This window comes from Schistocerca americana, chromosome X (genome assembly GCF_021461395.2).
Source record: "Schistocerca americana isolate TAMUIC-IGC-003095 chromosome X, iqSchAmer2.1, whole genome shotgun sequence".
NCBI lineage: Eukaryota > Metazoa > Arthropoda > Insecta > Orthoptera > Acrididae > Schistocerca > Schistocerca americana.
Genome location: NC_060130.1, coordinates 618033972 through 618106060, shown reverse-complemented (window position 1 = coordinate 618106060; position 72089 = coordinate 618033972).

Below are 72089 nucleotides of genomic sequence, written 5' to 3'. Positions count from 1 at the left end.
AGTTTATGCCATGATTTCATTAAAATATAATAATTCAGTTGGATCACAATCATACACTGTAATGTCAAAGTGTCTTATCTCCAAAATTATGGTAATATTTACCGCCATTTTGCCGAACATGCCACGACCTCGTCAAATTACAGTAATTCTGCCGCACCCCGCTCACACACGGTAATGACCAAGTGCCTTACCTCATAAATTATGGTAATATTTATTGCAAAATTGTTAAGGCTTTCGTGCCACTTGTGGGACAAACTGCCTATTGGCTTCTGTCTCGCGTTCTTCGGCCGACGTTCATCTAATGATTTTTCTGACGTTTCGCCAGCACGAGAACCCGAGACAGAAGCCAATAGGCAGTTTGTCAATATTTATTGCCTTTTTAGATGGGATGGCTCTTTCGTTGATGATCCTTTCACTACAGTGCACAGATCTTGAATGACAGACATTTTGAATAGTAATAAAAAAGGGAGGTTGTAGGGGAGTGAGTTTCCCGCAATTTTAATATCTTTCTATTGGCCTAGATCAATGGGAGGGAGAGAGGGGGTAGAAAGAGCGTGACCTTCATTTTCCTGTCATTTTTATGCCACGCAATTTCCCGAGCGGAGAGGGCGGTGGAAAGGGGGGGGGGGCATGTCACAGGTACCTAGTTAAATCCTGACCTTTAATGTACCACACGCAATGGTGGGCAGAGTAGCAGGTTACATGTTGTTCTAGTAGTAACAAATGTAAGACATAGGTAACGGAGTGTGATCAAATTAAACAGGTGATGATGAGGTAATTAGAATAGGAAGCGAGAAACTAAAAGCAGCAGATGAGTTTTGTTACTTGAGCAGTAAAATAACTGATGATGCCCGAAGCAGAGAGAATATACGATGTAGATTGGCAACAACAAGGAAAGTATTTTTGGAAAAGAGAGTTTGTTAACATCGAACATCAATTTAAGGATTACGGGGTCTTTTCTGAGGGTGTTTGTCCAGCGTGTAACCTTGTGCAGAGGCGAAACGTGAACGATAAATAGTTCAGGCAAGAAGAGGACAGAAGCTTCTTAAATGTGGTGTTGTAGAAGAAATGGATAATGAAGTACTGAGGAAGGCTGAGTCGCGTTTGAAATTCACTGAGGATGTAGGTACTGCGATAAGGAATAGCAGAGTAGGTATTCAGTTGAAGAGGAGTGAAGCTACAAGGAAGCTAACTCCGAAGCAACTTTGGGTAACAGAAGAAGTACTTCAATTGATCGACGAAAGAAGAAATACAAAAATGTTGAGGGAAACACAGGAATATAATATTATAAATCATAAAGAAATGAAATAAATATGGGGTGCAGGGAAGCCACAGCGAAATGGCTACAGGAAAAATGTGAAGAAATCGCAAAAGAAATGATCATTGGAAGGACAGAACCAGCATATACAGGGTACAACTAAGATCCTTTATAAATTCTGAGAACAGGTTTCTGAGAGTAATGTAGGAAAAAAAATCTGTAGTAACATGAGCTCTAAAATCCATTTTTAAGAGCTATGAGCACTTTATCATCTTCCATACTATGAAACACATCTCTTTAACTGCAAGGTTTTTGGTTTTCGTATTCTCGGAGGACGTAGTATGGACCAAAACAAGAAAAAAATGTCCATTAAACATGGGCTTTAAAATGTATATCTTACGAACTATGAGATTTTTTTCATCTTCAATACTGTGAAATATATCCCTTCTATAGCACAAGTGCTCATATCTCTTAAGGAATGCATTTTAATGCTCACGTTTACAAGAGATTTCTTTCTTCTTTTGGTCCATACTACCTCCTCCAAAAATATGGAAAGCAAAGAGCTACCAGTAGAAGAGATGTTCAAATGGTTCAAATGGCTCTGAGCACCATGGGACTTAACATCTATGGTCAACAGTCCCCTAGAACTTAGAACTACTTAAACCTAACTAACCTAAAGACATCACACAACACCCAGTCATCACGAGAATAGATGTCTTTGAGAGTATTGAGTATGAATAAGTGCACACAGCCCACGTTTAATAAGCATTCTGCCGGCCGCTGTGACCGAGCGGTTCTAGGCGCTTCAGTCCGGAACAGCGCTGCTGCTACAGTCGAGCCGGCCGGTGTGGCCGAGCGGTTCTAGGCGCTACAGTCTGGAACCGCGCGACCGCTACGGTCGCAGGTTCGAATCCTGCATCGGGCATGGATGTGTGTGATGTTCTTAGGTTAGTTAGGTTTAAGTAGTTCTAAGTTCTAGGGGACTGATGACCTCAGATGTTAAGTCCCATAGTGCTCAGAACCATTTTTTTGCTACAGTCGCAGGTTCGAATCCTGCCGCGGGCATGGATGTGTGTGATGTCCTTGGGTTAGTTAGATTTAAGTCTAGGGGACTGATGACCTCAGATGTTAAGTCCCATAGTGCTTAGAGCCATTTGAACCATTTCTGAATAAGCATTTTTTTCTCGTTTTGGTGTAAGAACATGTCCTCAGAGTCTGTAAAGCAAATTCAGTTACAGCCTGCACAAAAGGAAAAACAACGTTCGCTGAAGTTAATGATGCTTTTTTAAACAATCCCTGTCATCGATTATTCCCTTTCTTCAGTATCGTTGTGATGAGAATGCTGTGGACAGTCCTGTCTTCCAAGACAACGATAGGCCTCTTCTTAGTAGTTTCCACTGGGCTGACGATCAGTCAGGCACACTATTGCACCTCCACTTACTAATGAGCATTCCTGCAGTTTGGTACCTCTCCGGGATCTAAACATCCACCCTTGCGTGTAGAAACATGAGAGGGTCCACGCTGATACACCAGAAAATGGGCCCACCTCATTCACGGTGTGATCTTAGATATCTTTTTTCTGGATATGTTCCTGAAAACGGTAACAGCAGAAAATTTTGAGCTGCAGAAATACCTCGTGAGCTTTGTATCTTGACTGTGAATACCCTCCAAGACACTGAAAAGCATTTGTCTGATATTTCTGGAAATATGTTATCTCTCGTCTGTCATCTTGTATGCTGTTTCCGTCAACAACAGCGACAGCGATGCAGACTACAGGATTGTCAGATCGCAGCACTTCAGGCAATGGACATCGCCTCCGGTAGGCGCAGGTGGCGATAACCAGTGGTCTCCGAGACGGCATACCCGTCAGTACATATAAAACTTTCGAGACTGAATTAATAAGAGATATAGAAACGTTAAGATAGTGGTTTTAATGCTCCATTTGTAAAAAGGACAAAACATCTTGAATGTCGATTACGACGTCAAAGCTTTGACCCTTCATGCGAACATCTGCACTTTTGTGGTAGGTTCGTAACGATAACAAGCTCGTCATCCGTCATGATTTTTTCCAGAAAAAAGTTGTACACGTTTTGCATTTCAATCAAGTCGCAGCAGGAACCCAAGTTTCGTTGTTTTTGTTCGGGAGTCAAAGAGTGTGTGGTAAACATTGGACACACTTTTCTCTTATTCAAGACATTCTGGAGAATGATTAAATACTTGATTTAGAGATGTTGCTCCACTGCGATTTGTGACATAATAAATGGCTCTGAGCACTATGGGACTCAACTGCTGAGGTCATTAGTCCCCTAGAACTTAGAACTAGTTAAACCTAACTAACCTAAGGACATCACAAACATCCATGCCCGAGGCAGGATTCGAACCTGCGACCGTAGCGGTGTGACATAATAACATTGACAGACTTCGGCCACCCGTCCACTACTCAAAACTGCCTACTCACAACTGACTAGTCCCATGCACTTCTGTTGTTTACAGTTGTTATTTCAAACTGTCACTGTAGTTACTGCAATGACATCGCTTGTACTCCAGAAATGAAAGCAGTCTCGGGACTTTTTGACGGACAATGTTAAGTGGACCCACAAAGTTCAAAAATGGTTCAAATGGCTCTGAGCACTATGGGACTTAACATCTTAGGTCATCAGTCCCCTAGAACTTAGAACTACTTAAACCTAACTAACCTAAGGACATCACAAACATCCATGCCCGAGGCAGAATTCGAACCTGCGACCGTAGCAGTCCCGCGGTTCCGGACTGTAGCGCCTAGAACCGCACGGCCACCGCGGCCGGCACCCACACAGTGTTTCGCGAGCACACTGCATAATATGTCAAACGAGTAATTGAGTGTGTGTACCCAGATACCAGCACTTACATCAGGCTTTTATATTTTTTGGTCTGGATCATTGACATATAGGTCAATGCTGCCCATGGAAAATTAAATACAAGGTGTCCGCATGAGACCTCCCTGATTTCCAAATGCAATCAGAGGAAACACTATGAGACATAGACATTTGTAGTTTGTGGTATCGTGTAAAGCAACGCAAAAACTTTTGTATAGATTATCTAAACAATAGAATTTGTTATCTTTCAGGTGATAAATAATTACACCTCAAGAGAGAGCCCAATGCGTAGTGTGGTCTGCAGAAATGAAATCACCCATTGCTGTCAAAGAAATTTACGGTGTGAATTTCAAAGTAACCTACCGGACGTTAAGACTATTAAGGATTGTATGGAAGGTTCCTAGCCCCGGGGGGTGTAAACAGATAGACAGCTTCTGACATAAAACGCATATGTGAAGAAATGGTAGAGGAGACAAGAGAAACCTTCAAAGTGTCAGTTCATTGAGCTTCACGAGAGCTAAAGATCGAAACATCATTCTCTCGACAATTCTCAAGGTGCTGCATACACGATTTCCCTAACTCGCTTACGAAGCTCAAACTGTGAAAGCATTAAGTGAAACGACTTGTAGCTTTGCAGCGAATGCGCTGTTGACATGTTGTACTTGATCGAGTAAACCTCAAACTATCTACGCGGGCACGCTGAAAAGTAATGCCTCCGAATTTTTTATATGAAAACTCAAAACGGTTCTTAAATAAAACAACTGTTATTAACATATATATGTAGCCACAATGGCGATACGCAAATTTCTCCCAAAGAGAGACCAGTTTATAGATACCGTCACCATAGAATTTTTGACCTTGTTGACGGAGCAGCAACCTCACCTCCGTTTGCGCGTCGCAGCGCTCGTGTATGGTGTGGTATTGTCATTCTGAAGGAGAGTTTCCCATGTGTGGACGAACTCTTAGAATTCTAACCTCGATTAAAACACGCTGCTTCTCACTCACCGCTATGTTATTCGCTCAAAATTCGGAGCAGAGACTGCAAATATGCAGACGTGAACAATAAAAATGTGGAATGTTAATAACGTTGTATATGTCTGGCAACGTGGTTTCGTGGAATCTCTTCACCAAATCCAGGGTATTCGTAAGGAAAGGCCCCCTTCTTCAGTACAAGCTTTCCTGCCTAAATCCACGTGACTAGAGATAATCCTATTCGTTTTCTACTGCTTGAAATAAGCAAAGGGATGTTGTTTACGGATATAGAGTCGCTTCGGTGAGAGAAGTCATTCCAGTCTGAGACTTGCTAGCATCGACATCAATAGCGCCCCCAGAATCAGTTGATTCATTAGTGCTGTTTCTGTATTCGACAGTGTCTGTAAAATTCAATGCAAGCATGTCCAAAGGAACAGACACTGCTGACGATTTATAGCCATATTAAATCGTGAAATGTATTTGTAAATCGTAAATACTGTACCACCATAGCTTTGCAATTTACTGGAAACAAATGAAAGTTCCTCACTGACCAGGACTCGAACTCAGATTTCCCGCTTTACGAGAGTGGTCCCCTTAATTGCTTTGGATGTCTGAGCACGCTTAATGGACAGAACCAAACTTCTATATGTTCCAGTGGCTGCTTCGCGTAGTGCTCACCAGAGTTACATGATTCCCGCGCAAGTGCAGACTTATTTACTTTTCAAGTCAGGTTGCCTTGGCATTGGCATGAAACACAGTAGTGCAGAGTCTGTATTTGACTTGACGAGAAAACTAAATACGTCTCTCTCTGTGCGACAATCAAATAATATGGGACATAAGGAAGTTTGGGTCAGTCTGTGAAGAGTGTACGGATGGCCGAAGTGTTTAAGGTGATCGCTCACGCGAATAATGGGAAGCAGACACTAGGACATACGGAAGTCTGCATCTGTCTGTGAAGCCTGCTCAGATAGCCGAAGTTCTTACGATGACCGCTCGTGCATGCATGTCTGAAGGAACACTGCATCGAACTTTACAGTCACTTTTAAATACCGGCACTGCACTGGTGTATTTCATACTAAAGCAAAGGCAATTTAACGTGAAAACTAAATAAGTCTCTCCCTGAGCGGGAATTATATAACTGTACGAGCTCTATGGGAAACAGGTTAGGTTAGGTTAGTGTTGTTTAACGTCCCGTCGACAACGAGGTCATTAGAGACGGAGCGCTAGCTCGGGTTAGGGAAGGATGGGGAAGGAAATCGGCCGTGCCCTTTGAAAGGAACCAGCCCAGCATTTGCCTGAAACGATTTAGGGAAATCACGGAAAACCTAAATCAGGATGGCTGGAGACGGGATTGAACCGCCGTCCTCCCGAATGCGAGTCCAGTGTGCTAACCACTGCGCCACCTCGCTCGGTGGAAACAGACATTGGGACGTATGGAAGTTTGGGCCAGTCTGTGAAGCGCGTACAGATGGCCGAAGTTGTTAAAGTGATCGCTCACGTAAAGCGGGAGATCTGGATTCGAGTCCCAGTTTGGCACAAATACTCTTATTTGCATTTATTTCCAACTATCTGTCTAGTTGTGGTGGTACCGTACCAACGATATACGAATGTATTCATGATGAGAATCAGCAGAGATGAAACTTCATATTGGAAACAGTTATGATACAGGTTCATCAGGGCTAATAAGCGAACCCGATTTGGCTCTAGTGATCCTACACGTATGCTATATTTGTTTTTCCCTTGTTGCGTGTGCTCGTTACAGCTGCAGTCTGATGACAATTTTTTTCTCCCTCTTATTCTTCCATTTCTTCTTCTTCTTCCTCTTCTTCTTCTTCTTCTTCTTCTGTTGCAGTTGATATGGACATGGTGCAGACTCGGGGTTGCGCCTACGGCCACTACGCCACACCGTGACACAATGATGATGCGTTTATCTCCCCAGCCTACTTTGTCAACAATGTATTCACCACCCCTGCAAACACGAGCACAGCCCTGCCCATCATCATCACTGTGGTATGGGCTGATAACACAACTCATCTGCCAACGTAGCCGTGCGCCGGACTATGTCGATGAATGGCAGTATATTATATAACAATACATCAGTGCAAATAACGATGCGACGACAGCTTCTTGGACTAATTTTAAATGTAAGTGTAACTACTAAAGACATCTGCATATATATTCTTTTTTACACATGATAATTATCAACTTTTTCTTTCTTTGCAGATGAGAAGGAAATGGTAAGCAGACTTGGTCCACCATGTTATCTGACGATGATGCGTTTATCGCCCCAAACACCACCGTCATCATCAACGTGGTACGAGCTAATGACACTGCCTCGTCTGCCAATGCAGCTGCGTCCTGGACCATTTTGAGATCATCATGAATCTTCATGGGACAGTCTTCGCCTCTGTATCACCCTGGGCCTAGCATCAGCTGTAGCCCTGCCCACTCTCTTTCGGATCATCAAGTATGTTCTACAACCACACTGGACTACTCGGTAGCTGCTGGCAATTTTGGAGACAGGATCTCACAAGCCCATATTCACAACATGAGAGCCTGCCACTTTCCAATAATGCGTATAAGGCCGTTTCGGAAAAGGTCCTCCCCGAAATCGTCAGCGACCAGCTGTATCTCGCCATTAAGCGCAACAGAGTTCTGTACTGTGATATCACACATCCTCCGAAAGTGGGCAGTGATGCTGGTTAGGGGAAGAGCATCGTCTTAGGGGAAGAGCATCGTCCAAGTTTTGGAGAGTGCTGGTGTGATATCAGGGAGTGATTCAATCACAGTGTGGTTCGGAACGTACCTGTATGTGTGGAACTGCCCACCCAGGATAAAAAATTCTTAAAGCATAAGAATGCTCATCACCAGGAGCAATGCCCCCTCATCATATACGCTGACTACAAGTACCTTCTATCTCCTGTAGCACATTGTGAAGGTGATCCCAAAGCAGTGGGAGGTGTTTGTAGTGAACTCCGATCTCAGACAGTGAGACACATATGCAACTGTGGGATGGCTGTGGGGGCGCGAAGTCGTCTCCTGCACTGTGGATTGACAAGCCATTTCAGAAACACGAACAGCTCCAGCACAGGCAACAGTCTCTATGAGTTGCCAAATACATCGTCAGTCCACCCTGCTGCATCACCATTATTTGCTGAAAAGTATTCCCCCTATGCTCGTCCATTATCACCTCCTTCCATTCCTTATGTAAGAGGCTATAGACAGTCCTCAGATGTATGTTTACATGTAGTACACTTACTAAACTCATCTCTATCCAACATCAACATCTCGTCAGTTGAGCACATTTCCCATCAAAAATAAAGATAGTACCTTCCAATCCAACCTTTCTCTTGAAAGTTCACAAGTGGAGCAGAGAGATTTATTTCGACTTGTAGGTAAAGGGATCATCCCATGTAGAGTTACTATTTATTCTGAGCATGTCTGCTACTAGTTTCAGGGTATTGTGATTTTTTTCCAGCAGGATAACAACAGTTGCATGAAATCGTCTATGTTTGAGCTGCATTGCGATTTTAGGCACTCCTTGTGAATATACAGTATATGCATGTAGATGTGTAATTAGGCCTCGTTTTTATGATTAATTACATAATGAGGATCGATCTTTACTTCAGTTTACTACCCAGAATAAATAAAGTATACTAACCTAACCTTCCTCTCCTGCAACTGGACAGTTTCCCCAGGTAGACGGGGGGGGGGGGGGGGGTCACATTTAGGTTTTCTGCCAGGAAGGACAGGGGTTCGAGTCCCAGAAAGGGCACCCACCATTTTGAATTTCCTGCCAGTTCCAGGTTGGGGCAGGCAGGGTGGGTCGTCAGTAAAGCCTTAGGACAAAAAAATGCAAGCCATTTTTTAAATTCCACCATTTTTTTAATTTCATGCCAAGATTCGAAATTCCTACCAAAATTCGAAATTCTCGCAGGTGGTGAGAGGGAGGGGGAGGACAGGAGAGGGGAGGGGAGGGCAGGGAAGGGGCAGGGAAGGTGGCGGGGATCCACATGCTGTCTGGGGAAAATTCGTGACATCATCCAGGAATGGGGGTAATTAATTGATCAGTTAATTAATTTGATATTAAAACTGGAGTGGTACTTGCTTTGCCCCAATACTTACGTACTTTTCGGACGACCTATCGCTGTATCTTTGTTGGCTACATGAAAAATATCTTTGTGACTGATTGTTATGGCATATAATTGCTGTTTTCAACCAGAATCGTACACTATAGGTCGTGTGATTGATGTTTGATATGTATGAGTTTCTGCACAAGTGAACTACAAGACAAGTATGAGTAAAAAGTTTTCCCAATTTAGCCATTAAGTATATAAAAATATCCCTCATCAGTTACACAATTGCGCATGTTTAGAATAATGCTGTAGCTAACACAAGGAAACCACAATGTATAAGAGCCAAAATACGCAAAAATGCACTTGAGAATTGGAATGATTTTCCGAAATGAGCCATGCAAAAAATAAATAAAATAAAAAGTTGTTTTACACAGTAAACACACTATGACACACTGATCCAGAATTAAACTACAAATCGTTCACATCCCGTAGTTCTGACCAAGGTATTCTGGAAGTTTGCCTTTGTTGGAAAGCAAATATTGGAACTAAAAACCCATCCAAATATTGCCAAGTGGAACTTCCTTTGCCCCACTACCAGCTCGTCTGTAATATGGCAAGAAATGTCCTTGACTGTCGAGCAGCCCGCCTCACTTTCAGAGGTGTTGAATGAAAAGCATTAAAGTGAAAGAAAACAGGCATTTGCCCGATGTTACTTCACTAGCCTCCGGCCGCATCATCAATGACGACTCCTGCTTATCCCACGGATTACTGTGTCGGCTGGATTCTCGCTTGCTGTTTACTGATGACTGATCTTGGACTTGGTTGTTTGCATTGGGCTTGTACTTCGTGTAAACTGCTCTTTCGTCTTCTGTCTAACAAACGTGACGTACACCGCGTCACAACATTTTTACATGTATCTCTGTTATGAAAATAGAGATCACATGCAGTATTCCCAAGTGTAGATAACGTTACTAATTATTCTGTTCCAGGAAATACAGTGTCATATTTTCAGTTTATGTTTCCAAGGCACAGAACAGCAACACAAATTCTGGTAGGCAGTGCGCCATTTGAAATATCAAGCATGTACAAATTTATTTCGAATGAAACTCGGATTACACATTTTAATATCAGCTTACACTTTCCGTGTACTTGCTCAATTAATTCGCAACTTTTATCATCAATAGTGATATGTCTGTGTGAAACCATTTCACCTTCGTTTAAGAGCAGACTGTGTTGTTTATGACACCTGATTTTATAAATTACATGCACTTAAATACGGCTATTATGTACTTAAATATAGTGTTTCATTTATTGATTTGTGCCACATCTCATGGTGTCGTTTTGCACGACAACAGAATTTATGGATAAGATATAACTGAAATTAAAACAGAATTAGTTTTCTGAGTAGCCTCTCAACGTCCAGACCACACTAGAGTTTTGAGATGATACAGTACAACTGCCACCAGTTTTAGCATTAGTTTTTAAAAAGCGTTCATTTCGTTCTTCTTCAAGAATCTGAAACATTCAAAGTAATAGACACATGTGGATGCCGCTTCGGAAAGTATTGCTTTTGGTTTGTAGTGTCCTTTCTTGGACGCCGTGATGGAGTTCGCAAGAAATGTAGGACAAATATATGTGGCCAGCACACTCAGAGAACAGCAGTTGGACTTCCAATTTAGGTAAATATCATTGGTGTACAATGTAATGTATGTAAGGTTCGAGAATTTGCTTCAACTGGTCTTGGTCACTTGATTTTATGTCGCAGTGGCTACCGATACTTCCCATTTATGAACTTCGTAGCCAACAGTCCAGACAATTCGGAATATATTTCTTTTTCAAGTAAAGAGTGTATAAATAACGAGTATACATGTGATCCCGACACCACAGAATCAGCTGCTATAATTTTTTATTTAATTTCCCTAATTAAAATATAAAATTAAAAAGTTTAATTTCTTAAAACTATCTCCCTTCAGACGAAATTATTGTAATAAATATATAAAAGAAGACTTGATATGAAAAATTATTATTATTTTTCAACTCACGGAAATCGGATTCCATTATTTTTGTATTTAAGTTGTACTTTTAATTTTTTTTTGTATCAAGAGTCTTGACAGGGCAGATTGTACCACGGTCGTATCACTACGAAAAATTGTAGCTGAGCAAGCAGAGTACAAGGGTGCGCTAGACTGCAGTTATACATTTTCTTATGTTATTTGGCCAAGAAACTGAGCATTAATCGAAGTATTATTTGTAACCGGATGTTAAAAGTAATTCAAAGACACCAGTTACATATATTATCGACCAATTCTAAAGAATTCTGGCACTTAGTTGGATGAATACAATCAAAAGTCGTCTAGAACATCGATCCAACAAGATGAGAAAAATTTGTGTCTCACTGCCTGCTCTTGATTAATTAGAAATGCAGTCCAACAAAAGCCTTATTTTGGCGTACATTGCAATTATAGTTAAAATATATGAACGCTCTGTCGTGAGAAGAACGAGAGCAGGAGCGCTGCAGTGTGCAGTTCAAAGCAGAGTAGACCGGAATGTTTTAAGCAAGCGTTTCTCTACCTTTCACTATTCGCGACACAACTTTCGATCACAATTGTCATCGTCCCCTCCTCATACGATTGCAATGCATATACAATAATGCATTTTGACCATTTTGACATTAAATGTACAAAGTTAATATGCCTTAAATATTACCAAGAGTAAGTAAATTTAATTTTCGGTTTTGTGATGGTACATCAGCAGTAGAAAAACTGCTTTTCTGCAAACCAGTAGAACAGAAACCAAAAGCAATCGCATTATTTGCTATCTTAAACGATTTTATAAACGCGGCAAACCTAGAATGGAAAAACTGCTTCGAATTATGCACCCAGGGTGCTCGTTCAGTGTCTGGAAGATTCCATAGTATATAAGCACTTGTGAAACAAAAATGTCAACACTGTGTCTGTACTCATTGCGTGATCCACACACAAGCGCTGGCTTCCACACAAATGAGTCCTAGTCTGAATACTGCGCTAACAATCGTTGTAACCGTAGTAAATTATATAACAATGACCTTCTAAAATCAAGAATGTTTGCAGTACTTTGCAAATACATGAGTGCAGCACATTCAGCTTCACTATTTTGTTACGAGACGAGTCGGTTATCAAGTGGGAAACTTTTCTAACATATTTACAAATTAAAAAACGAAATCGCCATTTTTCTAGATGAGGAAATGCGACCGGAAGCCGATAAGTTTCGAGATGGTTTCTTTGTGGTGAAATTGAGCTAACTGGTCGACATATTCGACGTTGAATCTCCAACTCCAAGTAGCATGTACACGAATGTTGGAAACGAGAGATAAAGGGAACGATTTTTCAATATGACAGACATCCAAAGTTGCAAAATAGCTCTTATGACAAGTTTCGGGTTTTCCTTCGTAACCCATTCTCAGATCCTCCATCCAATCAGAATAAATATTAATCCAAATAGCAAAAAATCAAACAATCGTTATCTAAAAGAGTACAGTGCAAGCGATAATGAAATCGGATACAAACAGAAACTGCCCAGCATAGTGGAAATCCCTTAATACTTCTTGCAGAAAACTGGATTTATGGAGCGGAGATTTAAAGCAAACTAATCTATGTTGAAATGAAATGGCTCTGAGCACTATGGGACCTAACGTCTGAGGTCACCAGTCCCCTAGAACTTAGAACTACTTAAACCTAACCAACCTAAGGACATCACACACACCCATGCCCGAGGCAGGATTCGAACCTGCGACCGTAGCGGTCGCGCGGTTCCGGACTGAAGCGCCTAGAACCGCTAGGCCACATCGGCCGGCTAATCTATGTTGTTTCTGTTGTGGTCTCCAGTCCTGAGACTGGTTTGATGCAGCTCTCCATGCTACTCTATCCTGTGCAAGCTTCTTCATCTCCCAGTACCTACTGCAGCCTACATCCCTCTGAATCTGCTTAGTGTATTCATCTCTTGGTCTCCCTCTACGATTTTTACCCTCCACGCTGCCCTCCAATACTAAATTGGTGATCCCTCGATGCCTCAGAACACGTCCTACCAACCGATCCCTCCTTCTTTTAGTCAAGGTGTGCCACAAACTTCTCTTCTCCCCAATTCTATTCAGTAACTCCTCATTAGTTATGTGATCTACCCATCAGATCTTCAGCATTCTTCTGTAGCACCACATTTCGAAAGCTTCTATTCTCTTCTTGTCTAAACTATTTATTGTCCACGTTTCACTTCCATACATGGCCACACTCCATACAAATACTTTCAGAAACAACTTCCTGACATTTAAATCTATACTCGATGTTAACAAATTTTCGTCGTTTTGCTTTTGTTAATGTTCATCTTGTACCCTCCTTTCAAGACACTGTCCATTGCGTTCAACTGCTCTTCCAAGTCCTTTGCTGTCTCTGACAGAATTACAATGTCATCAGCGAACCTCAAAGTTTTTATTTCTTCTCCATGGATTTTAGTACCTACTCTGAACTTTTCTTTTGTTTCCTTTATTGCTTGCTCAATTTCCAAGGCTGAAGAAAACCGCGTGAAACTTCTTTTTTAACAACTGAAAATCATCTAACGATGCTAGAAAAGAACTTTAAGAAGGCTATTCTTGGCGGCGAAGACTTTGGTAGTATGTTATGAGTGGGCTAGGGATCCACTTCAAAATACTCTCTAAGATCTCTCAACTACCGGAGAAGAAATCTTCATAGGCTTCACGGCACGTAGCGAAATCAAAAGACAATTTAGTAATTAACCACTCTTTGAATTCCGGACAGGAGTGGATGATGAGTTTTCTGCATTGAATACAAGAGACTTCCGTATACTATTAACCTACCATTCTCAACATCCCATCGTTTCGAAACCGAATTTTCTGCGTTGACTGCTTCGACGACAAAATATAAGTCTCAACTAAATAAAGAAAAAGATCGCAGAATGCCTATTTGTAATACGAAAACCTCCTTAGAAAAACTTTGCTGTGCAAGACAGGCCCAAGACAGTCACTAATAATTAATATGGTTGTTTTCAATTTAGTTCTGAAATATTAATTATTAAATGCATTTTTCAGAACTGATACAGCTCATTTATAAGTGCGTATCAATGTAAATGTGAATTTTTTTTTTATTATGTCAAAATGTATTCTGCGTTGTTTTCCTTTCAGTAAATTAATCAATTTTTCAGTTCACATTTTTGCTCTTTTCAATAAGCTCCCCTCCGTGCGGGTTAGCCGCGCGGTCTCGGGCGTCTTGTCACGGTCCTCGCGGCTCCCCGCGTCGGAGGTTCGAGTCCTCCCTCAGGCATGAGTGTGTGTGTTGTCCTTAGCTGAAGTTAGTTTAAGTTAGATTAAGTAGTGCGTAAGCTTAGGGACCGATGACCTCCGCAGTTTGGTCCCATAAGACCTTACCACAAATTTCCAATAAGCTCGCCCGCACCTCTCCATCTGGTGTCATCACGTCACCCGAGGGTTGCGCGCCCCGTCGGTTGAGAATAGCTCCTCGAAGCAGTAATGTGCACTGTTACCTCTCCGTAATGATGTATTCATTTCGCCGCTTGCCAAGGCATGACGTCATACGCCCATCCAAGGATCGCTCCTTTTCCATCTCAAAAGTTCCTATTCCCAAACTGTGTACGCTGTTCTTCACTTGCACGCAGTCAACGCCATACATGGAACGAAATGAGAGGTCTGTCGCAGTTATCTAATGTAAATGTTACTAAAGAATGTCAATGTGCTGAGCGGCTGTATTTATTCATAATGTCTCAAAGCTTACTGTATGGACTCTAACACAAAAGAATGACGCACCACGAAGGAATTATCCGAAAGGGCCGGGAAATGAGTAGATGTGGCGTCCGTGTACAGACAAACAAATGAATACAATTTCAGAAAAACTGGTTGATTTATTCAAGCGAAAGAGCTTCACAAATTGAGCAAACCAATAATACGTTGGTCCAGCTCTGGCCCTCATACAAGCAGTTACTCGCCTTGGCATTGAGTAACAGAGTTGTTGGATGTTCTCCTGAGAGATATCGTGCCAAATTCTATCCAATTGGCGCTTTACATCGTCCAAATACCGAACTGGTTGAAGGACCTTGTCGTTACTGCTCCAAGCGTTCTGAAGTGGGGAGAGATATGGCGACCTTTCTGGACAAATTAGGGTTTGGAAAGCCCAAGGACAAGCAATAGAAATTCTCGCTGTGTGCAGGCAGGCATTATTTAGCTGAAATATAAGCCCAGGATGGCCTGCCATGGAGAGCAACAAAACCGCGTGTAGAATACCCTGTACATATGACTGTGCTCTAAGGGTGTCGCGAACGGCAACCAAAGAGGTCCCGCTACGAAACGAAATGGCATCCCTGGCTGTCGGGCCGTATGGCAAGTTACAGTCAGGTTGGTATCCTACTGCCGACCGAGGCGTTTCCATACATGTCTGCACTGGTCATCGCGCTCAGTTCGAAGCGGGACTCGTCGCTGAAGACAATTCTAAACCAGTAAATGAGATTACAGGCTGAAGACGTGTCTTTAGACGCCCCGGACAGCGGTGGGCTACCAACCTGACTGTTGCCCGCCGTATGGCCCGGCAACTAGCAGTGATGGCGTGGGATGCTACCTCGTTTCGTAGCAGGACCACTTTGGTTGTCATCAGCTGCACCCTTAGAGCACAGTGCTACGTCGACAATAGTCTACGCCCCGTTTTGTTGCCCTTCATGGCAAGGTATCTTGAGCTAACAGTTCAGCAAGATAATGCCAGCCCACACACGACGAGAGTCTTTACTGCTTGTCTTTGTGCCTGTCAGACCCTCTATCTCTTGAATAAATCATCCAAGTTTTTTGAAATTGTGATCATTTGTTTGTCTGTATATGTACGTCACGTCTACCGATTTCCGTCCCATTCGGATAATTCCTTCGTGGTGTGCGTCGTTCTTTTCTTTTCTTTTTTTTATTATTTTTCTTCGAGTGTATATGGACACCGGACAAAAAATTTGTCACTCCGAAGAGACATCACACTAATCGGCCATCACCGTATCTATTCTAGATAATCACTTCCATTCGGTGAGGAAGGGAGTTTACAAGTTGTTTAGGTACAACATAGCCAACTAAATCCACTCACTGACGTTGCGATCCCATAGAGTAACCGAACTGCGCAGATGGTGACTGCAACATTTCAGCTGCTGCTACAAATAGGTGGTTCAGTGGGCCAGTGGGGGTGCGATAACGTGCCTGACTGATCGTCAGTCCAGGAACGTATATGATAGTCCTGTACACACAGCTGTTCCTATCTTGGAAAACTGAAGTGTCCGCAGCACACTCATCACGAAGATATAGGCAAAAGGGCAACACTTGGCCACCTAGAATGTTGGGAGAAAAACCCTGGTTCATGTCTACAGTAATCCGAACGGGTGGGCCCAAGTTATGGTACGAAGAACACCTGAAACCGATGAGAAATTATATCAGGCGTGCACTACACCGTCCATACACTGCACCTCACTGGGGCATCGGTGCACTCATTTGAAAAGGGGAAAAATCGCGACTCATCGGCCCACACAATTCACTCACCGAAGACGCGCAGCGATGTTCCCAACTATATCTGTCCTTCGGATGCCGTTCCCTTCGGAATGTTCGCTGGAAACTGTTTGAGGTAGACCTGCATTCACTGACAGCAGCAACTCCTGCCCTGTATGAAACCGATAGTCATTGACAAGGTGCGTTACTCGTCTCCGTTCCCTGTCGGTTAAGTTTATTTTATTAGTACCCTTCTTACGTCGTATTACATTTAATTTCACTGCCTACCATTACGTCAGCGGTGGAGAATCACGTTTCCGCCTGCTACCTTCTGTACATCGTCCACAGCGCTCCAAAGCGCCCACTGCGCTCTTTTAAGAGGATGTTTTGTCCTGTGAGCTTATGTCGGAGAATCCAAAAATTTTGAGATTGCGGAAATTGAACATAATGCGACTGTAGATACAACAAATTGCCGTCTTCTGTTACCACATCTATGTACCTACACAGAAATATGCAACAAATTCGATCTGTCCGTTTGAAATGCTAAATTGACACAAAAACTCTTTAATTTATTCCGTTATTTATCCAGAGACGTAAATTTGTGGAGTGAAACATGTGTCTAAGCCACAACAGCATAACAGTATTTACAAACAAGCAGGAGAAAACGCTCAGCTCAAATATACAAAACACCTCTGGTACATAAATGAAACTTGTCACAGCTAGGTACTTGCAAAATACTACAATGATGATTTAGATCTGTGGCTGATTTTGGTTGGCAGCCGCAGGACACATAAAGTGTAAAATAAAAGTAAATAATAAATAAATCCCGCGAGTATGCCGCAACTATGATGAAACATGTTTGGGCGATAAAACAATAATTTTTGTATTTGTAAAAAGATAGACCCATCCTTAATTGACTATTGTTTTTCTGAAAGCACGTGAACTGAGCTCCAAACTCCAATATTGTAATCCAAGTAGATGTTACTTCTGTTCAAGGAGCTCGAAACGATTCATAGCCAAAAGTAAAAAAAAGTGGTTCAAATGGCTCTGAGCACTGTGGGACTTACCTTCTGAGGTTATCAGTACCCTTGAACTCAGAACTACTTAAACCTAACTAGCCTAAGGACAGCACACACATCCATGCCCGAGGCAGGATTCGAACCTGCGACCGTAGCGGTCGCGCGATTCTAGACTGAAGCGCCTAGAACCGCTTTTTTTTCATTTTGTTCGTTGTTGATCGTTGTGTTTGGTCGTTGCGGACGTCACATGTCATTCGTTCAAGTTCGTTATTGATCCTTTCACTCAGTTTTTTTTCTTTTTTTTTTTTTTTTTTTTTTGTTGCAGAGGCCAACCAGCTCTCTGACCAATCACACTGAGCTACCGTGCCGCCATAATTTTAGTTCTTCTATAAGTGGGCAATGTTGGATGCAGCCCACGAAGACATAAGCAAAAATGGGCTACTGAAAACTTTAATCCGCTTCATTAAATTAGTGCAGCCTCGTCACTGAGCGAATAAAAGATACGACAGCTAAAATCCTACCTCCGGGGTGCGACGCCCGACTGGTCTTAGTTTTTTTTTTTTCTGGCAGGTAATATAGCATTCGCCTCTGGTAACTGTTTTATGGAAAAATCAAGCTCCATCTTGTTACGGAAAAAAGCTGTATCTCTTGACGCTTTTCTTGTACAACATATTGCTAGTATTCTCACTGCGTCAGAATAGAATAAAAATTTTTGCTGTTAGCAATAAGCTCTGTCTTCTTCCCTAGGAATAGCCGATTATCATTATACTAGCGGAGTTCGTGTCGATGTCTGTGATGGTACTGGCTCCCGCTGGAACGTAAATATGTCGGAGAATTTGTCTTTATTCTTTGAACGACGAGGGATCACTTCCACGCACTTCTAATCCTATAGTCGCTGTCCCGGTTACAGTTATTGTTGTCATATCTACTGTACACAAACTGCAGTTTCCCAGTACCCTATCAATGACTCGTAGCCTGCCATTTCCTTTGCCTATAACTGAAGCTATGAGGCCGTTACACTTCTAGGGTCTTCACATATTTACTCCCAAATATTTGTATGGCATCGCTGACTGAAGCTGCGACTCATTAAGCATATAGTCAAACGATACTATACATTAATGTTTGGTAAAGCGCACAACTACGCATTTCTCTTAAGAGCTAGTATTGGAACCAGGCTTTCAGAAAACTAACAGATATTACTGTAGCTCGAGTGGACTGAATATCCTCATAAGTAATTGCATCATCTGCGAAAAGGCTGAAATTGGACAATCAGTATCCACTAAGTCATAAATGTAGAACACGAACAGAAACGGTCTAACCACACTCCTCTGGCGCACTGTCTTCAGTAGGACCATACCAAACAAATCAATATGATGTTTAAAACAACACTGACTTTATTATTTTTTTTTTAAACTTGTGGCCATTGCACATCATCCATCGAGCCAGCTACTAGTGCGTGAAAACTGGAATCGGTGTATTATACAAATTGAATTCAGATGTAACTCTCTCATCTGCTCACACACGCACACGCGCACACACACACACACACACACACACACACACACACACACAAAGTTTGTAGGTTAGAATCTTGACTCTAGGATACTTTGAAAATTAAATAATTATTTGTCATGTGGCCCAAGAGTTAAATATGTCATTTTTATGTTTTCTGTCGTTCATTAGTTTATTCTATATAATTATTATTAATATCTCCTTGGACATGTGGACCGTCAAGGAATCTAAATAAAAGACTGTTTGTTTTTATGCCATACGGGTCTAGCTTCTTTAGTTTGAGAAGCATATCAATGACCTGTATGTAATACATGTTTGTTGTCTGCATATAATAACTGTGTTTCCACATATACTACTACACTGTAGTTTTTCGTTATTCTCTCACTGTTAGGTAAGACACAACTTTTTGGAGCGGAAGTTCCGAAAGGATAAATTGCTCTTTTGTAAGTAGAACCAAACAGCAATCGTCTTCCTGCGAAATCGAAGGCACTTCAAACTGTCACAATTCCGTTAATCGTTCTTTTAAAAGTCTAAGAAATTTTTGCAAGTGAAGAGGGAAAGTCGGCGGCTTACGTTCCTTTTTATACGAAACGAAAAACACGCAATATTTTACGGTGTCCGTACTGAAACTGGAAGCAATGGCTAACTTCAGAATAGTTAGTGAAATTGTGTGAATTATACTGAGGTCTGAATGGCTTTTAGACATTGTAGGGGATATATTTTCCTAAACTCGAAGTATAATAAATTCGGTAGGTACAATAGAAACATTCCGTGATTTTTCGAAACCTTCCTCAAATTTTTGCGGATTTACTGAAACAATCATGTGCAGAAGTGAGAATAACCAGCTTAACAGGGCGCGTAAAACGTAGGCACGCGGTTAAGAACTTCATCATTGTGAAATGTTTATCTTGGCGTAAGGGTACCCACCAGTGTTACAAATAAATCAATAGTCCGATGTCATACCAGAACGGCAGCAGATTAATCCATATATGCTCACAGGGTCGATAACGACCCTACTGCTACTTGAAAATGTCGACATATTATTCACACGGGTCAGATCAGAAGAAGATGTGCGCTTTGTACAAATACACCGGTGAAAATGTGCTGCACATGGGAGTTAAGTTACATTGAGAGGCACCCACATGCCTTCCACATACTGTGGCATCAAGCAGTCAGGCCTGCAAGATGATTGGTCTGCCAAGCGAGTGGATTCATTTTTTATTTATCAAGTAACATGAACTCTAGTACTCACAATTAAGTTAAAAGTTATCCTCCTGCTTGGATATTACGCAACGGAAACGCACATTTGACTATTAGCAATTTACACAACACTGACTGTTCACTACGCACTGGAAATACCACATTTTCTTTCTTATTTAACGGCTTTTATCAACACGTGGCCATCGCACTGAATATGAATGGCGCACACATTATAAATTCTGGATATCATGACAACATACAATTCGAAGGAAAAGGCCACCAATCTTTTTCTTTTCACTATCTTATTTATTCCGATAAATTCTATAACGTAAACACACAAATTCTATAACCTACAACAATAGCACATGAGAAATTCCGCCCAGTGGGCATGGCTTTACATTGGTGATTCTCTATCTTATGGTCTCGTAATTATTTAATGCTACAGTGCACTTTCTGGATAGGATGGTGGATCTTTTTCTATATCTCACATTTCGACTCTCACAATCATCATCACGGAACTTTCCTCCAGACCGAGCGGTACAAAAGGAACATGCATAACCCACTACCTCTGAAACTACCTTGCTACTCTCCCCTGCAAACCACACATACTTAAATTACATGACATACACCACACTGCAACATGGAATACGACATAAGGAATAGTCACAACATTATCACTTTCAGCTTTGCCACTTCAATTAGTATTCATCCCAGTTCCACACGACACTACCCCACTTCGTAACTTTTCTTTCCTACTACGAACTCTGGACGTTATATGCACGTCTCCCTGTGCAATGCAAGCCAAGTGGCGTTGCTGGATAGACGGCTGACTCACCTTGCTTCTCTCTCAGAGTATTATAGTTTGAATCAAGCGTCACACGGAAACACAACACGCAAAGTAATATTAAGAACATATTCATCACACACGCGAGTCCTCAACTGATACCATGGACGAGTACTTCTCTTTATCCTTTGTCTCATACACAGATTGAGACTCACACGGTACTCACCACGTGGAAGTACTCGTCTCTAATTTCAAGTCCTGCACACGCCATTTCTTAAATATTTCCAACTTATAGTACACACGCTAGTAATTCAGATCAACTTAAGCACTCGGAAGTATTTCAACTTATTGCTACACGTGGTCTCATTGTGACCGTTGGTCACTTCCGAAGATTACTACGATCCCATTAATATTACCTGCCTGACATTTAATTCTCCCCACAAAAGTTCCTGAAATAGAGAAATTGTAATTCTAAGGTACTCTTAAGTATTTCACATGCATACCATGTCTCCACTCTTTTGTCCTTACGGAGCACGCCTAAGACAGGTCTTACCAACACTAGATCCAGTGGCAGAGTGCTGAAACATGGCCGTTCTTCAGGTCATCTCGCACCTCTGTCGGGGTGAGAGAGGACCACGCTACTGTATTGGTCAGCCACATTTCAGGCGCTCAAAGCTCTGGTAAGTTTCATCTCTTTGGTTCCACCAAAGGTGGCCAAAGGATCGTCTCAAAGATGATCATATATTCACATTCACTATCTGCGGTTAGCAGACGACCATACATTCATTCATTTCACAGATATCACCAAACTGAATGTAGGGATTTATTTTGTGGGAGTGCACATGTGATCAATTAAATAAATAAATTGTCATTCTTTCCCACAATGGTATCCGGCTTCGCTGTATTAATTGAAATTGAGCTATTATTAGAAAAAATATGTTGTACTGACAAGAATAATGAAGTATGTTGTACCTATTTTCAATGTAGGGCGGTACTGTAACCTTTCAACATGACAAATGCTTTGCAGAATCTCACAGATGTTACGTTTTATCCACCTTACCTATAAAATATCGTTACTTAACAGAAACTTGTAATAATAAAGACTGGTTATAAAATTCCTAATAATAAACATCTGTCATCGAAAAATGTGATATATTTTGGTTATTACTGTTCCACAGCAGTGTGCGACGTTATGTGCCTATGGGGTCATCGTCGATCCAATTTCATTTCTGAACTCGCAACTACAAATTACTGTTACAACTTTTGTCTGTGGTCAGTGATAAATGACATATGTGAAAATCATTAAAAAAAAAAGCTCTGGGCAGATATGGGTCAAAGAAGTAGGATGCCTAATCCAATATTAATCCAAATAATAAGATAGAGCTTTATAAGACTCAATATGTTTCTATGAAAGACGTATAAATAAGTTGCCTCAGTGTCTCGGTATACACGTACGGTAATAGCGTTAACGACGTAACAAAATTAAGTGCCCTCTACGTACTGTCGTTTTCCGAAGACCTCATTTCGACATCTTCAATCATATATAGGGTGAAATCAACCTCACGAACAGATTTCGGAGGAATTTTGGGGAAATTTTCTGTGTATTTCGGTGTAAGGGGACAGTAGCTCGTTACAGAGCAATTGCATTTCGTTATATCTCTTATCCTCATTTATCTTTGTACCTATGTTGCACTTCAAATACATTGATGGGAAAACAATCGCAACACCAAAAAATTATTAATGTAGAATAACGAAAATTCGGGACTATATTTGGCTAGGGAACATATTTAAGCAATTAACATTGCAAGATTACAGGTTAATGTAAGCGCTAGATAATCTAATTCAAATGTGAAATGCGAAATTCTAAACTCAGATTGGAATGTATACCGCAGAGAAGGGCTGGACAGTGAAGGGCGAGGCGTGTTTGTAGCGATAAGAAGTGCAATAGTATCGAAGGAAATTGACAGAGATCCGAAAAGTGAAATAATTTGTGTGAAGGTCACGGTTAAAGCAGGCTCAGACATGGTCATTGGATGTCTCTATAGGCCCCCTGGCTCAGCAGCAGTTGTGGCTGAGCACCTGAAGGATAATTTGGAAAATATTTCGAGTAGATTTCCCCACCATGTTATAGTTCTGGGTGGAGATTTTAATTTGCCGGATATAGACTGGGAGACTCAAACGTTCATAACGGGTGGCAGGGACAAAGAATCCAGTGAAATTTTTTTAAGTGCTTTATCTGAAAAATACCTTGAGCAGTTAAACGGAGAACTGACTCGTGGCGTTAACATATTAGACCTTCTGGTGACAAACAGACCCGAACTATTTGAAACAGTTAACGCAGAACAGGGAATCAGTGATCATAAAGCGGTTATTGCATCGATGATTTCAGCCGTAAATAGAAATATTAAAAAAGGTAGGAAGATTTTTCTATTTAGCAAAAGTGACAAAAAGCAGATTTCATATTACCTGATGGCTCAACACAAAAGTTTTGTTTCAAGTACAGATAGCGTTGAGGATCAGTGGACAAAGTTCAAAATCATCGTACAATATGCGTTAGATGAGTATGTGCCAAGCAAGATCGTAAGAGATGGAAAAGAGCCACCGTGGTACAACAACCGAGTTAGAAAACTGCTGCGGAAGCAAAGGGAATTTCACAGCAAACATAAACATAGCCAAAGCCTTGCAGACAAACAAAAATTACGCGAAGCGAAATGTAGTGTGAGGAGGGCTATGCGAGAGGCGTTCAATGAATTCGAAAGTAAGGTTCTATGTACTGACTTGGCAGAAAATCCTAAGAAATTTTGGTCTTATGTCAAAGCGGTAGGTAGATTAAAACAAAATATCCAGACACTCTGTGACCAAAATGGTACTGAAACAGAGGATGACAGACTAAAGGCCGAAATACTAAATGTCTTTTTCCAAAGCTGTTTCACAGAGGAAGACTGCGCTGTAGTTCCTTCTCTAGATTGTCGCACAGACGACAAAATGGTAGATATCGAAATAGACGACAGAGGGATAGAGACACAATTAAAATCGCTCAAAAGATGAAAGGCCGCTGGACGTGATGGGATACCAGTTCGATTTTACACAGAGTACGCGAAGGAACTTGCTCCCCTTCTTGCAGCGGTGTACCGTAGGTCTCTAGAAGAGCGTAGCGTTCCAAACGTTGGAAAAGGGCACAGGTCATCCCCGTTTTCAAGAAGGGGCGTCGAACAGATGTGCAGAACTATAGACCTATATCTCTAACGTCTATCAGTTGTAGAATTTTGGAACACGTATTATGTTCGAGTATAATGACTTTTCTGGAGACTAGAAATCTACTCTGTAGGAATCAGCAAGGGTTTCGAAAAAGACGATCGTGTGAAACCCAGCTCGCGCTATTCGTCCACGAGACTCAGAGGGCCATAAACACGGGTTCCCAGGAAGATGCCGTGTTTCTTGACTTCCGCAAGGCGTTCGATACAGTTCCCCACAGTCGTTTAATGAACAAAGTAAGAGCATATGGACTATCAGACCAATTGTGTGATTGGATCGAAGAGTTCCTAGATAACAGAACGCAGCATGTCATTCTCAATGGGGAGAAGTCGTCCGAAGTAAGAGTGATTTCAGGTGTGCCGCAGGGGAGTGTCGTAGGACCCTTGCGATTCACAATATACATAAATGACCTTGTGGATGGCATCGGAAGTTCACTGAGGCTTTTTGCGGATGATGCTGTGATATATCGAGAGGTTGTAACAATGGAAAATTGTACTGAAATGCAGGAGGATCTGCAGCGAATTGACGCGTGGTGCAGGGAATGGCAATTGAATCTCAATGTAGACAAGTGTAATGTGCTGCGAATACATAGAAATAAAGATCATTTAGCTACAATATGGCAGGTCAGCAACTGGAAGCAATTCCATAAATTATCTGGGTGTACGCATTAGTAGTGATTTAAAACGGAATGATCATATAAAGTTGACCGTCGGTAAAGCAGATGCCAGACTGAGATTCATTGGAAGAATCCTAAGGAAATGCAATCCGAAAACAAAGGAAGTAGGTTACTGTACGCTTGTTCGCCCACTGCTAGAATTCTGCTCAGCAGTGTGGGATCCGTACCAGATAGGGTTCATAGAAGGGATAGAGAAGATCCAACGGAGAGCAGCGCGCTTCGTTACTGGGTCATTTAGTAATCGCGAAAGCGTTACGGAGATGATAGGTAAACTCCAGTGGAAGACTCTGCAGGAGAGACGCTCAGTAGCTCGGTACGGGCTTTTGTTGTAGGTTCGAGAACATACCTTCACTGAGGAGTCAAGGAGTATATTACTCCCTCCTACATATATCTCGCGAAGAGACCATGAGGATAAAATCAGAGAGATTAGAGCCCACACAGAGGCCTTCCGACAATCCTTCTTTCCACGAACAATACGAGACTGGAATAGAAGGGAGAACCGATAGAGGTACTCAAGGTACCCTCCATACACACTGTCAGGTGGCTTGCGCAGTATGGATGTAGATGTAGTTGGTACATTAATAATCGGTGTAATAGACGAACTGTTGAATGTCAGCAGGCAAACGCGTATGTCCTATGGTGTACGGGTGCCGGATGACCGTTTGTGGGATAGAGTTTCATGGCTTATGCACTTTGTCAGTCAATACACGGACGGTTAAGCTGTTTGTGTATGGCGCTGGAGTTGTCGTCTGATGATATCCCAATATGTGCTCAATTGGAGACAAAATGGTTCAAATGGCTCTGAGCACTATGGGACTTAACATCTATGGTCATCAGTCCCCTAGAACTTAGAGCTACTTAAACCTAACTAACCTAAAATTGGAGACAGATCTAGTGATCGAGCAGGCCTAGGCAACATGTCAACACTATTTTGTTGGGTTACAACAGCGGTATGTGGCCGAGCGTTATCATGATGGAAAACACCGCCTGAAATGCTATTCACGAATGACAGCACAACAGGTCGAATCACCAGACCGGGCGTACAAATTTGCAGCCAAGGTGCGTGGGATAACAACGACAGTGTTCCTGCTGTCATACGAAATCGTACCCCAGACCATAACACCGAGTATAGGTCCAATGTGTCTAGCACGAAGACAGGTTGGTTGCAGGCCCTAGGCTGGCCTCCTTCTAAACAACACATCGCCATCACTGGCACCGAGGCAGAACCAACTTCCATCAGAAATCACAACAGTCTTCCTCCCTGCCCTCCAGTGAGCCCTCGCTTGACACCCCTGAAGTCGCAAATGGCAGTGGTTTGGGGTCAGTCAAATGCACCCTACAGGGCGTCTGGCTCGGAGCTGTCCTTTAAGTAACCGATTTGTAACAGTTCGTACTCTCACTGTGGTGCCAACTGCCGCTCATATTGCTCCTGCAGATGCAATACGATGCGCCAGAGCCATATGCCCAAAACGATGGTCTTCCTCCCGACAGTGCCACGTGACCGTCCGGAGCGCAGTCGCCTTGCGATTGTACATTCTCGTGACCACCGCTGCCAGCAGTCATATACAGTGGCTGAATTTCTGCCAAGCCTTTCTGTAGTATTGCAGAAGGAACACCCAGCTTCTAGGCGCTTCAGTCCGGAACCGCGCGACTGCTACGGTCGCAGGTTCGAATCCTGCCTCAGGCAGGGATGTGTGTGATGTCCTTACGTTAGTTAGGTTTAATTAGTTCTAACAAGGGAACCTCCCCATCGCACCCCCCTCAGATTTAGTTATAAGTTGGCACAGTGGATAGGCCTTGATAAACTGAACACAGATCAATTGAGAAAACAGGAAGAAGTTGTGTTGAACTGTGAAAAAATAAGCAAAATATACAAACTGAGTAGTCCATGGGTCACATAAGCAACATCACGGACGAAGTGTGCTTAGAAGTGCCGTGGTCCCGTGGTAGCGTGAGCAGCTGCTGAACGAGAGATTCTTGGTTCAAGTTTTCCCTCGACTGAAAATTTTACTTTCTTTATTTTTGCATAGTTATTATCTGTCCGTTCGTTCATTGTCATCTCTGTTCACTGTAATAAGTTTAGTGTCTGTGTTTTGCGACCGCACTGCAAAACCGTGCGATTAGTAGACGAAAGGACGTGCCTCTCCAATGGGAACAGAAAACATTTGATCGTAAGGTCATAAGTCAACCGATTCCTCCACAGGAAAACACATCTGATATATTCTATACGACACTGGTGACGGCATGTGCGTCACATGACAGGAATTTGTTGTCGACCCACCTAACTTGCACACTTGGCGAATGGGTAAAAAGATTCTTCTACCTTGCCCGATTTAGGTTTTCTTGTGGATGTGATAATCACTCCCAAAAAGTGATAAAAACATAAGGGTTTGTCACATAAACTGAAAATAAAAAATTAAAATTTGCACTTGATGGAAGATTTGATTCTAGGACCTTTCGGCCCGCAGCTGCTCACGTTACCACGAGACCACGGCGCTCCTGCGTTCCTACCGTCCTTATTGTTGCTTATCTTCCCTTGAACTACTCAGTTTGTACATTTTGCTTATTTTTTCACAGTTCTACACAACTTCTTCCTGTTTTCTCAATTGATCTGTGTTCAGTTTTTCAAGGCCTATCCACTGTGCCAACTTACAACTAAATCTGAGGGGGGTGCGATGGGGAGCTTCCCTTGTAAGTTCTAGGGGACTGATGACCTCAGAAGTTAAGTGCCGTAGTGCTCAGAGCCATTTGAACCATTTTTGAACCCAGCTTCTCATGGTACTGTTACACGATCTCGTTTAAACTCACTGAGGTGGTGATAATGGCGTCTTTGTCGCCTTAAAGGCATCCTTGACTAATATCAACTCACCACGTCCAATCTCAAAGGCAACTAACGTTCACAACCGTTACAGCGTGTATTTAAAGCAAAACTGATTTGCATCCTTATAGTGGCGCTACTCGCGCCACTCTTACGCGACTGGCGCGCAATTTAAATAGACATCATCTTTCAGATGTAGAAACACGCCTACCAACTTTCGTTTACATCGCACAACTCCTTCTTGGTGTTGCGATTTTTTTTTCCGTCAGTGTATTTGCAGAATGGTGCACATGTCGACAGTATGCGCTGCTTCTCTTGTTTGGAAATAATTTTGTCTCATTCACTCACGCTGCTTACTGTGAACGAGAGTAATGCCCACTCTACTCTTCGTCCTCAGGCTTACATAACAGCACTGATCGATTCTGCCTGGCAGTCTTAGTTTTACGTCAACAGTGACAGACAGCAGTATGTATAGGGTTACTGATCCAGAGTTCCCGATAAGCACCTCGTGTATGGGTTCACTAAATGCAGTGAAAAAGCAGCTCTACGACTCTATGGTGAGCTGTCGCCTCAGCGACGATAACCACATCAAAGTACATACTTTTGAACCTGAGCTGCATTACTCTGTGTTTTGTGTTGCATGTTTTTTTGACTGGATGGTGCCAGCTTTTTCACTACTGTGCATGTATTTTCACAATAACAGAGGTAACTAGGATAACAAAATTAATAAATCATAATTACATTATTACGCTGTAACGAAACATCGGAGGTTATGTGTCCGTTGTACCAAAATATTTAGAACATATCCCTGAAAACCACAGAAATTTCTTCTTTGGAGTTCGTTTTCAGTCAGTATGGACTCTTTAAAAAAATGTCACATATTCCTACGGGAGGTAGTATCGGTCAAAACTAGAAGAAAAGTTCGTATAAGTATATGTACAGAAAGCAATACCTGTTGAGATATGGGGCGCCTTACTTGTGAAGAGTAATGTGATGTATTAAGAAGTGCTGGTGGGATTTGGGAGAGATGGCATAGTGAAGAGAAATACCAGAATATGAATAGGTGGGTAGATGCAAATCTTTGAGAAATCATGTTAAGTGAGGCATTAGGGTCGCTTCATATCAGTATATGGGAAGAACTGTCTGTGACCATACACTTTACCCAACAGATGAACAAGGTTGTGTATCACTGGTTTCTGAGCGATAAATTACCAGCACTATTGGAGAACGTTAGCTAATCAGAAAGAGGTGGACTACGGTTTATGCACGAAGGGGAACCACCTCATTTTTTATGAGTCCTGCGACAGCCCCTCACAGCAACTTTCAATGAGCGATGGATTGGTCAAGGAGATACGATAGTACTGGACCTGAATCCGTTGGATATTAGCTGTGAGAACATTTAAAGCATTGGTGTATGCCCAACGCAGCCATAACGTGCAGACGTTACAAGAGCGAGTGACTAATGCGTACCACGCAGTCAGAATGTGCAGATGGTTCAAAATGGCTCTGAGCACTATGGGACTCAACTGCTGAGGTCATTAGTCCCCTAGAACTTAGAACTAGTTAAACCTAACTAACCTAAGGACATCACAAACATCCATGCCCGAGGCAGGATTCGAACCTGCGACCGTAGCGGCCTCGCGGTTCCAGGCTGCAGCGCCTTTAACCGCACGGCCACTTCGGCCGGCAATGTGCAGATGTTACAAGAGCGAGTGACCAATGTATGTCACGCAATCAGAGTCGAGCCATGTGTTTGAAAGAGTGCATGATTCATGGCGAAGAAGGGCTATATGGTATCTACTTCTATGTAGCAGACAGATGGGAATTAGAAAACAGATTGGCTCACATTTCAACAGGTACTGGTTTCCAGACATATCTTTATCGGAACTATTCTTCTAGTTTTGACCAATGCTACCTCATTTAGGAGTATGTGACACATTTTATAAACACCCTGTGTGCGTTAAGTTCTTAAGGGCGTGTTACAAAGTACGGTACAAGTGACAAAATTATCCTGTTTAGAAGACCCTGCGTTTGGTCGAGTTTGTCACTTAAGCTTTGACTCAGCGTGCATAATTCAGTTGTCCTTACCTTACAACGAAGCATATTGCTTACACAACCCTGGAACGATTATATTCACAACGTGGTCTGCAGTAAAGGTAAGTTGGTCGGCCGGCTCCTGCTGTAATGTAATCAACAATTTTTGGACTGAGCAGCGCCTCTCTGCTCATCATAAGAAACCGTTTGAATAAGGAGTTCACAAACAACAGCCTCAGTTGGTGTATGACTTTGTCAGGGTGGAACGATGAGCCAATAACGACGCAGACACTGAAACAACATCTATGTTGGGTGTTCGCTGGAGTTGAATTTTCCTTCCATTTACTTATCTCAGCCACTAATTTTAGTAAATGCAACTACACCAAGCTGTCCGCCTTGTAGGACTATAATATTGTTATAAATCTATAGAATCGATCGGCATTTATTTATATCCAGCAGCATCAGCAGTCGCTTCTTCTTTCTGCACATGTACTCTTTTTTCGACAGCAAACATAGATTACTTGAATTTTTATTTTATTTGTACATTATATTTCAACAGAGCCAACTGCGACTCTTCCTCCTCAATCGAAATAAACATGGTCTCGCAAGGGAGTTTCTTGGGGTGGTCAGTATGAATGAGCCGTTTCGAGCATCGTAGGAACTTGTTCATCTGGTGATTCCAAAGGACCCGACGGCACAGTATGTGAAGAAATTCCGTTTACTTTATGTGCAGCGTGTAATAAATAAACCTTATGTTGTAAGGATTTCTTTAGAGATTATCATTATTGTAATGATTTTGTGTCATTATAATGACTTACTATTTTCAGTTAACAACACGTACATCTGTAAAACGGCACGGTCAACTGTTAAAATTCCGAGAGCGTACATCCGTAGAAGAGCCAACCAATAATTGCTTCCTCCTACATATATCTCGCGAAAAAACCATGAAGATTAAATTAGAAGATTCGAGCCCACACGGACGCTTACCGCTGTCCGAGAATCACACGCGACTGGAACAGGAAAAGGGGAAAGTGAAAATGGTACGCACAAGTACCCTCCGCGAAACACCGTAAGGCGGCTTGCGGACTACAGACGAAAAATGTAGACGAATTTGGAAGTACCTTTTACTTACGGATTTTAATTACAAAATTGCGCATGTTTATGTTATAGTAAAGTTATCAAAACAAGGCAGCAGTGGACACACTGCAAAAAGCACTCCTAAACATGACAGTAGGCCTACACGAAAAACGTTCTTAACTATGGGAATTATTCCCCGAAATGGGCGGTGCGGAAAGTAAGTAAAGAACAGTCGTAATTTACAGCAGCAGTGTTATTTTAAAACAACTAAAAGACCTACCTTAATACTTCGCAGACCACTGTACAGTGGAGAGTGCATCGTAGTAATATTGTCGACTTACTTTCCTACTCTACTTATGTACTGACTGAGAGGAAAAAATTACTATCTATATGCCTCTGTACGTACATTAATCCCTCGTATCTTATTCTCATGATCCCTACGCCATATGTACGATAACGGTAGCGCAATGGTCGCACAGTCCTCTTCAAATACAGGTTCTCTAAATTTCCCAACTGGAGCGATAACTATGTCGTCTTCCTTCCAAGAACTGCCAGTTAAGTTCCTCGAGTATTTCTTTTGCACTTTCGTACGAGCTAAACCGATCTATTACCATCCTAACAGCGGGTGCCTGAATTCGTTCGAGTTTGCTGTTATCCCTAGAAATGGTCTCACTAGCGTCTTGTTTTCGATTTCCTTAACAGATGCACTACACTTTCCCCGAATCCTTCGAACACGTCTATGTCTTCCACCAGCCTTCCCACGTATCGCTTTTTAGTACAGGCTGGACAACTGACCCGGAAAACATTTATACAACTGCTGCGGATATGTCCCTTTTTAATTAACTGTGCATTATAGAAAAAAAACGCTGGAAACCGAGATTTCGATGTACCACTCTTCTGCTTCATATGCACATCTCCAGCACGCTGTACCCAGTACTGTACTGTATCGTTACGTTTGACTGAGTGAGAGGAGCAGATGTCTTTAGCGCCCAGTTGAATGGTCTCACGATAAAACAAAGAGTGTTCATTAATGGTTCAAATGGCTCTGAGCACTATGGGACTTAACATCTATGGTCATCAGTCCCCTAGAACTTAGAACTACTTAAACCTAACTAACCTAAGAACATCACACAACACCCAGTCATCACGAGGCAGAGAAAATCCCTGACCCCGCCGGGAATCGAACCCGGGAACCCGGGCGCGGGAAGCGAAAACGCGACCGCACGACCACGAGCTGCGGACCGGGTGTTCATTGTCTAGTGTTATTCGAAGTACAGTTAGTGGAAAATAGATGCGGAACTGATTGCACAAGTGCTTAGGACTGAAAGTGTTTTGGCTCTGAAGTAAACAAAAAAAGTGACCTCCCGAGAATAGTTGAATAGCGCGTCAGTTCATTGTAAATATTTTCCGAGCCAGTTTTATTTAGTGCATCCTGTATTACCTCGAAATACTTCTACGATATGATGTGCTCAAGACGTTCATCGCTAATCTTTTAATCAGATACTATAGGGTTCTTTCTATTTCTTACAGGTATTAAACCAGTGGTTTTACAATCGTATGCTTTCAGAATGGATAAAACAAAAGTTTTTTATTTGACTTTTGGGTGCTTTTACCAGAAAGTCATCACTTCGGCATTGAAAAACTCAGTCCTATGCAGCGTGTCCCAGGATGAATGATCAATATTTAGTAACATGACGAGAACGATCACTCGAAGCAGAAGGAATGGTCAGTATTGAATAATATGATGGGAACGCTCACTCGAAGCAAAAAAGTCCAGTAACCAGAAGCTCTAAAATGCATACCTTAAGAGCTGTGAGCACTCTCATCTTCGATACTGTGAAATAAATCTTTTCTACTGGAAACTCTTCGCTTTCGATAGTTTGAGAGATGGTAGAATGAACCAAAACAAAAAAAAAAAAACTGTCCACTGAACATGAACTTTAAAATGCATACCTTAAGAAGTACGAGCACACGTTCATCTTCGCTACTGTGAAACACATTTCTTCTGCTGAACAAGTGCTCATAGCTCTTAAGGTATGAATTTTAGAACCCATGTTTACTTGACAATTTTTTCTTGTTTTGGTGCGTACCACCTCCTCCCAAAGTATGGAAAGCTAAGAGGGTGCATTAGAAGAGATTTTTTCGCAGTACCGTAGATGAAGAAGCACTGATAGCTCTTAAGGTATGAATGCTAGAGCTCATGTTTACTAGACTTTTTTGCTTCGAATGATCGTCGCTGTCATATCCCTGAATACTGTCCATTCCTCCCGGGACATTCTATATATTAGATATACTCATCACAGACACTGTATTTAGTTAACAGTTTATTTTATTATTTAAAAATACGCGTTGCGATAGTGAAGTGTTCAGGTGCAATATGCTCACAGAGACTGAAAATTGGACATCGTTGTGTACACCGGACAACGAGGTACGATTCCAGGGCGACACTTAATTATTAATTAGAAGACACAAAAAATCGTTAACAGAAACAAACAGCAATATATCGTTATCAAACTTAGCGTTTGAAAAAGTTGTTTCTTATTTAACAATAAAAGAATAATGAATACAACTGTAATACAATAATATACTTTTACACTTATAATACACTGAAACGCCAAAGAATCTGATATAGGCATGCGTATTCAAGTACAGAGATATGGAAACAGGTAGAATACGGCGCTGCGCTCGGCAACTCCTATATAAGACAACAAATGTCTGGTGCGTTTGTTAGACCGGTTACTGCTGCTACAATGGCAGGTTATCAAGACATAAGTGAGTTTGAACGTGGCGTTGTAGTCGGCGCACGAGTGATGGGACACAGTATCTCCGGGGTAACAATGAAGAGGGGATTTTCCTGTACGACCATTTCACGAGTGTACCACGAATACCATGAATCCGGTAAAACAACAAATCTCCGACATCGCTGCGACCGGAAAAAGATCCTGCAAGAACGAGGTCAGCGACGACTGAAAACAATAGTTCAACGGGACAGAAGTGCAACCCTTCCGCAAACTGTAGATTTCAGTGCTGACCCATCAACAAGTGTCAACATGCGAACCATTCGACGAAACATTACCGATATTCGCTTTCGGAGCCGAAGGCCCACTCGTGCACACTTGATGACTGTACGACACAAACTTTTACGCCTCGTCGGTGCCCAACACCGACATTGGACCGTTGATGACTGGAAACATGTTGCCTGGTCGACGAGTCACGTTTCAAATTGTATCAAGCGGATAGACGTGTAAGGTTATGGAGACAACCTCATGAATCCAGAGACCTTGCAAGTCAGCAGGGGACTGTTCAAGATGGTGGGGGCTCTGTAGTGGTGTGGGGCGTGTGCACATGGAGTGATATGGGACCCCTGATACATCTAGATACGACTCTGACAGGTGACACGTGCTTAAGCATCTTGTCTGATCATCTGCATCCATTCATGTTCATTGTGCATTCCGACGGACGTGAACAATTCCAGCAGGACAATGCGACCCCCCTCATTTCCAGAATTGCTACAGAGTGGCTCCAGGAATACTCTTCTTAGTTTAAACACTTCCGCTGGCCACAAAACTCTCCAGACATTAACGTTATTGAACATATCTGGGATGCTTTGCAACATGCTGTTCAGAAGAGATCTCTACCCTCTCGTACTCTTAAGGAGCCGGCCGTTGTGACCGAGCGGTTCTAGGCGCTTCAGTCTGGAACCGCGAGACCGTTACGGTCGCAGGTTCGAATCCTGCCTCGGGCGTCTATGTGTGTCATGTCGTTAGGTTAGTTAGGTTTAAGTAGTTCTAAGTTCTAGGGGACTGATGACCTCAAATTTTAAGTACCATAGTTTTTTTGGCTTTTCAGTGTATGTACGCCACAAACATGCATACAGGATACTGAAGTTGCTTCAAACATTAAAAGCGAAACACTTATGGCATAAAAACAAACAGCCTTTGTTTTCTTACACAGACGAAGATAGTATCGGAAGTTCCATGCGGTTTTTCGCGGATGATGCTGTAGTATACAGAGAAGTTCCAGCATCAGAAAATTGCAGCGAAATGCAGGAAGATCTGCAGCGGATAGGCACTTGGTGCAGGGAGTGGCAACTGACCCTTGACATAGACAAATGTAATGTATTGCGAATACATAGATAGAAGGATCCTTTATTGTATGATTATATGATAGCGGAACACTGGCAGCAGTTACTTCGGTAAAATATCTGGGAGTATGCGTACGGAACGATTTGAAGTGGAATGGTCATATAAAATTAATTGTTGGTAAGGTGGGTGCCAGGTTGACATTCATTGGGAGAGTCCTTAGAAAATGTAGTCCATCAACAAAGGAGGTGGCTTACAAAACACTCGTTCGACCTATACTTGAGTATTGTTCATCAGTGTGGGATCCGTACCAGGTCGGGTTGGCGGAGGAGATAGAGAAGATCCAAAGAAGAGCGGCGCGTTTCGTCACAGGGTTATTTGGTAAGCGTGGTAGCGCTACGGAGATGTTTAGCAAACGCAAGTGGCAGACTCTGCAAGAGAGGCGCTCTGCATCGCGGTGTAGCTTGCTGTCCAGGTTCCGAGAGGTTGCGTTTCTGGATGAGGTATCGAATATATTGCTTCCCCCCTACTTATACCTCCCGAGGAGATCACGAATGTAAAATTAGAGAAATTCGAGCGCGCACGGAGGCTTTCCGGCAGTCGTTCTTCCCGCGAACCAACTGGAACAGGAAAGGGAGGTAATGACAGTGGCACGTAAAGTGCGCTCCGCCACACACCGTTGTGTGGCTTACGGAGTATAAATGTAGATGTATTTCCAAGGAGATATTATTAATAATTGTATGGGCGCAACTTACTGCCCACAGAGAACATAAAAATGACGACAGTACGCTTGCTTATTTTCCATTATTATTCGTAATTTCACATGAGATTTCAAGATGACGTAATAATGAATGACACACAAGGCGTGCCGAGTAACGACTCAATTAAATTCGTACTCATTCCGGAGACAGGATCCAAACCCGCGACTTGCGCTTAGCGAGGCTACGTGAACATCAGTCGACTGTTTATTCAAACGCTTCTTCGTAGTATAAGCAGTCATGGTGTGGCCCACGCGGTAAAATCCAATTCCTTTCCGTGCAGACAAAATATAAGAAACAGGTGAACCGGTAGTGGGATTGTCATTTGTTCTGTGTTGCGCGTGCACGGGGCTCTGTGAATGTAAAGTTCGCGGCAAGGATAGTACGGGAGCGGGTACGAGGCGACTTGGCGGCAGCTGTGAGAACAAAGGACAGAGTGGGGCCACTTGGCAACGCCGCCGAGAATGCGGGCCGCGGCCGGGACAGCTGGCGCTACAGCTGTTGCCGCGGGCCCCCAGCACAGCACCCTCGCATACAAAGCGGGCCCCTCAATTGCATACGAAGCAAAAATTGGTCTCCTCGCGTCTATACGTCCATACTCATTTCCGCTGAGGAATACGCTGCTCAAACCCGTTACTGTTGAAAATTAAATAAACAAATGGGAATCTCACTGCCACTCTTTAGCTTCCAGTCGTCTTTTTATGATTGTACTGTAATCGGGAAACATAAATCTTGGGATTTTTCTTTTTACACGCTAATGTTACAAAATAGTATGTCTCGTGTATCTACTTCACAGCTATTGTGTCTCCACTGCGCAGAAATTCTCTCACACGCAAACCATCACTCACACTGTTTGTTTACGTGAAATTCAAACAATTAAAACATGATACAAAGATATTACGATAGTATTGTCTCTCAGAGAATTGGGATACAGTCAAATTTTTCCAGTTTTCGCCAGTCACATTATTTACATCAAACTGGCACTTATAATTTCTACCAGTAACACCGCTGACTACTTACATAATCAGTTACGATTCACATTCAATTTTTACACTACATTGTTCCGAATATTGAGTGATGTGTATAAAGGACGAACGCATTTACGAATTTACTGTAATTATAATATCCAGGAGAATCTATTGAAGAAAGTAATCGATTCACAAGTGAGTTTAGCCGGCCGTAGTGGCCGTGCGGTTCTAGGCGCTACAGTCTGGAGCCGCGCTACCGCTACGGTCGCAGGTTCGAATCCTGCCTCGGGCATGGATGTGTGTTATGTCCTTAGGTTCGTTAGGTTTAAGTAGTTCTAAGTTCTAGGGGAATGATGACCTCATAAGTTAAGTCCCATAGTGCTCAGAGCCATTTGAACCACTAGTGAGTTAGTCATTGAGAATTTTTCCCTATCCTTTTGTGGTGTATAAAAGTTTCCGGCTCCTCCATCAAATCCATTGTATGTGGTTTCCGCAAGTGATAGAGTACGTTAAAATCTTCTATATTTGTGAACCGGTGTCCTATGCTTTTTTACGTGCAGCCTATGGCTGTTGCTGATTTTGTGTACTGGTTATGTCACAGACATAATATACAATACCAGTGCAAGTATGTGAACCAGAAAATAACACTGAAGGTATGAAACGAGTCTTGCTATGCGTGAAACAACGTAACTGGTCAATTCTTTTATTATTTCCATCATTAATGAATCAGTTGCAGACTTTCGAAAAAACATCGGTTATGATGACTGGAAGTAAATCTTTTGTTTTCGTCTTCGATGCGTTTCGAAGAATAAGCATTCCATACCCAACGCGAAAAATTCGCGAAACGGTAATCCCAGCGAAATGATTAACAGCGGAAAAAATCTCTACGTGGGGCAACACGGATTGAAGCCGAAGTTTCCATAGGCAGCAGCGGCTTTGGTCACACTAGGCTTCACGCCACATAACTGTCAAAACATTCCAGAATGTATTTCGACGGGACAGAAGCTCAACGTCAAGAACCGTCATGAAGAAAGCTATGACGTGGAGTGGTCTACACCTATACTGTCTAAAATTACAATGGAAAAATGAGACAATTTTTTCTGTTTGTCCCTGCTGCTTACAGACAGATAACTGAGACTAGAAAATGAATAAACCTCACAATATTGCATTTTTATTACTTCGCCTGTGCAGCTACGTGGATAGAATATGGGAAGCACTCTACTGCTCAGAATTTGAGGAACAAAAACACAAAGTAAAGCTGTGAGGACGGGCCGTGATTCGTGCATGGGTAGCTCAGATGGTAGAGCACTTGCCCGCGAAAGGGAAAGGTCCCGATTTCGAGTCTCGGTCCGGCACACAGTTTTAATCTGCCAGGAAGTTTCATATCAGCGCACACTCCGCTGCAGAGTGAAAATCTCATTCTAAAAACATTACGGATTTTGTCATATTCAAGTTTGAGATACCATAACGGTTTCTTGATTCATTAAAAGTGGAAGAGCGTTCATGAAATGTGGAAGATAGCACGGAAGAAGCTAAAGAGATTGTCTACAGCCCTGGCTCTGAGCACTATGGGACTTAACATCTATGATCATCAGTCCCCTAGAACTTAGAACTACTTAAACCTAACTAACCTAAGGACATCACACAACACCCAATCATCACGTGGCAGAGAAAATCCCCGACCCCGCCGGGAATCGAGCCCGGGAACCCGAGCATGCGAAGCGAGAACGCTACCGCACGACCACGAGCTGCGGACTCTACAGCCCTGCAAGTAACACAACGAAATTAATTCTGATACCATATCCATGCTACTCGAAGCGGAAGACAGAGACATTACCCATGTCAAACACTGTCACTGATGACTGCAAAGTGCTTGGCTGTAAAAGTATTATAATTAGAGCGCAATGCATGTAGTGTGAGATTTATTTCTATTTTATGAGTGGTACGAACTTCTCCAAAGCTTACCGTAATGGTGCGAATCACGAAGTAGCTTGGTTTTCCTTAAGTTAGAAGAAAGACTGTTTTAATGCTACCTCCGAAACCGAATGCGTGGCGTTGCTGCCTTCAGTACGGAAGGACACGGGTTCGATTGTCGTGTCTCCTCAGATTTTCTTCTGAGGTTGGGAGGTCTGGAAAAGGATCCACTCAACCTCGTGAGAGTAAACGAGGAACTGTTTGAATAAAGAAGCTGCGGCTCCATCAGAATTCATCAACTGGCAATAAGGCCTGTTTTACATGAGCGACTTTATAGTCAAAATCGACTACACAAAGCGTGTGCACCTTTCGTGCCTGCGTGTAAATTAGCAACTAGTCACGTCATGAGTGTGTCAGTGGCGTCAGTGATCTATAGATTGTACCGAATGTGGAGTTCTACATTTCTAAATTTCCCAGTATACTGCGCTTGCGCAGAAACGGGGGTGAGCTGCAGCGTCTGCTGATATCCGAGCTCACTGCGCCTGTAGAAATTAACTTTGAGCTTTTCCTGTCTTCTTAGTCCTCATTCTGTTCTTTTCTTTGTTTTGGTGACGCACTGAAAATGTTGCACGACGTCTTGTATTTTTCCCGCTAGTGTTCTCCCACAAGACAGACGAAATACAGTATCCGAAAGCAAAAAGGCATTTACATGTAGATATAGATGTACGTTGCACAGAGAAAAAGCCTACACAACGCGTAAATAAAAACATAAATGTTAATTAAATTAATTAATTCAACAGGAAAAATGTCAGAATTATTTGACGAAAAATGTAATTTACGATGTCACTTAGCTAGAAAACAAGACACAAAGAATAAAGGAAAACGGCTATGTTTACTGTGTTCTAGATATTGTTTGATGCGTATGCAAATATATATTTACTCGAACAAATAAATGTATATGATCTGAAATGTTTGGATAAAACTTTTCGTAACCTTTCAGTTCTCAACAGTATAAAGAATTTACCACACTACATCTGACAAGAATGTTCACTATGAAATCTGCTTAGTTCGTCAATAAACTCTTATTATCGTTGCTTGTTCCTACATTTTGTGCTATAACTCGATTTTTTCGTAAGAAGTCTAGTCCTTCACAACCCCAGTTTCGCCAGTTAGACGTCAAACGGCACAGCACACAGCTCTCACAACACACGCAATTTGGCGCTGATGTGCAAACGAAAATAAACAGACGACATTCAGTACAGGAATAAAACGCCAGGGGCACTGTAGTAGACTCACTTATCTTGAGTAGTCAACTGAGACAAAAACGTCGAACATGTAAAAGGGGCTTAACGGCTGGAAGGATTGGCAACACGTTCTCGTATTGTCTTGTAGGCGGCGGTCGGCCAGTCGCAACACGTCTAAAGGCCCAACCCCAAGCCGGCGTGTTACCTCACCGTCGTCGGCCAGCGGACTCGCCACCCGTCGTGATAACTGTGTGAACTTCTCATTGACTGAATTGGAAAGATGTTCCGCGACGTCCGCGCAGAACCACGGGCGAAAAAAGGACGACAAAACAGATCGAAAAGAAAGGCGAAAAAAGTCCGGGAGTTGGGTTGGGTTGTTTTGGGGAAGGAGACCAGACAGCGAGGTCATCGGTCTCATCGGATTAGTGAAGGACGGGGAAGGAAGTCGGCAGTGCCCTTTGAAAGGAACCATCCCGGTATTTGCCTGGAGCGATTTAGGGAAATCACGGAAAACCGAAATCAGGATGGCCGGACGCGGGATTGAACCGTTGTCCTCCGGAATGCGAGTCCAGTGTCTAACCGAATCCGGGAGTGGTATTTACGTTTTACTGTTTTAAAATTTATCCATAAGTGAAAGAAACAGTTTGTTTGTGTTCTCTTACCATTCATGCCAGATAAATAAATGAACAACGAATATATTCTGGTAAGCCGGCCGCTGTGACCGAGCGGTTCTGGCGCTTCAGTCCTCAACCACGCGACCTCTACGGTCGCAGGTTCGAATCCTTCCATGTGTGTGATGTCCTTAGGTTATTTACGTTTAAGTAGTTCTAAGTTCTAGGGGACTGATGACCTCAGATGTTGGTTCAAATGGCTCTGAGCACTATGGGACTCAACTGCTGAGGTCATTAGTCCCCTAGAACTTAGAACTAGTTAAACCTAACTAACCTAAGGACATCACAAACATCCATGCCCGAGGCAGGATTCGAACCTGCGACCGTAGCGGTCTTGCGGTTCCAGACTGCAGCGCCTTTAACCGCACGGCCACTTCGGCCGGCCTGACCTCAGATGTTAAGTCCCATAGTGCTCAGAGCCATTTGAACCATTATTATGGCAAATTTATTTTAGAACTTGTTTAACTACGACACCAATGTGTTGTATACGAAACAGCAATTTCTGAGTAATTTATTTCCGTAGTCTTGAAAAAAAAAAAAAACTGTAGCCATAGATAAGTCAATCAAATGTTTAGTTATCATGGAAATGTTTTTGGAATAAACATGATTTTCCAAGAGTTTTTCTGAAGAGGATACGAACTATCAACAGCCGAACAGCCTCCAGTCCCTCATTTGCTTACGAAACAATAAGTGGCCTTCACGCGCATAGACGTTACATTCTACCAGAGCAAACTTCGTTAGTTGATCATTTACGTTGTGGAATACTCTGCCGAAACACCTTACTGTTGAGAATCTGTATAAGCAAATGCACAGCTGACTGTTTTCATTTGCTATGCGTTTAGATGGGTAAGCGCTCCGCAACGACGGCAGAACATATCGTGGAGTAATTCTCGCTGCAAAGACAATCACAGAGGACTAAAGCGCTTGCATATGATACATGGCGACTAATGGGGTAATAAAGATTGAAGTCGACTTTTGCATTTGTGGTAGCAGTTCAAATTTTGCGCGAACGATGCGTGCAGAAGGGTAAGCGCTAGGTACCCAACATGGAACAGATCGTGAAGCAATATTCGCGGCTTCATAACTGGCAAAATAGCTAGCATATGTTACGTGGCGTCTAATGAGCCACCACATATTGAAGTCGAGATTTGCACTTCTAGCTTCAAATTTACACGGACTAAATCGCTCGTATGTGACACATGGCATTTGATGGGGCAACACGGACTAAAGCTGAGTTTTGTAGATGTAGTAGCGGTTCAAATTCACACTAGACGTCACGTCATGGAACTTTCAAGCCATTTCACAATTTATTTCGATGATACATAACGGATCGGAACGTCAACGTCAAGAGGAAAGTTTTGCCGTGGCATCGTCTGCTTACATTATTTTGAAGTCAACCTGTTTTCACCGCTCTCACTAAAGTTATAGTAGTGGATTTTGTGCCTTGTTGATCTTTATTTTACCGTAAAGACAAACCGCCACTGTTCTTCCATTATTCAACTGTTTTGGGTTCCGTACCTCACACCTTGTAGTAGCGGTAGTCAACCTTTCTCACATACCGTTCATATCTCTGTCTCTGTTAGTAATAAAATTGTCTAACCATCCTCCAGTTCCACATTAATAGTAATTCATAAAGAAGGGAAGAAACTTTCCTTTATAAAACTTACGAACTAGAGCTATAGCAAGTTCAAGTATTAAAACGTATTGCTTACCAAACACTTAATGCGAAAATTTTATGAAAACCTGATGCAAATGTTTTTAAGACCCCCCTACCGCCTACCACCCACCAAGAAAGCTGGGACGCCCATGAGCGGTAGGCTAGACCACTTTGACTACCACTGCCTTACAGAACACTTCATTGTTTGTCTGTATGTCCATCCGACTGTTAAGAACCGTTTTTCTCAAGAACGGGTAGACGTATCAAGTTGAAATTTGTGTCACATACTAAGGTCTATTGCCGCTTGGCGATGTAAAACATTTAAGCTTCTAAATTAATGCAATCAAAAGATACGGCCATTTATATCACCTATTCTGATACTCACAAACTCACTCATCAAAACCTACAGCGTACTTACCGCTGGTCTAGAATCATGAAACATGGCAAGAAACAACACTCCGCAGTACAATAAAGGAAAGAAACCCCAAAATTATTAGTTTGTAATTACGTCATACGAAAAAATGTTTGTTTTTCATTCTCGAAAGTCTTGGACTTGATGGGACCGATATCTTGCCGGTATAGATACGGATAATAGGCAACCATGCGGCTCTGCCCCTGGATCGTGCACGGATAACCAAATGGTAAGGCGACCGCTCGCGATAAGCGGGAAATACGGCTTCGAGTCCCGGTCCGGTACAGATTTTCACTATCGTCATTTCTTTCTACAGCCGATGATTGTCCTTATTCGCAATTGCGAACTCATTTAATGCATTTCATAACGGCTACAGTCGCCGCAGTGTCTGTTCCTTTTGACATGAATGCATGCACTTCGCGTCGTAATCAGAATAACACAGGCACTGCAGTATCGCACAGGTTTAAGTTGAGCGTCTGTTTGACGATGGAGCTGATCGTAGATCTGAACTTATGCCGCACTACCGTCAGGGCACAGAATATTGAATATGCTTTCGTTAACACAGCGAAATTAATAATTATAAAAAAGCGAATAATAAGCGACTTGTAACGGTATGTGTTTACATTATTCCTTATGGTCACCGTGTTCTCTTGCGTTCTCTTTATTTTATTTCTCGCTTTGTTTCCGTCACACGCTGTGAAGGTTGCGTGGTAAGTTTATTTTTGACCTACGAGTGTTTTCCCCGGGAAGATACCTCACTATCTGAAAATCGATATGACTTTGCTTTATCGACAATTTTCGATAGGTTTATTATCATCTTGTCGAATGTATTTTAATCATGCTGGTGAACTATCGTTCCGCTCGTACTTCGATGAGATCTCTTCAATTCTGTCCTCTTGTAAATGCTATTTTTAAGCCGACGACCTGCAGCTTTAAGTACCAGACGTGAAGATGTCAATTCCGCCCTTGTCCAGACAGATCTCCCATGTCCTGGCAGACCTCAAAGTTTTTATTTTTTTCTCCCTGAATTTTAATGCCGTCTCCAAATTGCTCTTTGATTTTCTTTACCGCTTGTACAGTGTACTAATTGAACAAAACAAGGGATGTGCTACACACGAGTCACTCTCTTCACAACCGCTACTTCCCTTTCATGTCCTTTTACCCCTTTACCCCTACAAGTGCAGTCTGGTTTCCGCACAAGTTGTAGCATATTTTACCCCGCTGCCAACATAATTTGAAAGAGTGTATTCCACTCAGTATTGCCGAAAGCTTTCTATGTATCCTTTCTTCAGTCTACCTTATAAGATAAGTCGTAGGGTCATTGTTTATTTATTTATTAAGCTGTTCTTATCAGGGCCATCAGACCCTCTCATATATTGGACCAGTGTTTCACACTATACAGCACCTTTTTTACACGTAGTTTCCTAAGATATAGCAATTTTAATACGATAAATGGTATTAATATCATTTGACCCTCTCTAGTAGCAATGTGAGTAAATAATACTGACTATGAATTAATAAAGTTATACTGGTAGTACTTGAACTACTGCAGCTGCTACCACTGATAGTGAAAATAATAATAACAATGATGATGGTAGTAGCTGATATAAAAAGAATTTATAGGTGTACAAGACAGATGTTTTCTGATATAGCAAGATCTGGGGAATTGCACCAGCTAAGAATACTGGGAAAATAGTGAGACCTTGTTGGAAAGAAGAATGTTCAAAGGTAGCAAGTGCGTACAAGGACAATGGTAATCTTTATTGTTGTTTCAGTAGATTTTTCAGTAACTATATTCTGAAGCTAGAGATGTAATTCAGTTCTCTAATATGATGTGGGAAGTTATTCCAGAGTCGGATTCCTGCTAGTGAGAAGGACTCCGAGAAAGTGATTGAACGATGACGTGGGACAAAAAGGATTTTGCTCTGTTGGGCTTGGGTGTTTCTGTTTTGTCGTTCAGATAAGAGCGTTAAGGTTATTATTGCGTATCGTGATCCTACACTTATCTGGAACCTAAACGCGAGGCTTCTAACAGTCTTTCCAATCTTCAGTAAATAATTTATGTCAATATTTTGAAACTATGACTTATTAAAGTGGTGCTTTGGTAATATTCACACCTGTCAGAAACTGCCTTCTTTGGAATTACAATAAACACTCGATTATCCTCGATAACTGAGGACTTGAAAACCGCGGATAATCGGATTCCGCGGGTAATCCGAAATTAAATCACACAGTAACGTATTAGGAATGCTCGAAAAAAATAATTACAGTAAGATAATTAACATCATTAACTAATATTTATAATAAATTCTATATTAATCATCATAGTACATGTGAAAATGTGAAAATTCGGTACTTACAACGAATACAATACAATCCAGTTTCACACTACATCACACTGCTTTGGAGCAAAATACAGTCCAGATATTGCAGTGTTTGAGGAGCACATTGTTTACTACACTCGTGTTGTAACGTGAGATTATCGCTCATCCGCGTCCACTGCCGGGTTAATGACAAGTGTTCAGCGGAAAATAAAACGTGGGAGAAACAGGCCGCAGATAATGCGCAAAGCGGATAATTCGCCCGCGGAAAATGGAGAGTGCACTGTATTTAAAAGAAACAAAGTTCACTTCGTTCATTATTTGTGATGTGGGCACCAAGAGAGTGTAACGCTTACTTCCAAAGTTTCTACAAATTCAAGTAACTATTTGAAAAAAACCCTACCAGCACCTTGTTACAGTTTTGTTGATATTACTGTTTTAGTGATCTAGGGGCTGTGATTAAATACCTCTTACAAGTTCATCGTAGATATTGCTCTTTCTCTTGTAGCTCGATGTATAGGTCTCTGCTACTATTTTCGCTTTCCTTTGTTCCTCCTCACCCCGCCGCTATTTTGGTACTCGTGGATTTTCTGGATGCTGTAACTTCTTATGTTGTTCTTCTTTAGATCGTCACACACTACTTCTTTCAAGAGAAATTGTCTTTAAGTTCTCGTGGACGGAGAGGTCACATTCATTATTCTATACCATTTCAATATTTTGATATTACCTAATTATCATTTATCTGAAAACTTCGCTCTTAAAGCAGATACTATAAGGGATGCATTACTTTGGAAGTGTTATAAAAGTAATGTTTTTTATGTCCTGTAAGCCTACGCCTGCGAAAATGTAAATGCTGTGTATCAGACACAACATCTACACCACCACTTTCGTCACAATGACATTCACATAATTGTTAACAGCCTCCATCCACACTGTGACTTCTTGTAGTTAAGGCAAAAGCAGAAAGTTGAGTGCTATGTAAGGTGAACATTAATTTCAAAGGTACTGTGGTATCCGAGGGCAAATACAATGTCATCGTGTGAATCTTCAGGTTTTCGCGGCGCAAAGACTGCTCCATTAAATTTCGGGAATGCAGCCGCATAAATTCTGCTTCTTCTTCTAATATTTCGGCTGTATATCTTTCAGCCATCTCTCTGAAGACTGTTTAGTTCTAAGTTCCTTGACCAAACAAGCCTGTAAATGTATTTACCAGGGTAACTTGAACAGTAAACAGAGTACCAGGAAGAAGCATTATATCACCGCACTATTCTTGTCAAGACCTTTCGAAAGCCATTAAAAAAAGCATATCATCCCTTTAAAATCACTTGTCTCCATATTTATTTCGATACTATAGAACAAAATTACGTGTCCCTCTGCATGCTACCATTTGCCGAAAACCTCGTTTCCGTAACTTGAACCGTTCACGAAACTGAAGTGGTATTCCGCCTTACACAACTCAGCCTGAATAAGCCTCTGAAGATGGCTGAAAGATATACAGCCGAAATATTAGAAGAAGAAGCAGAATTTATGCGGCTGCATTCCCGAAATTTAATGGAGCACAATGTCATCGTGTTTCCTTAAGGGCATGGATGTGCGTGATGTCCTTCGGATAGTTAGGTTTAATTAGTTCTAAGTTCTAGGGGACTGATGACCTCAGCTGTTAAGTCCCATAGTGCTCAGAGCCATTTGAAACATTTTTTTGTTTGCTTAATTTCGGTCTCAAGTGTAAGGATATTATTGCCATTGATAAACGTTTAGAGTAGGCCACATGACGACAACAAGGCGAAACACCTACTACAACGACTATATCCCCCGAATTAAGATTGCTTACGTGTGAGTAGGACTTCTTACTTTTTACTGTAGTGAGTAAGATATAAAGGGCAATACCATTATTTCTCAAAACTGTTTAGTTCTAAGTTCCTTGACCAAACAAGCCTGTAAATGTATTTACCAGGGTAACTTGAACAGTAAACAGAGTACCAGGAAGAAGCATTATATCACCGCACTATTCTTGTCAAGACCTTTCGAAAGCCATTAAAAAAAGCATATCATCCCTTTAAAATCACTTGTCTCCATATTTATTTCGATACTATAGAACAAAATTACGTGTCCCTCTGCATGCTACCATTTGCCGAAAACCTCGTTTCCGTAACTTGAACCGTTCACGAAACTGAAGTGGTATTCCGCCTTACACAACTCAGCCTGAATAATTTTGTTATCTTTTCAAACATGAGGTGATATTCCAGAATGAATTTTCACTCTGCCGCGGAGTGTGCACTGATGTGAAACTTCCCGGCAGATTAAAACTGTGTGTTGAGGTGATGTTAATGTCGCTATACAAAGTACCTTAATGCTAATAAAATTGACATGTCGAAGAATGAGGTGGTGGAGCTCATAGGTCTTATCTTGTTTACTTTCGAAATTAGTTCGCTGATCGCGAATTCCTTGACATCAGCTGTAAGGGGTGTAGATCTACTACCAATAGTGACATATGAAAACGGACTGCTCGTGATATGCAGTAAATTTGGATTGGAGTCCCGTTCCCGAACAAATTTTCATGTGTTACTGGTGGGTAGTTGATCTATACCTCATATAACTGATGTCAAGGAATTCCCAGACAGCGAATTCATTTCCAAATTATTCCGTACACGCGAAGTCACTGTTAAGACTCGTAAATAACTAAGGAAAAATCCGAAGTATATACATGCCCCAGCCACCCGAACGATACTGAGCAATGGTCATAGTGCAGCAAAAATAAACTGTTTCTGCATGCCAAGTCATCGACTCTCCGAGGTCACGGCACCTCTGCCGCTGTATGATAAATTCGGCGTCCGTGTGCGATCTGTCGCGGCCCGTAGCCTGCACGAAATATCTCGTTCACAGCATACTCTCAGCCACATGTCTGCCAAAGCGATCGGCTGTTTACGAATCATTTAACTGGCGAAGTATCGGCGTATGGCCCACACACATACATTGACTGTTGGGAAAAAAGTTCTACAGATACCTGATAAATATAGAATCAGCGTGATATCTACATATACATGACTATTCTACAATTCACACTAAAGTGACTGGGAAGGGGTTCTTTGAACCACCTTCAGACTATTTCGCTACCGTTCCACCCTCTAACGCCGGCCGGAGTGGCTGAGCGGTTCTAGGCGCTACAGTCTGGAACCGCGCGACAGGTTCGAATCCTGCCTCGGGCATGGGTGTGTATGATGTCCTTAGGTTAGTTAGGTTTAAGTAGTTCTAAGTTCTAGGGGACTGGTGACCACAGCAGTTAAGTCCCATAGTGCTCAGAGCCATTTGAACCACTCTCTAACAGCGCGTGGGAAAAATGAACACTTAAATCTTATGACAATCATTTCTTCCCATGTAGGTTGGCACCAATAAAATAGTTTCGCATTCAGAGGAGAAAGATGGTGATCGGAATTCCGTGAAAAGATTTCGCGACAGCGAAAATCGTCTTTGTTTTAATGACTGCCAGCCCAACTCGCTAATCATATCCATTAGACTCTCTCCCCTATTTCGCTATAATTCAAAACGTGCAATACAGCACAGCAGTACTCTAGCGGAGGCTCCTTAGTAGACCTGTTGCATCTTCTGAGAGTTCTGTCAATAAAACGTAGCCTTTGGTTTGCCTTCCCCACAACATTACAATATGATCATTCCAACATAGCTTCGTAATTGTAATTCCTCGTTATTTAGTCGAATTTACAGCCTTTACATTTGTGTGATTTATCGAGTAATCGAAATTTAAGGGGTTTCTTTTTGTACTAATGTGAGTTACCTCACACTTCTCCATATTGCGAGACAACAGCCACTTTTCGCACCATTCAGACGTCGTATCTAAGTGATTTTGTTATTGGTTTTGATCTCCTGATGACTTTACTGGATGGTAAATGACAGCATCATCTGCAAACGATCTAAGACGGCTGCTCAGATTATCTCCTAAGCCGTTTATGTAGATTAGGAACAGCAGAAGGCCTATAACGCTTCCTGGGGAACGCCGGAAGTCACTTCTGTTTTAGTCGATAGTTTTCCGTCGATTACTGAGTACTGTGACCTTCCTGAGAGGAAATCTCGGATCTAGTCGCACAGCTGAAACGATACTCCATATACCCACAGACACGTAATTGGATTGCAATTCCCGGCATCCCCACGAGAAAGAATACTCCCGCAGCCGCGATGGTGTGCGTGCCACCAAAGTCACTCGTATCTGAGAAGTCCAAAGCCTCTATGTATCGCATACATGCCAACGACTTGTTGGAGAAAATACCCTGTACGCAACTGACGGTATTCAAATTGCCGAGACGGCGCACTCACTGGCTGTCAGTAACGGCCGAGCAACGATCGAGCACTTTCTCAGAAGTCTCCCCCTCCAAGCCGAGGCTTACTCATTATCTCTCGCAGGCGGAATGTGAGGACGCCGTAAGGCAACACCGACCAGAGTGCACTACAGCAGCAAATTTTCTGTATGATATACGAGGGTGAGTCAAATGAAAAACTTAAATTTTTTTTTTAATATTATTTATTGTGCAGAAGTGGTACAAAGCTGTATCACTTTTCATTATAATCTCCCCCACGCTCAATGCAAGTCCTCCAGCGCTTACAAAGTGCATAAATTCCATTAGAAAAAAATTCTTTTGGTAGTCCGCGCAAACCACTCATGCACCGCGTGGCGTACCTCTTCATCAGAACGGAACTTCTTTCCTCCCATTGCGTCTTTGAGTGGTCGAGACATATGGAAATCGCTTGGGGCAAGGTCTCGTGAGTATAGTGGATGAGGAAGACATTCAAAATGTAGGTCTGTGATTGTTGCAACTGTTGTACGGGCAGTGTGGGGCCTTGCATTTTCATGTTGCAAAAGGACACCTGCTGACAGCAATCCACGTAGCTTTGATTTGATTGCAGGCCACAGATGATTTTTAGGAGATCTGTGTATGATGCACTGGTGACAGTGGTCCCTCTAGGCATGTAATTCACCAAAATAACGCCTTTTTCGTCCCCCTGCTGATGGTTCTGTTCGAAACTTCTTTGGCTTTGGTGATGAGGAATGGCGCTATTCCTTGCTCGCTCTCTTCGTTTTCGGTTGGTGGGAGTGAACCCAGGTTTGGTCCCCAGTAACGATTCTTGCAAGGAAGCCATCACCTTATCGTTGAGAGCGCCGAAGAAGTTCTTTACAAGCATCAACGCGTCGTTCTCTCATTTCAGGAGTCAGCTGCCGTGGCACCCATCTTGCAGACACTTTGTGAAACTGGAGCACATCAAGCACAATGTGGTGTGCTGACCCATGACTAGTCTGTAAACATGCTGCAATGTCATTCAGTGTCACCCGGTGGTTTTCCTTCACTATGGCTACAACTGCTGCAATGTTCTGTGGAGTCACAACTCGTTGTGTCTGACCTGAACGAGGAGCATCTTCCACTGAAGTCACACCATTTGTGAACTTCCTACTCCATTCATGGACTTTCTGCTGTGACAAACATGCATCACCGTACTGAACCTTCATTCGTCGATGAGTTTCGATAGGTTTTACACCTTCACTACGCAAAAACCGAATAACAGAACGCTGTTCTTCCCTGGTGCAAGTCGCAAGTGGGGCGGCCATCTTTATACTGATACTGCGGCGGTATGTGTGCATCTGCACTATGCTGCCACCTACAGGCCATTTTGCACGCTGTTTGTAGCACGCTTACCAACTTACAGGATAATGGCGCGAAATGTCCATTTGTTATTACAAATTTAAGGTTTTCATTTGACTCACCCTCGTATCTCTGTAATTCTCGGAGAGCAAATCGAAAGAGGCTGGAAAAGCTTATTTCCTTTATATTTACTTCGTTGGATGTAAGCTTCATCTTACCTTGCAAATCGTAAGGACGTAGTAAAAATCGTTTATTGCCTATGGAAATCTGTAACACACTCTTCACTAATGCTACAGAAGGAATTCTCTAAATCAGTCACTTAATAGTAGATTTGTTACCAGTAGGTCTGATCAACATGGGAGTATAATGGAGATGCTTTGTGATCCCAGGGGAGACGACATTGTTCTTTTCACGAAAATTTATAGAACTGACATTCGCAGCAGGCAGTCTGCTTTCCGCGTAAGATACGAGAAATTAGGGCTCATATAGAGACATATAGATAGTGGTTGTTATCCATCAATCTATTTTTGCGAGTGTTACATCATACCCACCACCAAGCATGACATGGTGGTTTGCGGAGTATGAACATGAATACTGAAAGGCCGGCCGTTGTGGCCAAGCGGTTCTATTTTCTTCAGTCCGGAACCGCGCGACCGCTACGGTCGCAGGTTCGAATCCTGCCTCGGCCATGAGTGTGTGTGATGTCCTTAGTTTAGTTAGGTTTAAGTAGTTCTGAGTTCTAGGGGACTGATGACCTCAGATATTAAGTCCCACAGTGCTCAGAGCCATTTGTACCATTTGAATACTGAAAGGATCTCATCGAGTGGACTAGAATCGACTCCAGTGATGGGTCCAGCTTCGAATTAAGCCCCGTTGGCCAGCGAAGACGTGTCTGGTGACGTCCGGACGGCGGTGGGATGCCAACTTGCCTGTCGTCTGCCATACGGCCAGACAACCAGGAATGATGATTTGGGATGCCATTTCTTTTCATAGCGGGACCTCTTTGGTTGTCATCCGCCACACCCTTACAGCACAGCGGTACGTCGACGATATTCTACGCCCCGTTTTGTTGCCCTTCTTTGCATCCCGTCCTGCGCATACATTTCAGCAAGATAATGCCCGCCCGCACACTGCGAGAGTATCTACTGCTTCTCTTCGCGCTCGCCAGACCTTACCTTGGCCAGGTCACCGGATAACTCCCGAACTGAAAACGTTTGGAGTATTATGGGCGGGGCCCTCCACCTATCTTGAGATTTTGGCGATCTGTCGCGCAGAATGGCACGATGTATGTCAGGGCGGCATCTAACAATGTCAAACCGAATAACTGCTTGCTTGACTTGCTCAACTTGTAAAGCTCTTTCTCCTGAAAGAACCATCCAATTGTTCTGAAACTGTAATCATTTGTTTGCCTGTACTTGTACATCGCGTCTACAGATTTCCGTGCTATTCGGATAATTCCTTCGTGGTGCGTCTTTTTTTGTCTTAGAATGTATTAGGATTAGAGTGGTTGTAAAGTCCTTTTTCATTTCGGTGCACTTGAGATTTTCTTACAGAACCTAACATTTCGTAAAACATAAGGAAAAGACGAAAACTTTAAAAACGCTGGAAGTGTACACTCCGAGAGAAATAGTTTTAGTCTTTCATGAGATCGTTAGTATTTCAGGTATTTTACAAAAAATATTGAAAATCGGTACAGATGGCTGCCATTCTAAGAAACGGCAGCTGAAGTGTTGAAGAGGCCGTCATTCGTTACACGAAGTGAAAGATTTATCGAAGCCTTTCTGCTTTTCCTTACGATCGACCATTAACGATAATTTCTTGTAAACAACAGCATGACTGTCTAGCGCTGCGGTTCCTATCCCATAACTCTGTTTTGTGTATTAGGAGTCCTGACAAACGTGTCAGACAGCAGTCGCCATCAAAATGTAGCCTCAAGTCATATTCGCGCTTTAAAGTGTCAGTATATAAATAACCCTTCAACGGCGTAAGATTTGTCTTAATTAATAATGGACCCATTTTAAAGAGATTTGGCATGACACAGGGAGGCCTGGAAAGTTTGTAAGGATGTTACAGGGGAGGCTGTGCTGAGAAATAACTGTTACAAAAAATATTCGACACGTCGCTGCATTTCCGTTTCAATTAGCATTAAAGTTAGCCAATCAGGTCGTTGCGCGCGCAAATTCAAGCAATCTGTCAGAGACACTGTCGACAAACGTTGGCTTCATTTGCTTTTCTCAAACCGAACGTAGCTTCTGCTCACCTAGCTTAAATTTATCACTTCCGGAAAAGTCGTGCTTTAACTAGTAATGAGCATTTGAACAAGTGATAATTTACAGCTCAACAGATGTTTGTCAATTTTGGCATTTTAGCACTTGCAACTGCTTGAATTGCGACCATAACCACACGACGGGCTAACGTCAGTGCTAATTAAATTGGAAACGGCGCAACGTACCGATTTTTTTCCCCAACAGTTATTTCAGCACAACCGACTCTGCAACACACAAGCTTTTCAGACTGTTTCTGACCACCCAGTATTCTCGGATTTGTTGTTAATATGAAATAGCTCACGTCGGAGTCAGGCGGTGGAAGTCTTGCGTTATTGTCTTCTTGCAGCAAGCAGCCCCCCCCCCCCCCCCCCGACGCGCGCCATCTTCGCCCGGATGTAAACAAACAACGGAGACAGGTGCGTGCATTCAAAAGCCGCTGAATGGTATGTACTCCTGGTGGTAGCGCTATCGCGTGACTTAGCTCTGCGATGGCTGAGCTCTCCGAGGCATAATACGCACCGCCCTTGCCGGCAACTTAGCCGAGCGTGCTTCCCAATGCTACCCCCGTACTTCCTGCGGCCGAGAGCTTGCTAAAGTGGGTCGCGTCGCCACCAGTCCCTCACGGTTTTTCTTCACCTTCCCTTCAAACAACTGTTGTTGTTGTTGTTGTTGTGGTCTACAGTCCTGAGACTGACTCTACCCTGTGCAAGCTTCTTCATCTCCCAATACGTACTGCAGCCTACATCCTTCTGAATCTGTTTAGTGTATTCATCTCTTGGTCTCCCTCTACGATTTTTACACTCCACGCTGCCCTCCAATATTAAATTGGTGATCCCTTGATGCCTCATAACATGTCCTACCAACCGATCCCTTCTTCTTGTCAAGTTGTGCCACAAACTCCTCTTCTCCCCAATCCTATTCAGTACTTCCTCATTAGTTACGTGATCTACCCATCTAATCTTCAGCATTCTTCTGTAGCACCACATTTCGAAAGCTTCTATTCTCTTCTTGTCCAAACTAGTTATCGTCCATGTTTCACTTGCATACATGGCTACACTCCATACAAATACTTTCAGAAACGACTTCCTGACCCTTAAATCTATACTCGATGTTAACAAATTTCTCTTCTTCAGAAACGCTTTCCTTGCCATTGCCAGTCTACATTTTATATCCTCTCTACTTTGACCATCATTAGTTCCTTTGCTCCACAAATAGCAAAACTGCTTTACTACTTTAAGTGTCTCATTTCCAAATCTAACTCCCTCAGCATCGCCCGACTTAATTCGACTACATTCCATTATCCTCGTTTTGCTTTTGTTGATGTTCATCTTATATCCTCCTTTCAAGACACTGTCCATTCCGTTCAACTGCTCTTCCAAGTCCTTTGCTGTCTCTGACAGAATTACAATGTCATCGGCGAACCTTAAAGTTTTTATTTCTTCTCCATGGATTTTAATACCTACTCCGAATTTTTCTTTTGTTTCCTTTACTGCTTGCTCAATATACAGACTGAATAACATCGGGGAGAGGCTACAACCCTGTCTCACTCCCTTCCCAACCACTGCTTCCCTTTCATGTCCCTCGACTCTTAAAACTGCCATCTGGTTTCTGTACAAATTGTAAATAGCCTTTCGCTCCCTGGTTTTACCCCTGCCGCCTTCAGAACTTGAAAGAGATTATTCCAGTCAACATTGTCAAAAGCTTTCTCCAAGTCTACAAATGCTAGAAACGTAGGTTTGCCTTTTCTTAATCTAGCTTCTAAGATAAGTCGTAGGGTCAGTATTGCCTCACGTGTTCCCATATTTCTGCGGAATCCAAACTGATCTTCCCCAATGTCAGCTTCTACCAGTTTTTCCATTCGTCTGTAAAGAATTTGCGTTAGTATTTTGCAGCCGAACTACACTGACGAATATTGTGACCAATTACTTAAGAGCGTGTTAGTCCTCTCTCTGAACGCGAAACAGAAGCAATTCGACGTGGCACCCCCCATGTTGTGTAGTATGTGAAAGAAACACGAACACACAATAAATATTTGAATAGAAAAACAAATATGCTTATGTACCTTCCACATATCTCAAGTGAAATGCTCCTCATGAATGCTTAATAACTAAAAAAAAATCTTAAACATGTTGTTGTTGCTATGATCTTCAGTCCAAAGACTGGTTTGATGCAGCTCTATCTGTGCAAGCCTCTTCATCTCCGAGTAACTATTGCAACCCACATCCCTCTCAATCTGCTTACTGTATTCATCTCTTGGTCTCCCTCTACGACCCCCCCCCCTCCCCCCATGTTTCCATCCAGTACTAAACTGGTGATCGCTTGATGCCTCAGAATGTGTCCCACCAACAGACTCCTTCTTTTAGTCAGGTACTACCACAAATTTCTCTTCTCTTCAATTCTATTCACTACCTCCGTATCAGTTACGTGATGTACTCACCTAATCTTTGGCATTCTTCTATAGCACCACACTTTAAAAGCTTCTATTGTCTTCTTGTCTAAACTGTTTATCGTCCATGTTTCACTTCAATATATGGCTACACTCCATACAAATACTTTCAGAAAGGACTTCCTGGCACTTAGATCTATACTCGACGTTAACAAATTACTCTTCTTCAGAAATGCTTTCCTTGCGATTGCCAGTCTACATTTTATATCCTCCCTACTTCGACTATCTTCAGTTATTCTGCTTGCCAAATAGCAAAACTCATTTATTACTTTAAGTGTCTCATCTCCTAATCTAATTCCCTCAGCATCACCTGATTTAATTCGACTGCATTTCCTTGTCCTTGTTTTGCTTTCGTTGGTGTTCTTCATATATCCTCCTTTCAAGATACTGTCCATCCCGTTCAACAGCTCTTCCAATTCCTTTGCTGTCTCTGACAGAATTACAATGTCATCGGAAACCTAAAAGTTTTTATTTCTTCTCCCTGGACTTTAACTCATTCTCCAAATTTTTCTTTTGTTTATTTTACTGTTTGCTCAATATACAGATCGAATAATATCGGGAATAGGCTACAAATCTGCCTCATTCTCTTCTCAACCACTGCTTCACTTTTGTGCCCTTCGACTGTTATAACTGCCATCTTGTTTCTGTAGAAATTGTAAATAGCATTTCGCTCCCGGCTGTTTACTCCTGCCATCTTTAGAATTTGAAAGAGATTATTCCGGTCAACACTGTCAAAAGCTTTTTCTAAGTCTACGAATGCTATGCACGTAGGTTTGTCTTCTCTTAACCTATCTTCTATGAGAGGTCGTAGGGTCAGTATTGCCTCGCATGTTCCAACATTACTCCGGAATCCAAACTGATCTTCCCCGAGATCTGCTTTACCAGTTTTTTCATTCTTCTGTAAAGGGTTCGTGTTAGTATTTTGCAGCTGTGACTTATTAAACTGATAAGTAATTTTTACGCTTGCCAGCACATGCTTTCTTTGGAATTGGGATTATAAATAAAATGGCTCGGGGGCACTATGGGATTTAACTTCTGAGGTCATCAGTCCCCTAGAACTTAGAACTACTTAAACCCAACTAACCTAAGGACAGCACACACATCCATGGCCGAGGCAGGATTCGAACCTGCGACCGTAGCGGTCGCGCCGTTCCAGACTGTAGTGCCTAGAATCGCTCGGTCACCCCGGCCGGCAATTGCGATTATAATATTCTCCTTGAAGTTAGACGGTATTTCGCCTCTCTCATACATGTTGCTCACCAGATGGAAGATTTTTGTCATGGCTGGCTCTCCCAAGGCTACCAGTAACTCTAAAGGAATGTTGTCTACTTCCGGAGCCTTGTTTCAACTTAAGTCTTTCAGTGCTCTGTCAAATTCTTCACGTAGTATCGTATCTCCCATTTCATCTTCATCTACGTTCTCTTCGATTTCCATAACATTGCCCTCAAGTACATCTTCCTCTTATAGAACCTCTGTATACTCCTTCCACCTTTCTGCATTCCCATCTTTGCTTACGACTGGTTTTCCATCTGAGCTCCTCATATTCACACAGGTGGTTCTCTTTTCTCCAAAGGTCTCTTTAATTTTCCTGTAGGCAGTATCTATCTTACCCCTAGTGATATATGCGTCTACATATTTACATCTTAAAAATATTTTTTTCTAAAAGGTAATAAAGAACTTCTCACAAAGAGTGTAGATGTTGTGTATACTGAGGTACATATGATAATTCTTATGCTATTGTAGCCATGCATAATCAAATAGGAAAATGGATTCGTTAAGACCTTCGTATATTTCCGGAGATATGTGGCACCAGATGTCCATGCGCGCCAGTGTGGCCGAGCGGTTCTAGGCGCTTCGGTCTGGAAACGCGCGACCGCTACGGTCGCAGGTTCGAATCCTGCCTCGGGCATGGATGTGTGTGATGTCCTTAGGTTAGGTAGGTTTAAGTAGTTCTAAGTTCTAGGGGACTGATGACCACAGATGTTAAGTCCCATAGTGCTCATAACCATTTGAACCATTTTTTTGCTCTCCCATCTGAGCTAAGTAAGCACGACTCACGACCCGGCCTCGCAGCTTGACGTCCGCCAGCATCTCATCTCCTACCTTCAGACTTCACAGAAGTTCTCCTGCGCAACGTGGGTGACTGGTTAAACCTGTCTCCCAAATATCCTTTCTTCCAGGAACGACAGTTACGCAAGTTTCGCAGGAGAACTTCTGTGAAACTTGGAAGGTAGGAGATGATCTGCTGGCGGAAGTAAAGCCAGAAACTGTAATGTTCACTTTTAGATAATGTGTATTAAAGTGTATACCAACAGTTATGTGTTGATTGTATATTATCTGCTCTTGCTCACTTGTAGAAAATATAATTTTGAAGTGAAAAATTGCGCCATAAGTTTTGTTTTTCACAATTTTAATTCAATACCTCCATATTAGTTACCCAATTTATCCATCTAATATTCAGAATTCTTCTGTAGCATTACATCACAAAAGCTTCTGTTTCCTTTTTGTCTGAACTACATATCGTCCATATTTCACTTCCGTACTAAGGTACACTCCAGACAAATACGTTCATAAAAGTTGTCCTAACACTTAAATTTATATTAAATATTAACGAATTCCTCTTTTTCAGAAATGCATTTCTTGCTGTGGCCAGTCGGTATTTTATAAGCTGTCTACTTCGGTCATCTTCAGCTTATTTGCTGTGTAAATAGCAAAACTCGCATATGTACTTCTTTTATTGTCTCACTAGCTGAGTACTCGACATTGCTTGGGTTTGTAGTTACTCCAACCTTTTATTAGTCCGTTTCCTCCTCCTCCCTCTCTTTCCATCTCGTCATCTCCCCTTCTTCTATCCATCTGATCCTCCCTCCTCTCTCTATCTGCTCCTTATGTCTCTGTCCATCTCCTCCTCACCCCTCTAACTGCGTCTCTCTCTCTGACTCCTCCTCCCCCTGTCTCTGTCCATCCTCCTTCTCCTCCTCTCTCTGTCCATTTCCTCCTGCTCCTCCTTTCTGTCTGCACCTGCTCCTCCCCCTCTGTCAATCTGCTTCTTTCCCCTCTGACCATCTCCTCCTTCCCCTCTATCTCCTCCTCACTCACTGTATGTCCATTACCTGCTTCCCCCTCTTTTTGTTCACCTCATCCTTCCCCTCTGCCCATCTAATCCTCCTCCTTTCCTCTGTCCACCTCATCCTCTTTCTTTGCTCTTCATATCTCCTCCTCATCCCTCAAAGTACACTTTCTCCTACCTCTCTTTTTGTCTATCTCTTCCTCCTCCCTCTCTCTGTCCATCTCCTGCTCCCCACTCTCACTTACCATTTCTCCCTCCTCCTTCTCCTCCTCCTCCTCCTCTTTCTGTCCATCTTCTCCTGTTCCCTTTCTGTCCATTTCCTCTCTCTGCCCAACTCCTCTCCCCCCTATCTGTATCCATTTCCTCCTTCCCCTCTCTGTCCGTCCACCTCTTCCTCCCACCTTCACTCTCCATGTTAGCTCCCCTATCCCAAAAGGAGGTTGCTGGTTCTTAGCCCCATAGTATTTCTTTTTGGACAGTAGGTAGTATGTGTTCCAAATGTGGCTGAAATCGATCTAGAGGTATAGGAGGAGCTTTTTACCCGCATCTATGCCAAGGTACACACGTCACATATATTTCACATATATTTATCAGATTTCACAGATATTTGTAGAGATAGTACACCAGTATTTCTAGCTAATTTCGGCCTGCAGTGTCCTTTTCAAGCAACTCGATGTTTTTGACGTCACTTCTACTGAACTGTGTCGTATCATAATAAAATTTTGCTAGTACATTCAATGGCTTATGTGGATACTGTCCGTCAAATGTGTTGATAAGATGGTTGAAATTGCTCTGAGCACTAGGGGACTTAACATCTGAGGTCATGAGTCCCTTAGAACTTAGAACTACTTAAACTCGAGGCAGGATTCAAACCTGCGACCGTAGCGGTCGCTCGGTTACAGACTGAAGCGCCTAGAACCGCTCGGCCACTCCGGCCGGCTGTTGATAAGAGAGTTTGTAGCAAGGTATTAATAAATTTAAGCGTTATACATGATGTGGCAGTTCTTCACGCATCTCATTGTTTATGTTTCCATATTTTCTGAATTATGTGTCTTAAAATGATTTAATTTTGCAGATGTATCCAGAGATGCGCGAGAATACTTTCTGCAAAATGTGTTGCAAATACAGGTAGTTTTACAGTAGTAATAAATTAAAACCTCGTGTCTGATATGGCCTACGGTCGCAGGTTCGAATCCTGCCTCGGGCATGGATGTGTGTGATGTCCTTAGGTTAGTTAGGTTTAATTAGTTCTAAGTTCTAGGCGACTGATGACCTCGGAAGTTAAGTTGCATAGTGCTCAGAGCCATTTGAACCATTTTTTTCTGAGATGGCAGTTTCATTGCATGAACAGCCAACAATAAGATATAAACTTAATCCCCGTTCATCATTTTATGGGGGTTGTCAGCAAGGAAAAGCTTCGTGAAGTATTGAAATTATATGTAAAGCTTATTGCAAGTCACTGAGTGCTCTCATTCTCAGATAATGGCTGAATGAAGTTTGAGTAGTCGCACATCATGGACTATACTTCTTTTCCACTCCCCACCCATTTGATAGGTAGGTGGTTCTTCCCCCAAAGCGATTCTTTCCAGAAAGTTAGTGATATGTGTACGAAGTTGGGTTGAAATCGATTCAGTGGTTTAGGAGATGTGGAACATACATACATACGTACATACATACAGGGTGACAATTATCGAACTGTATGAAATGAAATAGTCATAACTTCTGAACGGTTTGCGTGAGGACGTTCAAACTGGACGGTTGGCTGCGGGACATGATGGGAACTAGTATGCGCTGTATGGTTTCGTTTAGCGACGACGTCCACTTTCATTTGGATGGATTCGTCAATAACCGAAATTGGCGCGTTTGAGGGACTGAGAATCATCATTTCGCGATGGAGAAGTCTGTTCATCTTCAATGAGTGACTGTGTAGTGTGCAATGTCCAGTCACGGAATAATCGGTGCAGTATTCCTTGATGGCACGGTGACTACCGAACGGTACGTGAAGGTTTCGGAAGATGGTTTCATCCCCATTATCCAAAGTGACCCTGATTTCGACAAGATGTGGCTCATACAAGGCAGAGCTCGACCCCATCGTAGCAGGAGAGTGTTTGATGTCCTGGAGGAGCGCTTTGGGGACCGCTTTCTGGTTCAGGGGTACCATGACGCCACTGGTGTGGGCCTCGATTGGCTGCCATATTCTCGGAATATGAAGACATTGTTGTTGTTGTTGTGGTCTTCAGCCCGGAGACTGGTTTGATGCAGCTCTCCATGCTACTCTATCCTGTGCAAGCTTCTTCATCTCCCAATACGTACTGCAGCCTACATCCTTCTGAATCTGTTTAGTGTATTCATCTCTTGGTCTCCATTTACGATTTTTACCCTCCACGCTGCCCTCCAATACTAAATTGGTGATTCCTATTCAATACTTCCTCATTAGTTACGTGATCTACCCATCTAATCTTCAGCATTCTTCTGTAGCACCACATTTCAAAGGCTTCTATTCTCTTCTTGCCCAAACTATTTATCGTCCATGTTTCACTTCCATACATGGCTACACTCCATACGAATACTTTCAGAAACGACTTCCTGACATTTAAATCTATACTCGATGTTAACAAATTTCTCTTCTTCAGAAACGCTTTCCTTGCCATTGCCAGTCTACATTTTATATCCTCTCTACTTCGACCATCATTAGTTACTTTGCTCCTTTACTACTTTAAGTGTCTCATTTCCTAATCTAATTCCCTCAGCATCGCCCGACTTAATTCGACTACATTCCATTATCCTCGTTTTGGTTTTGTTGATGTTCATCTTATATCCTCCTTTCAAGACACTGTCCATTCCGTTCAACTGCTCTTCCAGGTCCTTTGCTGTGTCTGATAGAATTACAATGTCATCGGCGAACCTCAAAGTTTCCATTACTTCTCCATGGATTTTAATTCCTACTCCGAATTTTTCTTTTGTTTCCTTTACTGCTTGCTCAATATACAGATTGAATAACATCGGGGAGAGGCTACAACCCTGTCTCACTCCCTTCCCAACCACTGCTTCCCTTTCATGTCCCTAGACTCTTATAACTGCCATCTGGTTTCTGTACAAATTGTAAATAGCCTTTCGCTCCCTGTATTTTACCCCTGCCGCCTTCAGAATTTCAAAGAGATTATTCCAGTCAACATTGTTAAAAGCTTTCTCCAAGTCTACAAATGCTAGAAACGTAGGTTTGCCTTTTCTTAATCTAGCTTCTAAGATAAGTCGTAGGGTCAGTATTGCCTCACGTGTTCCCACATTTCTACGGAATCCAAACTGATCTTCCCCGAGGTCGGCTTCTACCAGTTTTTCCATTCGTCTGTACAGAATTTGCGTTAGTATTTTTGCAGCCGTGGCTTATTAAACTGATAGTTCGGTAATTTTCACATCTGTCAACGTCTGCTTACTTTGGGATTGGAATTATTATATTCTTCTTGAAGTCTGAGGGTATTTCGCCTGTCTCATACATTTTGTTCACCAGATGGTAGAGTTTTGTCAGGACTGGCTCTCCCAAGGCTGTCAGTAGTTCTAATGGAATGTTGTCTACTCCGGGGGCCTTGTTTCGACTAAGGTCTTTCACTGCTCTGTCAAACTCTTCACGCAGTATCATATCTTCCATTTCGTCTTCATCTACATCCTCTTCCATTTCCATAATATTGTCCTCAAGAACATCGCCCTTGTATAGTCCCTCTATATACTCCCTCCACCTTTCTGCTTTCCATTCTTTGCCTAGAACTGGGTTTCCATCTGAGCCCTTGATACTCATATAAGTGGTTCTCTTTTCTCCAAAGGTCTCTTTTAATTTTCCTGTAGGCAGTATCTATCTTACCCCTAGTGAGGTAAGCCTCTACATCCCTACATTTGTTCTCTGGCCATGCCTGCTTAGCCATTTTGCACTTCCTGTCGATCTCATTTTTGAGACGTTTGTATTCCTTTTTGCCTGCTTCATTTACTGCATTTTTATATTTTCTCCTTTCATCAATTAAATTCAGTATTCCTTCTGTCACCCAAGGATTTCTACTAGCCTTCTTCTTTTTACCTACTTTATCCTCTGCTGCCTTCACCACTTCATTCCTCAAAGCTGTCCATTCTTCTTCTACTGTATTTCTTTCCCCCATTTTTGTCAATTTTTCCTTTATGCTCTTCCTGAAACTCTCTACAACCTCTGGTTCTTTAAGTTTATCCAGGTCCCATCTCCTTAAATTCCCACCTTTTTGCAGTTTCTTCAGTTTTAATCCACAGTTCATAACCAATAGATTGTGGTAGGAGTCCACATCTGCCCCTGGAAATGTGTTACAATTTAAAACCTGGTTCCTAAATCTCTGTCTTACCATTATATAATCTATCTGATATCTTCTAATATCTCCAGGGTTCTTCCATGTATACAACCTTCTTTGATGATTCTTGGTTCAAAAAAATGGCTCTAAGCACTATGGGACTTAACATCTTAGGTCATCAGCCCCCTAGACTTAGAACTAATTAAACCTAACTAACCTAAGGACATCACACACATCCAAGCCCGAGGCAGGATTCGAACCTGCGACCATAGTGGTCGCGCGGTTCCAGACTGAAGCGCCTTTAACCGCGTGGCCACACCGGCCGGCGATGATTCTTGAACCAAGTGTTAGCTATGATTAAGTTATGCTCTGCGCAAAATTCTACCAGGCGGCTTCCTCTTTCATTTCTTAGCCCCAATCCATATTCACCTACTATGTTTCCTTCTCTCCCTTTTCCTACTCTCGAATTCCAATCACCCATGACTATTAAATTTTCGTCTCCCTTCAGTACCTGAATAATTTCTTTTATCTCATCATACATTTCATCAATTTCTTCGTCATCTGCACAGCTAGTTGCCACATAGACTTGCACTAGTGTTGTAGGCGCGGGCTTCGTGTCCATCTTGGCCACAATAATGCGTTCACCATGTTGTTTGTAGTAGCTTACCCGAACTCCTATTTTTTTATTCATTATTAAACCTACTCCTGCATTACCCCTATTTGATTTTGTATTTATAACCCTGTATTCACCTGGCCAAAAGTCTTGTTCCTCCAGCCACCGAACTTCGCTAATTCCCACTATATCTAACTTTAACCTATCCATTTCCCTTTTTAAATTTTCTAATCTACATGCCCGATTAAGGGATCTGACAGTCCACGCTCCGATCCGTAGAACGCCAGTTTTCTTTCTCCTAATAACGACATCCTCCTGGGTAGTCCCCTCCCGGAGATCCGAATGGGGGACTATTTTACCTCCGGAATATTTTACCCAAGAGGACGCCATCATCATTTATCCATACAGTAAAGCTGCATGCCCTCGGGAAAAATTACGGCCGTAGTTTCCCCTTGCTTTCAGCCGTTCGCAGTACCAGCACAGCAAGGCCGTTTTGGTTAATGTTACAAGGCCAGATCAGTCAATCATCCAGACTGTTGCCCCTGCAACTACTGAAAAGGCTGCTGCCCCTCTTCAGGAACCATACGATTGTCTGGCCTCTCAACAGATACCCTCCGTTGTGGTTGCACCTGCGGTACGGCTATCTGTGTCTCTGAGGCACGCAAGCCTCCCCACCAACGGCAAGGTCTATGGTTCATGGGGGGATGAAGACATGCGACTCCTTTTTGTGAGGTTTTATTAGAGGCGAGGTGTACAGCAGTAAACCTAAAACCATTGCTGAGCGCCGGCCGGGGTGGCCGACCTGTTCAAAGCGCTACAGTCTGGAACCACGCGACCGCTACGGTCGCAGGTTCGAAAACTGCTTCGGGCATAGATGTGTATGATGTCCTTAGGTTAGTTATGTTTAAGTAGTTCTAAGTTCTAGGGGACTGATGACCTCAGAAGTTAAGTCCCATAGTGCTCAGAGTCATTTGAACAATTTGAACAACAGCTGAGCTGAAAACAGCCATTAAGGAGGTCATCGACAGCATTGATGTTCCACACTTCAACGGGTCATGCAGAATTTCGCTATTCGTCTGTGGTGACGTTTACATGTTGAACAATGTGTGTGCGCGCCGTAGTTCGTAGCTAATTTACGTTTTTTCACATAGTTCAATAATTGTCATCCTGTACATATATTTTTATAATTGTGTGGACTTCCTAATCTAATTGCCTCGGCATCACCTGATGTAATTCGTAGTGACAAAAGTATCAGGTAAGAAGATGCATGATATTATCTTCTTATTAACTTATGCAGCTGGCAGCCCCTTTTCTGATGACGCATTCGCTGCCGTGTGTATCTGGTTTTTCAATCAATACATGTGTCTAGTCGACTGCACCGATAGTGTTGGGGAAAGTCTATTTGTCTTGCCATTTGGTATTGGCTGTTTCAAGAACAATTGTAGTTGTAGGAAATTTAATCCGGCTCCAGTGTTTATATTTTATTGCCGTCGATACTTTCCAAAATGTATTGGATACCGTACTCTGATAGCACTGATGCCTTCTATAACAGCACAGGGTCTTCTGCTCTTTTTAGGAAGGTCCTTACCTTCTGCTCCACACGTAGGGTTCTCTTTCTCGTTTCCGTAATTCCACATACGAAATATACCCTAAGCTTATTTACATGCAAGTAAGTGAAATTGAGAAATCCTTTGTAATTTAGAGTTCCTACATGTTTTATAACGCGTACTTCTTTATGAAGCAGTCACCATTACAAGCAGGTCCTCTCTCCTGTGCTACGGCGAGAGCGGGATGCAGCGGCTAGCACATTGGACTCGCTTTCGGCGGGGCTACGGTTCAAATCTCCTTCCGGCCATCCGGATTAGGTATTTCATGATTTCCTTAAATCGCTCCAGGCAAATGCCGGGATGGTTCCTTAGAAAAGGGCACAGCCGATACTGTATTTCCCCCCATTTCGCAATCCGAGCATGTGCTCCATCTCTAATAACCGTGCTGTCGCTGGGACGTTGAACTGTAACATTTCTTCCTTTCTTTCTCCTGCACTGAGACACTGACAGGGGTTTTAAGGAAGTGCAGGTCAGCGGTGGTTTTTACGAGTCATCATCATTATCGTTTTCCAGCTCCAGTTTACCGGGTGTGCTGTACAAGCGCACGCCATCTCCTTCTGTCTTCACACACGTTCTGTTCCAGGACAGCTTCCCATTTGTGTCCTTTCTCCTCCACGTCTGATCTTACAGTCTCTATCCAGCGTTTTCTCGGTCTTCCCCATGGTCTTCTTCCTACGAGGTTCAGGTTGAAATATCTTCTGGCAGGTCTATCACTGTCCATTCTCATTATGTGCCCATACCACTTATGCCTGCGTTTTTTTATAACACTGACAACAGGAACCTCAATACCAGCTACTTTTCCATTCACCTCATTTCTGATTTTGTCCTTCCTAGTTGTTTGGTTCATAGTTCTAATGAATCTCGTTTCCGTTGCTTGAATTCTACTGAGGTCTTTATTTAGTAGGGTACATGTTTCTAAACCATATATTAGGACTGATACGAAATAAGTGTGGCACACGGTCGCTTTTGCTTTTCATGGCATTTTATCACCCCAGAGAAGATTTCTGATTTGACTGTATGGTGCAAAAAGTGACAGTTGACCCTGAATAAAGAAAAGTGTGAAGTTATTCACATGAGTACTAAAAGAAATCAGCTAAATTTCTATTACGCGATAAGTCACACTAATCTTAAGGCTGTAAATTCAACTAAATTCTTAGGGATTGCAATTACAAATAACTTAAATTAGAACGATCACATAGATAATGTTGTGAGTAGAACAGACCAAAGACTGGGATTCATTGGCAGAACTCTTAGAAAGTGCAACAGATCTACTAAAGAGACTGCTTGCACCACGCTTGTCCATCCTATTGTGGAGTATTGCTGTGCAGTGTGGGATCCGCATCAGGTGGGACTGACTGATGACATCGAAAAAGTTCAAAATTTGTTTTGCGCTATCACGAAATATGGGAGATAGTGCCACAGACATGATATGTGAATTGGAGTGGCAGTCATTAAAACAAAGGCTTTTTTCGTTGCGGCGGGATCTTCTCATGAAGTTTCAATCACCAGTTTTCTCCTCCGATTGCGAAAACATTTTGTTGTCACCCACCTACACAGGGAGAAATAATCATCACGATAAAATAAGAGAAATCAGGGCTCGCACAGAAAAATTTAAGTGCTCATTTTCCCCAGCACCGTTCGAGAGTGGAACGGTAGAGAGACAGTTTGAAGGTGGTTCATTGAACCATCTGCCAGGCAGTTTATTGTGAATAGCAGAGCAATCACGTAGATGTAGATGTAGACTGTAAAAACTAGATGCTTTCTGTGTCCTGATGAGTATTTCCTGCTTAATGGTGTTGTCTTTCAAGATGATGCTTCCTACGTACTTGAAATGGGAAACTGATTCGACTTCGACTTCTTCTAGAAATATGTTTGAGGTTGTTCCTTGCCTGTTGATGATCATTTCCACTGTCTTGTTTTACTTATTTCTAGTCCGAAATTTTTGAATGTGTTGTTCCAGTCAGTAAATTCCTTCTGTGCTTCAACTTCTGTCTCTCCCCACACAATCAAACTATCGGCAAACACCACGACATTTGGTTCGCTGTCTATTTTCTTGATGCATTTTATGATCTTGTCCGTTATTATTACGGACAAAAGTGGTGATAGGGCACTTCCTTGTTGTTTTATCTACAACTTCTGCTGAAAACAGATAGCCGTTTCAAGAGCTGAAAGACATGAAAGGGAAGCAATAGTTTAGAGGGGAGTGAGGCAGGGTTGTAGGCTATCCTCGATGTTATTAAATATGTACAATGAGCAAGATGTGAAGTAAATCAAGGAGAAATTCGTAAGTCGAGTGAAATATGAGGAAGAAGAAATTAAAACTTTGAGGTTTGCCAATGACATTGTAAATCAGTAAGAGGCGACAAAGGCCCAACAAAAGTAATATAAGTATGATGAGATGATTCTGAAGGAATTAGATTAGGAATTGAAATACTGAAAGTAAGAGATGAATTTTTATATTTGGGTAGCGAAATAACTAACATCTGAGGTAGAGAGGAAATAAAATGCAGACTGGAAATAGAGAGAAAGTCACTTGTGAGGAAGAGGATTTTGTTAGTATCGAAGGTAGATCAAACGGATGTAGGCTGCAGTATCTATTCAGAGAGAAGATGCTTGCTCGGGATAGACGAGCTTGGAGAACTGTACTGAACGAGTCTTTGGGCTAAAGATCACACCAGAAACACATTTTAATTAAAAAAAATAATCTTTCCGTTCAAAATTTGCTTACGAATATTTATTGTGGGATATGTGAAGGGTGACTGCTTTTACGAAAGACGGGTGAATACGAAATTCGTTGTGATTGCGATAAAGGTGCCGGCCGCTGTGACCGAGCGATTCTACGTGCTGCAATCCGGATCCGCGCTGCTGCTACGGTCGCAGGTTCGAATCCTACCTCGGACATCGATGTGTGTGATGTCCTTAGCTTAGTTAGGTTTAAGTAGTTCTAAGTTCTGATGACCTCAGATGTTATGTCCCATAATGCTTAGAGCCATTTGAACCATTTTGCAATGAACGTGCATTGGCTAAACAGTACCACTGTAAAAGAACGTTGCATTGAACACCAGCGATACACTCGCCTATTATAGCTCAATAAATATGCAACGGCTGAACATTGTATTTACACCGCCCATTCCACAGCTTACGGGAAAATTAAGATACTGGTCACAGCCTCAGCCTACTGGGATTCGGTGTTCAAGAATGCTGTGGAAATTGAATTAGCAGACAGTTCGCTCAACCGAGACGAGGGTTTCCAGTTCGACAACTCATTTCACGTCTGCGCTCTCAAAGGAAATATTATTCTAACTCTCCACTACCTGCCATTCATAATAATCAAAAAAGCACAGTAGATTCACTGACTCTGCGCTTGCTTTGTTTTACCACAGTGTAATAAATACAGTCACGACACTTTGTGGTGTGAAAGTTGTTACCGTTTGGCACCTGGAGCGACATTAGTGCTCCGAGCAGTGAGAAAGCAGAGTCACGTGTGTCGTAAGGATAATGTCGGTTTTTAAAATTTCCGTATTAATTAACATAATAGCTGTTATATTTTTGCGTTCCATGCGTTAGTAAGTTATCAAGAGACATGAATTGTCGTGACATGCATATAAAAACAGCCGAACCACACTGATTCAATGACTTAAGTTACTACTCATTCATGAAGAAATACTTTAGAATGTGTCTATGGCGTCCAATGGCTCCTTCTTACATTTCAATCGCCTTTCTAAGACACGAATATATTTGTGAATGCAATTACTTTTGGTTCGAAAGCGAATGTGTTGAGTTGTCTTTCCTTTTGGGACTCAGACTTAGGAACAGTTGTGGAATTGGTTTCTCCTGTGTTGGGAATCAATTTTAATGCTTTTGACAGTTTAGTATCAAGTCTGTATGGTTTTCCCTTAAGCTACAGTTGTGGTGGGTTATTTGATACGTTAAATAATGTAGGTATTACATTCCATACAGGTTTCCTACGTTCCACACTCAGTGATTTGAAAAAAAGTGTAGCGAACAAAACTACTTTATTGGATGGAGATACGACGTCTTTCTCTAAAAGGTTAGGCCTTTTGTTATTAAAGGAAAAAGACATTATTGATTAGGTGTCTGTACGTTACAGGAGAGTCGTAAAAAACTGTCCTGTAATGCACTGTTTCGTATCTCCCAGGGTCATTCGGAAACTAAATAATAACAAATGTCCTGTAATTTTTATGACTGTAAATGTACTCCCTATTATAAAGACTATGGTACAAATCAAAATAAACGTCAGTATTCTCACACTTCCGATATCGTATTCAGAATGTTGCTTGCTGGCCGCTTTGGGCGCTGCTATCGCTGGTGGTAACAAAAACGGTAATGTCGCAACTGTTACGTTTGGTTTTACTCTTAGAGGCGCAAAGCTTCATTTACGACTGACGCTCTTGTTACCAACAGTGATATATTTGACGCATGCGCGTTTACCCCACAGTGTAAAATGTTTTAAAAATCTTGCAAGCGACTCACCTTTTGAATGTCTGTATGGTTGTCAGCCGAAATATCTGCACAATAGCTAATAATATCCCGGACGGACTCGCTGAAAATGACGAAATATTTCTACTTCATTTTGCAATAGTCATCAATTTTCTTTTCGTCGTTAAGGACTGACAACTCAAGATGAAATCATTTTCTTTCTTTATCCAAATATCTTTTCCGAACGTCTTGCATTCATTGTGGATTTTTCATAGAGATGTTAAGGATTTCAAGTACACTATCGATTAACCTGATAATGCGAGAGGTAGCAAGATAAGATGGTAATTCTTATGAGATAACATTTTTGTGAATAACATTGGAAAATTGTGTAGAAGGTATCCGGTTAGCTTGTCGGTTCCCGGAAATGCGTTACATTTAAGCATGAGATGTGACGCACTGACGCTGGGTAGACACGAGGACGAAGTGATGTAGGTCCAGCAGTAGTTAAGTTGAGTTCTGAGTTAGCTTCAGTATTCAGTGTGTGTCACGATACAAGATAAAGCCCCACATTGCATTACTAGGGTTCGTGATGTGGGGAGTGGTCTCCTCTTGCTTACTTCCGACCTTTGAGCTAACGTACTCACCCAGTTATACAGGAATCTACGGATTAACGTGAACTCTGAACCACGGTTCAAGTATGCATACTGTATCGGTTCAAGTATGCATACTGTATCATGATAAACTGTAGCTTCCCTTGTGGAGAAGGAGATTAGTGTGTAACGTCCCGTCGACAACGAGGCCATTAGAATCGGGATAGAGAACCATTCCGACGTTTGCCTGAGGCGATTTAGGGAAATCACGGAAAACCGAAATCAGGATGCTCGGACGCGGGTTTGAACCGTCATCCTCCCGAATGCGAGTCCAGTGTGCTAACCTTTACGTCACCTCGATCTATTTCCTCCCTTGCAACTGGGTGAGTGAGTCAGTTCATAGGTCCGAGGAAGCTACCTCCAACAGGACCATGTCTAGCAAAGCTGTGCGGTGTCCAAGCCATCCTACTGGTCGAAACCCACAAAATAGGCAGTAATGCGGATATTTCTTGCCGTAAATTGTGTGAAGTTCTTATATATATCATATAACTCGACATCTAAAAACTATTAAGGTTCACTGTAGGAATGTTGGGTGGCAGATTTTCGGAGCTCAAGGTAATAAATAATGAAGTCAAATCATTATCCTCCTACATCTACATCTACAGCATTAGTATGCAATTCACAATTAAGTGCCTGGCAGACGGATCTTCGAACCACCTTCACGCTATTGTTCTACCGTACCACTCTCGTAACAGCGCGCGGGAAAAAGGAACACTTAAATCTTTCTGTGTGAGCTCTGATTTCTCTTCTTTTATTATGATGATCATTCCTTCCTATGTATGTGGGTACAAACAGGATATTTCCACACTCTGAGGAGAAAGTTGGTGATTGAAATTTCATGAGAAGATCCTGCCGAAACGAGAAACGCCTTTGTTTAATGATAGCGACCCCTATTTCCACCCCTATTTCACGATAGCACAAAACGAACTGCCCTTCATTGAACTTTTTCTACGTCCTCCGTCGATTCTGTCTGATGTGGATCCCACACCGTACAGCAATACTCCAGAAAAGGACGTACAAGCGTAGTGTGGTCAGTCTCTTTAATAGATCTGTTGCATTTTCTGTGTTATGCCAATACATCGTAGTCATGGTTTCCGTTACCCACAACATTATTTATGCGATATCTGAAGTATTTTTCAAATGCTGTTAGGTGAAGTACAGCATTCCATGTCGAAGTCACAACTGCAGTATATTAAACAAAGGCGAAGGAAGAAAGGTAGCTTGAAGTTTAACGTCCCATATTTATGAGCTCCAGGGCATTGTTCTGGAGTGGTAACAGTTCGTTAATGTCCATGCCGCTCGAAGTGAAATAAAACAGCTTGCCATTGCCTACACTTTTAACATTCCTAGTGTTTCACCAATAATAAGACTACAATACCTAAAATGCCTTATTATTAAAACAATAATCTGTTTCATCGCTGTGACATACCTTCCAAGAAATTGCTATTCAAATAAATAAACCATTTGAGAATTATTTGTTCGGTTATTTGGAAAGTACTTGCGTCATGCAATTTATTTAAATGCTATTGTGGAAACAGAGTCGAATTATTTTGACAACGTCATACTTTGCAAGACGTAAAAAATGTTCAAATGTGTGTGAAATCTTATGGGACTTAACTGCTAAGGTCATCAGTCCCTAAGCTTACACACGACTTAACCTAAATTATCCTAAGGACAAACACACACACCCATGCCCGAGGGAGGACTCGAACCTCCGCCGAGACCAGCCTCACGGTCCATGACTGCAGCGCCTTAAACCGCTCAGCTAATCCCGCGCGGCTTGCAAGATGTAAATTCCAAGTGTACAGTCGCTATTACTGGTGATTCACTAAGCACTTACGACTGTTAACGCAGGTGTGCCGACTACTGCAGCGCGACAGTGTTGTAAGGTTTTCATACGTTTGCTGCTATTGTAAATAATTTATCTTTACTATTCTGGGACAAAGATGAATGAGCGCACTGCAGGAGCAGTGAGTA